Below are 72,089 nucleotides of genomic sequence, written 5' to 3'. Positions count from 1 at the left end.
ATTAGGTCGAGACCAGTGCCGGCATACCTCTTACGCTATGTACACATACCACGGAGTACAGTATGTTGGAGGAAAGCGCCTGTGCGCACCGCCATTGACGTTAAGTTGATTTTGCCTACCGCCATGTTTGTCTTACTTCATTATCCACCCAAATGTAAGGACTAACCGAAGCTTAATACAAATATAAGTAGCTTTCTGATCTGTATTGTATGATGCCTTAGTACAGTGTCTGCATTAAGTAAAAATTTCTCCTGGAATCGTTGTAGAGAAATAGAAAAAAAAATAATGAAAGAGTCTTCCCTCCCTACTAAGGTGCACATTTGTACACTGGACACTATTGTAACAACAAAATTGCCAGTGATAGTTCTACTATAGTGGAGGTCTAATTGTAAGCTGAATTGTAACATAGCGCAGGTTGTTTTATTTATTTATTTTTATGTTTTATTTATTTATTGGTTTTACTGCTCGAGAATTTTATTTTATTGTGATGGCGTATGGGTGCACCAATATAGCCACAGTAAATCTACATACAGCGCTGCTATTCTACAAATTGAAAAAAAGGTAATTTAAAACACAGTTTCACCAACTTTACAGACAAATCTTACATAAGTGCAGTAGCCAAAATATCTCTGCATTGTAGGTTAAGAGTTTCTAAACAAGTGAAACAATAACAACAACACACACACACACACTTTTAGAAATACTAATCAGCTTAACTTTTAACAAATATACCTCAAACAAAACATGGCTCTGAGTACTATGGGACTTAACATCTGTGGTCATCAGTCCCCTAGAAGTTAGAACTACTTAAACCTAACTAACGTAAGGATATCAGACACATCCATACCCGAGGCAGGATTCGAACCTGCGACCGTAGCGGTCACGCGGTTCCAGACTGAAGCGCCTAGAACCGCACTGCCATACCTTCCTCAAACATTTAACGTATGTTTATGTACACTGTTGCCTAAAGTTTCCTTGTTTCAACTCCGTAAGTAACAAGTAATTTTCCTTCCTGTATCTAGTGCTGCCAATGGATATATAATTGACGACCTGGATCTCCTCAGAATGGCAGTGTGGTGATGGCGTGACCTGAGTACTGCGGAGAAAGTGTCTGTACGGCGGTTGAGTGTCAGTCTGACAATGTCATTACCGTCTGCCTTCTGTTCCTATCGCCAATGGAACTACGTTTCAAATACCTCTTTTCAGTGTTGATTTTGCCTTCGGAATATGTGATGCGATTTGCCTGTACTTGGTGCCCTTGTGCAGTTCTTCGGTCTGCCACTAGATTTCTTAAACCCACGACTGACTCCTAATGACAACATGTCTATTATCTGTTTAAGAACAAGAAGTTTGCTGTACTTTTAATACAGAATTAACTGGGGACCACCTAAATGAGACGCTTCGAATCCCCTACCAGCCAGTTGTATTTAAGTTTCTGTGCTGTGCGTAAATCGCTTAAGGCAAATAATGTCGTATGCTGGTTTGGTCCTATGACCGGTTTGGATAAGGTGTAGCCCGCCTTGTGCAATCTGGACGTTGAAGACAATATTTCTAACGTGGGTGAGGTCAACAACGTTCACTTTTAACGCAGTGAAATGGAGAAAGTCTCCTAGGATTAAATTTAAGAATAATTCATTTTCCCAACGGTTTAAGCTCATTCAGAGACGTATCTTGCAATGTCTGCAGATGTTCGTAAATCAATGGCTACACTCTACCAGTCTGTATGTTGAGTCTGTCCAACAAGTCCCTCGCACAAGCGGCTGTTGTAATTCCTGCAGTGTGTTGTATAAAGATAGCTGCCGTGTTCTCTGTACAAAAATGGATAAAATAAACTGCATATCGTTTGATGTTTTCTAACAGACAGAAGCTCAAGATAATAACTATTAAAACTTGGGGTCATACTGGCTACGGTTAGGAACCGTGATAATGTCACAACAAATCAAAAGTAAATTGAGCAAACACATCAAACTGCACTCACAACTGACAACATCTTAGCAGTTCAAACGTAAAAACGCCATTTCTTGGTAATGTGCGACCAATTAGCAACACTATCAAAAACATGGATGTCAACAACAACCTAGGCAGGAAGCTCATTCACAGTAAAAAGCCTCCAGATGCAGATCTTGACGCATCTGGAAATTACGAAATTACCTGGAACCAGTGTAACAAATACACTCCTGGAAATTGAAATAAGAACACCGTGAATTCATTGTCCCAGGAAGGGGAAACTTTATTGACACATTCCTGGGGTCAGATACATCACATGATCACACTGACAGAACCACAGGCACATAGACACAGGCAACAGAGCATGCACAATGTCGGCACTAGTACAGTGTATATCCACTTTTCGCAGCAATGCAGGCTGCTATTCTCCCATGGAGACGATCGTAGAGACGCTGGATGTAGTCCTGTGCAACGGCTTGCCATGCCATTTCCACCTGGCGCCTCAGTTGGACCAGCGTTCGTGCTGGACGTGCAGACCGCGTGAGACGACGCTTCATCCAGTCCCAAACATGCTCAATGGAGGACAGATCCGGAGATCTTGCTGGCCAGGGTAGTTGACTTACACCTTCTAGAGCACGTTGGGTGGCACGGGATACATGCGGACGTGCATTGTCCTGTTGGAACAGCAAGTTCCCTTGCCGGTCTAGGAATGGTAGAACGATGGGTTCGATGACGGTTTGGATGCACCGTGCACTATTCAGTGTCCCCTCGACGATCACCAGTGGTGTACGGCCAGTGTAGGAGATCGCTCCCCACACCATGATGCCGAGTGTTGGCCCTGTGTGCCTCGGTCGTATGCAGTCCTGATTGTGGCGCTCACCTGCACGGCGCCAAACACGCATACGACCATCATTGGCACCAAGGCAGAAGCGACTCTCATCGCTGAAGACGACACGTCTCCATTCGTCCCTCCATTCACGCCTGTCGCGACACCACTGGAGGCGGGCTGCACGATGTTGGGGCGTGAGCGGAAGACGGCCTAACGGTGTGCGGGACCGTAGCCCAGCTTCATGGAGACGGTTGCGAATGGTCCTCGCCGATACCCCTGGAGCAACAGTGTCCCTAATTTGCTGGGAAGTGGCGGTGCGGTCCCCTACGGCACTGCGTAGGATCCTACGGTCTTGGCGTGCATCCGTGCGTCGCTGCGGTCCGGTCCCAGGTCGACGGGCACGTGCACCTTCCGCCGACCACTGGCGACAACATCGATGTACTGTGGAGACCTCACGCCCCACGTGTTGAGCAATTCGGCGGTACGTCCACCCGGCCTCCCGCATGTCCACTATACGCCCTCGCTCAAAGTCAGTCAACTGCACATACGGTTCACGTCCACGCTGTCGCGGCATGCTACCAGTGTTAAAGACTGCGATGGAGCTCCGTATGCCACGGCAAACTGGCTGACACTGACGGCGGCGGTGCACAAATGCTGCGCAGCTAGCGCCATTCGACGGCCAACACCGCGGTTCCTGGTGTGTCCGCTGTGCCGTGCGTGTGATCATTGCTTGTACAGCCCTCTCGCAGTGTCCGGAGCAAGTATGGTGGGTCTGACACACCGGTGTCAATGTGTTCTTTTTTCCATTTCCAGGAGTGTATTATATAGGACAAATAGGCAGAAATCTCAGAATTAGATTTAAAGAAGGTTTAGACTGCTACAGACTGGCTAAATGTGACAAATCAGCGGTAGCCATACATATTAAAGACACATGGCACCCTTTGAAAATCGAAGACTGTCACGAATTTCTGCACAAAAACGAAAAATTGCAAAAGAATGGATATCGTGAGTGATATGGAAATTTCCGTTCACAATACAAAATATGTAGATAATATTATTAATGAAATAACTGATTTCAAGAATTCTGAATTCTTGAGTACTCTTCAGTTTAGATTTGAGAACTGTCAATGTGAAAAAAAACGACTACCGGAGTCTCACTATCATGAATATCGATATAGGCTAAAATGCGATAGTCGTTACTCATTCATACACTGCAAGGCAGCCATATTGTGTTAAGTGTATGGTATTTACAAGTTTGCAGAAAAATTTGTGCAGTGAATTGCGTCAAGAAACAGTGCCAAAATAAAATGTGGTGTTTTGAAATGTCTATCTACCCAACCACTAAAAATCTCTAGATATGCCAACAGCGACACCAGCAACGAAATAATAAACAAAAAGTCCTTTGTTAATTTACTTTCAGACTCTTTTTTTGAGAAACAATTCTCTGTATGTATAAAGACTTGAAGATGAGCAGAGCATGTTCGAAACTCGTTGAAATACGTTAAAGTAAACATATAACAAATGAAACTGAATGGTAACAGAAAATACAAATATGTAATTAATAACTGCTGCTGGATACTAAGCGCGAAATTAATTTTCCTCCATCGAATGTGTATAAATATCTCGCCGTTTTATTGCAGAAAATCGGAGTATTCCTCTATAGCAACATCGAGGCTCAGCAGTGGTGCTGCTCCTGGTGACTAAATAACGTGGACGGATCTGATCTGCTACTTCTTTTAATGCTCCCTTGGAATAACTGCTTATAACTCATTATATCGACTGAATTGGTCCCTGTGTTGGCCGCTTACATACTGATTATTCATTGCTCTTGGGCGAGTTTATTTCATAGCTTCATTTTTCTCTGACTGCTAATTTCTGGAAAAGTCCAACCTTGGTTGAAATGATTCTTAAACACCGGCGGCCTTGCTTCCGTGTCCGCGGTTGCCTTGGCCGATCGTCCGCTGTTACCGGTGTTGCCTCAGGCATGTTATTGTCCTGCAGTGGATGTAGCTGTGAACACACGATATCGCCTCTGGGTGTGTACACTGTTTTGTTTGCACCATTTTTCGTAGGCAGTCTTAGTCGACCAGAATATTATTGCACCTGGCTGTGAGGGCACTTCGGTTAGCTTGTGTGTTTACCTCGACGCTCAAAGCCCACCAGAATCTGCCCTGCTGTTCTAACAACAAGAAAACTTGCTCGTAAAGGTGTTCGGACTTCCACAGTGTGTACGACAGACGAAAAAATGAGTATCGTTTTTGTTTACTGTAACATCACCGTGTGTTTTCGATAACGGCCACGGTGGTTGGGTAGTATGTTACTTGTGTCATACATCTCCTTAGATTACTAAAATTTGATGGGCATGACAGACTAGCATTTTTCCTTGGAAGAGCCGGAAAAGGCTCCTTTCTTGTCCTATAATCCAAACTTGTGCTCTGTCGCTCTTGACTGGACGTTAAACACTAGTCTTCCGCCGGCCGGGCTGGCCGAGTGGTTGAAGGCGCTACAGCCTGGAACCGCGCGCCCGCTACGGTCGCAGGTTCGAATCCTGCCTGGGGCATGGATGTGTGTGAGGTCCTTAGGTTAGTTAGGTTTAAGTACGAGGGCAGTTCAATAAGTAATGCAACACATTTTTGTTCTGAAACAGGGGTTGTTTTATTCAGCATTGAAATACACCAGGTTATTCCCCAATCTTTTAGCTACACAACACTATTTTTCAACGTAATCTCCATTCAATGCTACGGCCTTACGCCACCTTGAAATGAGGGCCTGTATGCCTGCACGGTACCATTCCACTGGTCGATGTCGGAGCCAACGTCGTACTGCATCAATAACTTCTTCATTATCCGCGTAGTGCCTCCCACGGATTGCGTCCTTCATTGGGCCAAACATATGGAAATCCGACGGTGCGAGATCGGGGCTGTAGGGTGCATGAGGAAGAACAGTCCACTGAAGTTTTGTGAGCTCCTCTCGGGTGCGAAGACTTGTGTGAGGTCTTGCGTTGTCATGAAGAAGGAGAAGTTCGTTCAGATTTTTGTGCCTACGAACACGCTAAAGTCGTATCTTCAATTTCTGAAGAGTAGCACAATACACTGCAGGGTTGATCGTTTGACCATGGGGAAGGACATCGAACAGAATAACCCCTTCAGCGTCCCAGAAGACTGTAACCATGACTTTACCGGCTGAGGGTATGGCTTTAAACTTTTTCTTGGTAGGGGTGTGGCGCCACTCCATTGATTGCCGTTTTGTTTCAGGTTCGAAGTGATGAACCCATGTTTCATCGCCTGTAACAATCTTTGGCAAGAAATTGTCACCCTCAGCCACATGACGAGCAAGCAATTCCGCACAGATGGTTCTCCTTTGCTCTTTATGGTGTTCGGTTAGACAACGAGGGACCCAGCGGGAACAAAGCTTTGAATATCCCAACTGGTGAACAATTGTGACAGCACTACCAACAGAGATGTCAAGTTGAGCACTGAGTTGTTTGATGGTGATCCATCGATCATCTCGAACGAGTGTGTTCGCACGCTCCGCCATTGCAGGAGTCACAGCTGTACACGGCCGGCCCGCACGCGGGAGATCAGACAGTCTTGCTTGACCTTGCGGCGATGATGACACACGCTTTGCCCAACGACTCACCGTGCTTTTGTCCACTGCCAGATCACCGTAGACATTCTGCAAGCGCCTATGAATATCTGAGATGCCCTGGTTTTCCGCCAAAAGAAACTCGATCACTGCCCGTTGTTTGCAACGCACATCCGTTACAGACGCCATTTTAACAGATCCGTACAGCGCTGCCACCTGTCGGAAGTCAATGAAACTATACGAGACGAAGCGGGAATGTTTGAAAATATTTCCGGCTTTTTAAACCAAAATTGGCCGAGAAAAAAAATGTGTTGCATTACTTATTGAACTGCCCTCGTTGTTCGAATTCTAGGGGACTGATGACCTCAGAAGTTAAGTCCCATAGTGCTCAGAGCCATTTGAACCATTTGAACCACTAGTCTTCCTTCCCTTTTTCCGACTGAGACTGTGCAGTTGTTATGACACTGGCCTTATATTCAAGAAGATATTGGCTCTGTCTCGCAATTCTTATTTAGCTTTTCTATGGTTTCCCTATATCATTTCAAGCAAACGCTGGGTTGGTTCCTTCAGCAAATAACCGCCAACCAGGCGACCACTTCTCTTATACTTGTAAAAGCATATGTTTTGCACCATTTTTTGAGAGGTCTTTCACAATCGCCTCCGCAGCCTTCACCACTGCTTCTCATGATTGATAATGCGTCCCACGAAGGCTTTCTTCATGTTAGGGAATATAAAGTCACATGGGGCTAAATCAGGACTGTAGAGAGGGTGAGGGATGCACTTCACGTAGACTTTTCAAGACATTCAGCAACAACATTGGCAATAAGCGGTCGCGCATTATCGTGGTGCAGCATCCAGCCATCTTCATCGAAATGTGGTCTTTTGCGTCTGACACGGACTTGCAATGTTTTCAGGACATTCCTGCAGTATTGTCCAGTAACTGATGTGTGTGCAGGTACAACATGCAGATAAACCATTCCATGAATATCAGAGAATGAGATGACCACAACCTTCTCAGCAGAAGCCACCACTTTTGCTTTTTTGGGTGTTCGTGATGAAGGAGATTTCCACACTGAGCTTTGCTGTTTGCTCCCAGGATTGAAATGATGTAACCAAGTTTCATCAGCAGTGATTACATTTGGAAGAAGCTCCGGATCTTCCTCTACCATCAACTTTAACAGCATGCAGACATGCATGCGAATGTCCTTTTGTTCGGTAATCAAAAGTCTTCCAACCAAACGCGCACAAACACGTGTCATGTATAATTTTTCTGTCATCAACGTGCTGGCGGAAGCCAATCATATGTTCAGTATTTCAGAAATTGATCTTAAGGTAATTCGTCGATCCTTTCTCACAATGACACCGGCAGTGTTGTTTTCTTCTGTAAGAGCAGTAACTGGAGCACCGGGTCCACCTGCCTTTGAAATTGATTGTCTCCCCTCTTTAAGCATTTTAAACCACGTTAGAGCTGTGCTGTAGGGAATAACAGACTCTCCATAGGCCTCCTGTAACATTATATGGGCCTCATATACAGATTTGTTGAGACGAAAGCGGAATTTCGAAGCCACATATTGTTCCTCGCGTCTTACCTCCACTGCAGCAGTTGGCGATACCGATCATGTCTCACCTTGCCTGCCTCTCACAGGCGGAAACCAGGAGTCCCAAGAATGAAATTACTGCGGCGTGTTTGTGGCACATTAAGCTAACAGAACATCATAAGATTAAATGTTAGCGCGAGAAATTATGACCATAATAAAATTATGATCATTCTTTATTGAACAGCCCTCGTATATACCTTTCTTCTTGCCAAAGTTCATAATTCTACGTCAAGGGGACGTACTATTTAAGATTTAATGAGTGAGTTTGCGAGCATCAAAAATGTGAAATAAACTGCCATATCTTTTGAGTACATTGACTCAGAAGATTAACACTCTATACCAGAAAAGGACTGTATACCTTAGTACGTGAAATAAATTTGGATTTGATATGTCTACCCGTTCCTGAGAAAAGAGGTTTGAGCAGTCGGACAGAAACAGACAGAATTACGAACAATAAAGTGATCCTTTAAGAGCTTCGTTTTTACCAACTGCGACGGAACCATAAAAACAATTGTTATCCTCCTGCTATTACATCAAATGCTGTGTAATCATCCTAGAAAAAGTTTCCATCACTACCGTTTCAATATTATAGTTACAGATTTCCTATATTGTTTCCAGAACGAAAGGATACCGATACAAAGGCAATGGAAGCCCATGAGCAAATTTAGTTCTCAGTAAGTGCGTTCCTAGCAATATTTTCTTGATGGTGAGTGAATATTGGAAACTGGTCGTCTCCTGTAATGGTAACGGCGATTGTGACGGTAATAAATCACTGTAGTGTGGGATTCTCCTTCCAGCGGTAGCATATTGGATACTAGCAGATCGTATATACACTCCTGGAAATTGAAATAAGAACACCGTGAATTCATTGTCCCAGGAAGGGGAAACTTTATTCCTGGGGTCAGATACATCACATGATCACACTGACAGAACCACAGGCACATAGACACAGGCAACAGAGCATGCACAATGTCGGCACTAGTACAGTGTATATCCACCTTTCGCGGCAATGCAGGCTGCTATTCTCCCATGGAGACGATCGTAGAGATGCTGGATGTAGTCCTGTGGAACGGCTTGCCATGCCATTTCCACCTGGCGCCTCAGTTGGACCAGCGTTCGTGCTGGACGTGCAGACCGCGTGAGACGACGCTTCATCCAGTCCCAAACATGCTCAATGGGGGACAGATCCGGAGATCTTGCTGGCCAGGGTAGTTGACTTACACCTTCTAGAGCACGTTGGGTGGCACGGGATGCATGCGGACGTGCATTGTCCTGTTGGAACAGCAAGTTCCCTTGCCGGTCTAGGAATGGTAGAACGATGGGTTCGATGACGGTTTGGATGTACCGTGCACTATTCAGTGTCCCCTCGACGATCACCAGTGGTGTACGGCCAGTGTAGGAGATCGCTCCCCACACCATGATGCCGGGTGTTGGCCCTGTGTGCCTCGGTCGTATGCAGTCCTGATTGTGGCGCTCACCTGCACGGCGCCAAACACGCATACGACCATCATTGGCACCAAGGCAGAAGCGACTCTCATCGCTGAAGACGACACGTCTCCATTCGTCCCTCCATTCACGCCTGTCGCGACACCACTGGAGGCGGGCTGCACGATGTTGGGGCGTGAGCGGAAGACGGCCTAACGGTGTGCGGGACCGTAGCCCAGCTTCATGGAGACGGTTGCGAATGGTCCTCGCCGATACCCCAGGAGCAACAGTGTCCCTAATTTGCTGGGAAGTGGCGGTGCGGTCCCCTACGGCACTGCGTAGGATCCTACGGTCTTCGCGTGCATCCGTGCGTTGCTGCGGTCCGGTCCCAGGTCGACGGGCACGTGCACCTTCCGCCGACCACTGGCGACAACATCGATGTACTGTGGAGACCTCACGCCCCACGTGTTGAGCAATTCGGCGGTACGTCCACCCGGCCTCCCGCATGCCCACTATACGCCCTCGCTCAAAGTCCGTCAACTGCACATACGGTTCACGTCCACATTGTCGCGGCATGCTACCAATGTTAAAGACTGCGATGGAGCTCCGTATGCCACGGCAAACTGGCTGACACTGACGGCGGCGGTGCACAAATGTTGCGCAGCTAGCGCCATTAGACGGCCAACACCGCGGTTCCTGGTGTGTCCGCTGTGCCGTGCGTGTGATCATTGCTTGTACAGCCCTCTCGCAGTGTCCGGAGCAAGTATGGTGGGTCTGACACACCGGTGTCAATGTGTTCTTTTTTCCATTTCCAGGAGTGTATATACGAGGGTTGCCCAGTAAATAATGCCCCATATTTTTTTTCTCCGAAATTAAAAATATTAGAAATGTGAAACTTTAGGTGCGAGTTATTTGAAGTTTCCCGCCTGTGTACGCAAAGTTTCAATTTCCTCCGACAGAGAGCGGTGGTGTAGGAATGTTCTAAAATGGCGTCTGCAAGTGACATCCGTCAGAAACAACGTGCAGTGATTGAATTTCTCGTAGCAGAGGAAGAAACCGTGGGCAATATTCATAAACGCTTGTGCAACGTCTACGGAACATCTGCAGTCGATAGGAGTAATGTTGGTCGATGGGCACAGAGGGTGAAAGCATCAGAGGGCGGTGCTGCGGAGCTCCGAGATTTGTCGGGAAGGCCTCCCACGGCTGTCACGCCTGACATGTTGCAGGGGGCTGATGTTCTCATTCGACGGGATCGACGCATTACGACTCGACAATTGGCACTGGAGTTGTCAGTAAGCAAAGGAAGTTGTGGATGTGATTATCAATCAGCTTGGATACTCAAAAGTGTGTGCAAGATGGGTTCCTCGGTGTCTTACTGTCGATCACAAATCCCAAAGAAAAGACATTTCTTTCGATTTGTTGCGACGCTTTCACGTTGACGGGGAGGCCTTTTTGTCACGGATTGTGACAGGTGATGAAACTTGGGTGCATCATTTTGAGCCCGAAACAAAAAGACAATCGATGGAATGGCGTCATGCTTATTCTCCACAGAAGAAAAAATTCAAAACAGGTCCTTCAGCCGGAAAAGTCATGATGACTGTGTTTTGGGATTGCGAGGGCGTAATTCTCATTGATGTGATGCCAAAAGGCAGTACCATTAATTCAGAGGCTTATGTCAAAACATTAGACAAACTTAAGCAGCGCTTCCGGCGCCTTGGGCGTCATGTTAACCCACAGGATGTTTTGATTCAGCATGATAACGCTCGTCCTCACACAAGTTTGAGGACTTGTGAACACATCGCGAAACTGGGTTGGATAGTGTTACCCCATCCACCCTAGAGCCCCGATTTGGCTCCTTCGGACTTTCACTTGTTTGGACCAATGAAGAATTTCATTCGTGGAAGACGTTTTGCCGATGACGAAGAAGTGATTCACGAAGTGACAACCTGGCTCCGTAGGCAGAGTAAAGATTTTTACCGGCAGGGAATACACGCTCTTGTGTCTCGCTGGAAAAAGGCCGTCGAACTTGAAGGAGATTATGTGGAAAAATAAAGCAAGTAGACAAAACATCAGTCTTTCACATATGTAAATTTGATTGTTGTGGAATAAATACTTCTGGAGAAAAAAAATGGGGCATTATTTACTGGGCAACCCTCGTATATATCGTAGATATGTATATATGCAAATTGTTTTCTTTTCATTATCATATCAACTCTTATATTTTTGTGAGATTAACACTGGATGAACCAATAAATGAATAAAGTAGAAGTAGTTCGAAGGAGTTACCTTGAATGTAAATAAATCTCCTATTTCACTGCAAGACGTATACTACATCTAAATTTCAGAAAAACTCTTATGGTTTCTGGGATTGCCTGTGCGGTTACGTGTAATACATAACTGTGTGGTGTAACTCGTAACTGTGATTCTTGAAATTTTCCCATCATAAAAAGCATAAGAGTATTCAGTGAGGTTTCGGGACTGCAACCGGATGATGTGACGTCTTTCCACGAAGGCGTCGTCCAGCCGCAATTACGAAACCTCACGGAATATCAGTAATTCTGCACTATTTTATGCTAATATATTTTAATATCACTTACTAGTACTTCATGTAAACAGCGTGTATCACTCTTGGCCGGGAAGCCCACTAATTCCTCAGCTATAGAACTATGGAAGGTTTATTTTCTTTTCCACAGGAAAATCCGCAGGGTAAGTGTAGCCTCTCCCCGAAGTTATTCAATCTGTATATTGAGCAAGCAGTAAAGGAAAGAAAAGAAAAATGTGGAGTAGGAATTAAAATTCATAGAGAAGAAAGAAAAACTTTGAGGTTCGCCGATGACATTGTAATTCTGTCAGAGACAGCGAAGGACTTGGAAGAGCAGCTGAACGGAATTGACAGGGTCTTGAAAGGAGGATATAATACGAACATCAACAAAAGCAAAACGAGAATAATGGAATGTAGTCGAATTAAATCGGGTGGTGCTGCAGGAGTTAGATTAGGAAACGAGACGCTTAAAGTATTAAATGAGTTTTGCTATTTGGGGAACAAAATAACTGATGATGGTCGAAGTAGAGAGGATATATAATGTAGACTGGCAATGGCAGGGAAAGCATTTCTGAAGAAGAGAAATTTGTTAACATCGAGTATTGATTTAAGTGTCAGGAAGTCGTTTCTAAAAGTATTTGTGTGGAGTGTAGCCATGGTATGGAAGTGAAACGTGGACGATAAATAGTTTGGACAAGAAGAGAATAGAAGCTTTCGAAATGTGGTGCTACAGAAGAATGCTGAAGATTAGATGGGTAGACCACATAACTAATGACGGGGTATTGAATAGAATTGGGGAGAAGAGGAGTTTGTGGCGCAACTTGACTAAAAGAAGGGATTGGTTGGTAGGGCATATTCTGAGGCATTAAGGGATCACCAATTTAGAACTGGAGGGCAGCGTGGAGGGTAAAAATCGTAGAGGGAGTCCAAGAGATGTATACACTAAACAGGTTCAGAAGGATGTAGGTTGCAGTAGGTACTGAGATGAAGAAGCTTGCACAGGATAGAGTAGCATGGAGAGCTGCATCAACCCAGTCTCAGGACTGAAGACCACAGCAACAACAAGTATTTTCTGGTACAGTTGTCAAGTGTCCTTCTGTAGTGATAAGCTTAAAGTGGAAACTGATATCGTGGTCAATAATGACGTTATAGTGTGTTCCATATCGCCTCCAATAATCTAGTGATTGTGAGAAACAACTCATCTTCTCCTAAAGTTTCATCCCTATCCATATTCAAAGGTTGCGAGTCCACAATTAGCTTCAACTCTGACTTAAAGAACTAGGAGGTGACATGGTGATGCTTTAAAATGATAACTCACATTTTTGTGCATCTATTCAGGATGTGGTACGAGCAGTGAACAGCAATATCATACTCTTTGCAGATGCTAGGTAGCAAAATAATAATACAAAAAGTTGTAATAGCTGATTTATATGCAGTGTTATTTACAGTTTCTCGAGAACCGCAGTTCATCTAGCCCATTGTGCCTGGGATAACATTTTGATGGTGACATTTCTATCCAAATTTATAAGTTATGATCACTTTTATAATCGTATCCAATATTACTATACGAATAATATTGTCCGAGGTGACACGATCTGCTTCCCGAACACCGATCGAAGAATGCAGGCTCACGTGGGGATGACCATGAGTAATGAGTCACATCCAACAAGTTTGACTAAAGAAGATTCGATTCATACACATATGTCAGTTTTTCTGTTCTATATGATGCAAAACAGTAAAAGAAAGAGAATATGTAGAGTGATTCTTGAACATCTTCGGTGATTGATACTTTCACAGTGTTAAAGATTAAGATAAGTGCAAGTCCGCGGTAATTCCTTTACATCATACTTACGTCAGGGAACGTATTTCACACACTTGTCGAACACATGCAACGTTATCGGGCCCTCTGGCGTATTACTCTAGGTTTCAGAAGCCATCGTCAGTTTAACGTATCAACATTTGAAACTATGGGGAATACAACTCGTAGATCCAATGTTAAGGAACGAATGACAAGCCCACGAAAGTTACACAATTACAAAAATTTGGGGAAATATACCACTTGGTGAGGGCTCTCTTGGTCTGATGCGGAAAGGCATCAAACGTAAAAGTGATGGGGAAATTCTTATCGCCTCTGGTGATCTGTGCGAATTTTGTTGTATCCGTTGGTACAGAGAAGGTATACTGTTACAATTTTTCGAAGATATGCCGGTTCAAAACTACCCTCCATAGAAAATAATGCTTCTCTACTCTGCTGATTGGATTTTCTCAGGCTATGGAGACACGTCTTGTGCACTTGCAACCATTTTTCAGAATGTAAATGCTATTGTGTGGCGTCTTATACTTGCAACAAATAAAATGGCAGAAAGACTTCCTTAACTCTGCACAGTCGTTTCATAGAAATGGAACCCTCTGGCAACAAACTTTCTCCAAGAGAACATGCCACGTTATTGCCAAGCTGATGGTGTCGCCAGTGATTAACCAGTTCCAATTCAATTGCTCCTTGTTTTGTGGAAGATATTTTACAGTTTCGCAGCTTCCTTTAAACACATATTTGTCTTTACTGCTGCACCCCTTACGCATTTAGTACATTTGTGTGCGAACTGCTTTGGAATGGAGCGGCACAGTGTGAATTAACTCTTTCGGCATCCGCTCAAAGAAATAAAAGAGCAATATGTATTAAAAATAATTTGTGAACACAGTTGCTTGATTTTTTGTTTTGCGATTGGCTTATCACAGGATTCCCCTCCAATCCACCCCCCCCCCCCCCCACATACACACACAGTTTGTTCTGGAAGTCTTTTAGCCATCATCATTGCGTAAGCCATTTTCACTAATGTAACAGTAAAGTCACAACACTAGCACAAACTTTTCGAAAAATACAAGTAGTAAAAATAATCTGTCTAAGTGAAAAGTGTTATGAAACGCAGAAAATCGGGCACTGGTGTAGGCAAGACAACGAGGAACAATTTCAGGGTGACACATGGGTGATAAGATGACATAAAAATACCAATATGAACTACTGAACAATTTAATCATATGAAACATAGAGTCCAAAAACGTTGTTTCCTTAGCTACCAATGAGAGAATAACGAAAAGAAGGGTGATACAGTAACATATCTGGAAAAATTACGTAACACATTTTTTACGGGGTTATAGTAACATATCTGGGAACATTACATAACGCATTTTTTTTACGGGATTACTCAGAAATAGTTCGGGTATTTCAGAAGACGACCGTACCAAAAGTGCTAGACATATAGAAAAATTACGCGTATCATTGAAAAGAACTTATCGACTCGTCACAGACGCCGTCGTTTAGTTGCAGAGCGCACCACTGTGCTGCAGGAGTGTCAGAATGTGGCGTATTATGGAGCGATGTGAGCTTTCTCTGTGCTCGAGCTTGTAGAACAGTCCGTGGGCAATACAACACATTCCGTGAGTCTCGCTGCTAATGTTATTCAAAGAAAACTCGAATAAGCAAGGGAATCATTCAACAGGACCCTAAAAAAACTGATAATACGTGTGGACAGAGAAGTGCAGATATTGCTTATTCCACGCAAACGTGCGCGTGTAATACCGTACCAGCAGCGGTTGTTACGTTCGCTGACTAGTCAGTACAAAGATCTTCGTTGTGAATTTTGCAGGACCTGTAGTGGCTAATCGTGTAGTAGCGAATAGAGAGAAACGCTTTTTCACAAAAGATGGTTTCCAGTGAAGAAGCCACGTGTCATGTGTGTTTGAGGTACAGAACATCCACACGATATTGTGAACATTTTCGTTATTGACCTAAACTTAATGTCTTTTGCACCATAACCTATTCAAAAGTTATGGACCATTTTAATTTGCAGAGGAAACTGTTCTGGAAACGTGCACCAGTAAATGCTGTACCAATTGTTTAGGTCATAATTACAGCAAGACAATAGAGACTATTTTCCCGAAAAGACGATGGTCCACACCACTTTCTTTCAGACGTTCGAGATCCCTTCGCTCTTCCACGTGTGATGATCAAAGGGATCGCTGTGTTAATAAGAGATCTACGGATACTAGTCACTGAATGTTGCGCCCCATTTTCACTAGACCAGAGCTGGGATTCTTCCTACACGTCGGTGGCGTAATGTAGCACTGAAACTGGTTTCACAAATAAAATAAAACCGTAAATTTAAATGGCTGAAGGTGTTGTGTTTTGACATCTTGTGTAAAGATGGACTTACAGACACATTTAAACAATGTTTTGCCCAATTTTTGTATTGGGAGGGGTGAGCAGTGAACTTGGCCACCAATTTCCTCCGACCTCACCTCTATGAGTTTCCTTTTGTGTGACAATATGAAACGTTTGGCGTGCGACGTGCTGATAGACTTCAAAAGAGCTGGTTCCCCATTTGGTTGAATCTGCCCCTTATTGTTCTGAGTGTGTTACACAATGATTAGCATGCAAATGCCAATTTTGAATTAATGCAAAAGGATACAATTTTCAGTAATATCACACAGCTGTTTGAAAACAGCCTCTCAACATCACTAGCGTCAAAACGTCCCCGGACACAAAGTGGGGAGACGATTCACCTGTGACACTTTTTGTAACGTAAAAAGGTCTTTCTTTTCTTCTCCTCCAAAAACATTCAACAATTTTGTATACGTAGTTTTTTAACTAAGCCGCTCACTTCATATTTTTCCGGAATCGTTTAATATATCGTAATTCTCTTTTCACCAAGAACTATGAGGAAGAGATCGCTAAACGGCACCTCTACGCATTGCTTTTTTTATTGTTCGATATCAGTATCATTCTTTCAAATGGAATTGCCATAATTGCTGTCATTTGTGCCAGAATTTTAAAAGAGGCAGATTCAGTGGTGTTCCGATTAGTATTTTCTGAGAAATTAGTCGTAATTTGACTACAGTATTTTCGCACCTCGGACTGATTGCACTTCGGTCGTCTTACCGTGAGCCAGCACGTAATCGGGCATTCCAAGCTCTGACAGTGCGATGTGTTTTCCTTAGTTACTACTGTACTTCTATATTGTCCGTGGTGTTTCCGATAACGACCAAAGGCATTAATATCGTGGTTGAGTAGCACTCAGGATTGATTTATTTTGAACATGAAACCTGTTATGTCTAGGTATCCAGCATACTGGGTTCGCAAAATAAACAACCAAACAATTCATATTAATGAGTTTTATTACAAGTCAATACAAATACTTAACTTTGATTACACAGATGTGTCACAAGCATTGGCCGACATACCAAATCATCTGACTGCATTGGCTGCTGATCTCTACTGATCTCTACTGCGTGGAGATTGCTAATGATGATGCGTCGGCTAACGACGTGGCTAACGTTGAAGATGCTATCGAAGTGGACGCCACCAGTCGGGCGTGTCGCTTATGTCCTCTTCACCTAAGGGCCGCTGCTGCCACGTTGTCGTCCTGGAGGGAGGTCGGTCTGCGTGCGATTGGCTGACTTTCTTCTCACAGCCCTCTCTTCTCTGTCGTTCCCAACTGGTATGCCGGCGCTGTCTTCAAGCCGTAACAAAACCTATTTGTACCTTATGGAGAAGTTCTTAATTTCAGACGAAAAGAGTCATATACGTCATTCCAGGGAAGAAGGAAACAAAGCGTAGCGCCCCTGCGATAGCGGTACGCTTGGTTGGCTGATTTTTGGGAGGGAACCGAACAGCGAGGTCTATCCTATCGGATTAGGGAAGGATGGGGAAGGAAGTCGGACGTGCCCATTTAAAGGAACTATCCTGGCATTTCCCGGAAGCGATCTACGGAAATCACGGAAAACCTAAATCAGCATGGCCGGACGCGGGTTTGAACGTCGTACTCTCGAATGCGAGTCGGTGTGCTAACCACTGCGCCAGCTCACTCGGTGATACCGGTATGGAGCAAATGTAGCTTTCATTTGGTCTGTGTCATTCACATGTGTCGAGTGCTGGTGACTTGATAAAAATAAATTTCTTTCAAGCACCAAAATGAACTAGATATTCTATTTCTGCGCGGAGAATGCAGAAATAACGCAAGAACTGTTAAGTCGTGCGCGAAAGGTATAGCGACGGACAAGAATGATAATCCAGTGAATAGCAAACAACAGAAAAAAAAAATCACTGTTTTGGAAGGGCAGTGGTATATTATGCAGAGACGAGCGATGCGGACGAAGTCGATGTTCTGGCAGCTGCTGCTCATATTCCGCAGATTATCTCCTGAGAAACTTAGAGTACCTCCGGAATAAGTCACCCTAGCGTCGTTCGCATTTTGCACACAGACAGCTTACATCAATATCACGTGCCGCCTCACCAGCAGACCACTGAAGAAGACGTCTGGAATACCGTCACTCGACTGTGACACGATCCCAGGACAATACGGTCTTTCTTCATAGAAGTCTCTTTACCGATGAAGCTACCTTCACAAATCATGTATAGCTTAATGTAAGACCTGTGGACTACTAGGTCACTGAGAATCTGCACTGGCTGAGGCATGTTGAACATCAGAGCCAGTGGAGGGGGAACGTTTTGGTTAGTGGAGACTACGTTGCAGGTCCTTACCTCACCGAACAAACTGTAACAGGTAAAAGATACGCACGATTTATTAACGAGGCGCTGTTAGCACTCATAGAACCACTAGCACTTCGAATACGGTTCTGATGACCTCCACTTCTGCATGTCTCTTCCTACTTGGACTTACTAACGTTGTAAGGAACGAACAGCAAGCAGAGGTACATCAGCGTGATTACTCGCACAATACAAGCTCAAGCCCGTTCACGAGGTGGCTAGGTGAGCACGATAGCTCACGCTCGCCCGCAGCCTGGGTAGTGAGCGATCGCCGTGTAATGTCTGTGTCAGACGTCATTATGAAGCGCGGGGTAATGCAAATTGTGTATTGTCCTGAGCATATGTTATGTTCGCCGTAATTTTAAACGCAAATTTACATACGTAATGGCCCATTGCTTACAGTGGAGATTAGCTCTTTTAAAATAGGTGAAATGAGGCTGATGATCGGAATTAAGAACTTCAAAGTCAAGCTCAGACAGTCAATGCAGGATGCCTAGCTAGTCAGAAATTATAGACCTGCAATCTGAGAGGGAGTTGCGTTGCAAGTTCCATAATAAAACAAGTCGGATAAAACTTTTCTTTAACATAAATATCCGCAACTTCACAGGTTTGCAACTACGATTATGTCGATGTTTGTACATCCTTATTTGTGCGAGCAGCATTTTATCGCAACGAAGAGTTTGTAATCTAACGACCTAAGCTCACAGATTTCAGTGTAAAAGCTCATCTTCAAATCAGCAGTGCACAGAAGGTGGTACCACACACTAATGCTTTCGTGAAAAGCAAAGTAAATAGTATTCATGGACAGGCAGTATTTCTATGCTTAACGCGTGAATAAAGTCGTTGCGAAATATAAGTTGATGGCAATTTAAACTTCGTCGTAAGAACAATATCATTTCAATTCTGCATCAGTCGTAGCAAATATCACGTTTCGTACTTAACCTCCCCACGTTCATTGCCTCAGCAATTAGAAGAAGTGTAAGTTTCATGTCATTATCATTTTTCATCACTGAAGTAGTGTCAGGAAATAAATTTGCCACGAAAGGCATTAACTAGACACCGTAGAGCGATTAGTGATCGTAGAATAGACTCGTTGATAATCGTTTCCACTACCGAGCTGCCTTCTTCCGGTTTTTCTTCTCCTCCTCTCCACCTCGACTTCCATTATTCGGTCTGAGCCGGCCGATTGCTCATTGCAGAAGCGTGAGCGCGAAACACCCTCAGATCGGTGAGAAGCACTGCACTAGCTGATGGAACCATACTAAAAGAATATGGCTGTCCAGCAATGAAATCACTGGTAGTCTCAAAATTAAATACGTATAATTCGACAGAAACGGAAGATATGAGAAACATCCCAGACAATAAGAATGAAACATAACTGAAAAAGTGCCCTGACTCACAGCAAATCATAAGTTTCTAGATGAGCAACCTTGGAACACCTTCTGGACATAGACAGTGTTATGGAGTACCGCGCTTTCTCTTCAAGAATGTGTTCATTATTAGAGAACGGAAGCAAGCTCTCAGAGAAATACTTCAGCTTCGGTTCATTGGCTCGAAAGCCATATCGATTACACATGGCCTAGATTCTGCGAATTAATTAGCAATCCAGAACCTTCAGTCCAATTAGGTGATTGAGAGATTGAAGAATTCTACAATACATTGTGACTCAAAATTCTAACTGAAATAAGGTGGACCAAAGTAGCTAGTCAAACCAAAATAAAATGAGCGCAGCACGGTATAAAAGACTCGAAACCTAAAAATGTATAATAAAGTGCAGACAACATTGTAGGTGGGGGCAACTATTGTCACGAGTAGTTATCTTGGGTATTAATAATCGCTTCAGCTGTATGTAGTCCTTTATTATTTTATCACTAATTGTTTCATGGTACTAAAAGCCACACCTTCAGGTGAACATCTGTATAACAATAACTCCAGAAGGAATAACAACCCTGACATATACACTGATACGGTGAATTATAACATTTAATTTTTTTAAAAAAAATTATTAATTTCACATGAGAATATGGAAATGTTAGTATCCAAGTGACCAAAACATTGGAGCGGACAGGCCCGGAATCTGTTTACATAACATTCGTTGTCTGTCAGAACAAAACACCGCTAAAAGGTGGTATGTCATAGAATAAACCCGCCAGATTCCAATATAGTGGATGGGTCCTTGGCAAATCGTGCCATAGTGATCCATTGGTAATGAGAAAATAAATTAGAACGCTAAGACCTAGTTTTGGGTCAGAAATAAAAACCAAGAAGTGATTGCCACAAAATGGAGGGATGTTGTACCCAGACAAAATCGTCGATTAAATAGCTATCAGCGGAATAGCAGAACCTGAATAGCGCACTTGGCACTCCACCGATCTGTACGGAACCGCATACAGGGGACGCAGCAGCGTGCTCTGCCATACCGACGACAAGAACGTAAACAGCTTGCCTGTGGACGGCTCGCGCATGCGGTGGTGATGCGCGGGTTCGACCGAATGATTGGTGGTCTTTTGCGGATTACACGGATAGTTAACAAGAACAAGGGATATTGAGATAAAAAGTACAATCTACTTTCTGAAAACCAATCTGTAGAATATCAATTTGATAGTGACAGCTGACATTTTTCGCTAATAACACCCATAAGTCATGCTAAAACTAGAGTATAAAAGATGAATATCACGTGCATATATTATGACAACGACACAAATCTGCCGGCAGAGTCCACTGAATGAACCTTAGAACTTTCAAAAAAACAGAACTTTCAAAAAAACTTTAAGTACATTAAAATTCTAAAAATTATTTTCTCGTAAAATGCTTTAAAAAATTCTTCACTTTGACAGTTAAAGGAAACAAAGACTGTAGTGAATTCTGATGCTTATTAAGAGCAGATAAAATCTAAGAAAATTTATAAAAATATTTACAAGCATACTTGACAGCAAGACGTGGAAAACCTAACATAATAAAACGGATACGTACGAGGTGGCGAGGTGAGGTGAGGAAAATGGAAAGGTCGAGGTGGAAAAAAGGGGATTAGGTGAAGAAAGTACAAAGTGTTACGTCAACTAACTTGGATAGTCCAAATACTTGAGGACAATGTTTTGGAAATGGAGGAGTACGTATATGAAGGAAGATATGATATTGCCTGAAGAATTTGACAGAGCACTGAAATACTTAAGTCGAAGCAAGGCCCCGGGAGTAGACAACATTCCGTTACAGCTACTGATTGCCTTGGGAGAGCCAGCCATGAAAAAATTCGTCGATCTGGTGAGCAAGACGTATGTTACGGCCGAAATAAACTCAGAATATATTAACCCCTAGTCCAAAGAAAGCACGCTGACAGTTGTGAAAATTACCGAACTGTCAGTTCAATAAGTTGCGGCTTGAAAATACTAACACGAATCCTTTACAAAAGAATGGAAAAACTGCTAGAAGCCGCCAAGGGGAACATTAGTTTGGATTCCGGAGAAATGTAGGAACACCCGAGGCAGTACTGGCCCTACGACTTCTTATAGAAGACAGGTTCAGGGAACCTACGTTTATAGCATTTGTAGACTTAGAAAAAGCTTTTGACAATGTTGGCTTGAATACTCTCTTTCAAAGGTAGCAGGGGTAAAATACGGGGAGCGACAGGTTATTTATAATTTGTAGAGAAACCAGAGGGCGCTTTTAAGAGTAGAGGGCACGAAAGAGAAGCAGTGGTTGAGAAGGGAGTCAGACAGGGTTGTAGACTATTGCTGATGTTTTGGAATCTGTGTATTGAGCAAGCAGTAAAAGAAACAAAAGAAATATTTTGAGTAGGAATAACAATCCTGGGAGAAGGAATAAAGACTCTGAGGTTGGCCAGAGACATTGTAATTCTGTCAGAGACAGCAATGGGCTTGGAAGGACAGTTGAACGGTATGGCCTGTGTTTTGAAAGGAGGATATAAGATGAACATCAACAAAAGCAAAACGAAGACAATGGAATGTTTTCGAATTAAAGCAGGTGATACTGAGGAAACTGGATTAGGTAGTGAGACACTTACAGAGGTAATGAGTTTAGCTATTAGGGTAGAAAAATAACGGATGAAGTAGGGAGGATATAAAATGTAGACTGGCAGTGGCAAGAGTAGCGTTTCTGTTAACATCGGAAATAGATTTAAGTGTCACGAAACCCTTTGTGAAAGTATCTGTATGGAGCGTAGGGCAGTATGGAAATGGAACATGGACGATAAACAGCTTAGACAAGAAATGTGTTGCTACAGAAAAGCGCTGACGATTAGATGGGTAGATCACGTACCTGATGAGGAGGTACTGAATAGAATTGGGGAGAATAGAAATTTGTGGTACAATCTGACTAAAAGAAGGAATCGATTGGTAGGACACATTATGAGGAACCAAGGATTACGAATTTAGTACTGCAGAGAAGCGTGGGGGGTAAAAATCGTAGAGAGAGACCGAGGGATGAATAGAGTAAGCAGATTCAGATAGATGTAGGTTGCAGTAGTTACTCGGAGATGAAGAGGACTGCACAGGAATACCACGAAGCGTTCCATCGAACCAGTCTTTGTACTGAAGACCACAACAACAACAGATGTTCACCTGAAAATGGTGTCTTTAGTGTCAGGAAACCGGTAGTGAACCAATAACAAAGGACTAAATACAGCTGAAGCGGTCATTAGCACGGAAGATGACTACTCACAGTTGTGGTCGACCCAGCTATAAGGTTGTCTGCAAAAGCATGCCAAACGAAGCAAAAAGGGCCTTATTTTTAAATAACAGTAAAGCCTTAGTTAAAGTTAAAGAACATGCCCAGTTCAATAAGATGTGTCTCAAGAGTGGTTGCATCCCAAATTATATAAAATACTTGCTCCGACAAAAATAGCTCTGCCTGAACACTACGTTCGCAAAGTTATGACATATTGTGTCAGGTGTGACGTATAATGTTTATATGCAAAAAAAAAAAAAAGGATCAGAAAAATAAAGAATTGTGTTTAGCCCAGTTGGCATTTTCCAGGTTAGTTAGCCGGCAGCAATGTGATTGGCCCCCCGATCACATCGAGGATGTATTGGGACAATTTGGAGATCTTATTAGTGCTACGCACTAAGGTGAACGAAGTATGCTACGTCACAAGGGGCGCCAGATTGTTCATCAAGTTGTCACTGAGTGTGGTTTGGAATTTTATCCTAGGGTGCGCAACCTTCCTTATATTACATTTAATGAGAAATCATATTTAGAGAAAGGATTGTCATACAACATCACTGATATAATCAATCAACAGCAGATTAATTCGTTGATCTCCCACACCGTCTCTGCGCCAGATTGTGCCAACCTAACCACGGCTCACTGCAGTGAAGTAGCTACTGGCGTCTATAAGATAATCGAGAGAGGCCGTACAGACTAGAATGGGTCTGGTCTAGCCAAGAAACGACTTTACTGTGAAAACGTGTTTTTGACTATCAACAAAAGGCTCGATGAACGTAAAGTGCTGACTGTCCAGTCGGATAAGGGAAAATCAGCTGTTACCTTAAGTGAAGTTCAGTATTTGAATAAAGTGCAGTCCTTCTTTGTAGATAGTGGAGCTGCTATGTCTAATGTATATCCTACGGATAGATATTTGGCTAGTTTAAAAAGCATCCTTAATAAAACCACAAACTTTCCAAAACCGGTCAAAAAGAAGATATTGTTCCTATGAACCTAGCAGACCTAGACTGAGCTTTGATTAAACTAAATAAAGGCGACTTGCCAGCTCGTCCGATTGTTAACGCGCGTAGTCAGGTTGGTTGCAATACTGAGACGTTGCTTGCAAAGTACCTCGACGAGCACTACCGCGACCCAGTTTGCTTCAAAAGCCTCAGTAGGGGACAGTTAATTGAAAAAACTTCCTAGGTTAACCATCCTCCCAGGAACTCATCCCTAATTGTCAAGAACATGTATAGCAGTATTCCAGCAGATAAGGTGCAGCGTATTGTAGCTCAAAATTTTAGAGCGCATAGCGGACGACCCAGCAGCAAAATGAATAATGTACTCAAGTTGTTGGAATTGGTTCCAAGGATTAATTACTTGAGATATAGGGACAATATCTTCGTGCAAATACAAGGTCTTGCAATGGGGTCCCCATTGTCATACTGTCTTGCCAATATATTTATGACAGCTTTTGAGTCGGATGCTATGACTCAGTTTCTAGTATAAGCTACAAAGATAGTGGCTTGGTACAAGTCTGTAGACGACATTCTGCTTTGCCCGCACTCGTGGTCGTGCGGTAGAGTTCTCGCTTCCCACGCCAGCGTTCCCGGGTTCGATTCCCGGCGGGGTCAGGGATTTTCTCTGCCTCGTGATGGCTGGGTGTTGTGTGCTGTCCTTAGGTTGGTTAGGTTTAAGTAGTTCTAAGTTCTAGGGGACTTATGACCACAGCAGTTGAGTCCCATAGTGCTCAGAGCCATTTTTTTGACATTCTGCTTTATTTCAATGGTACACGCGGGGAATGCCGTCAGTTAGTAGACGAGTTAAATGGCTTATACGAGAGCATTTAGTTTCCTGCTCAGCACAAAGAGGGGGGACGATACCATGTCTGGGTCTTAAGTTTACGTTATGTGGTACTTAAGTCGGATCCGATATTTACAGAGAGGAAACTACCATCGATTCATAGCTCTCCGGCCGCCCTATCAAGTATAAAATGTCGGCCTTAAGGTAGTTTCTATATGGTCTCTATAGTGTCCCGTTGTCAGAGGAAGCCTTTGATAGAGTGTTTCGAATCAAGCTTTATAGCCTAAGAGAAAGGCTTTCACAGTGAGTTTGTCAACTGTATTAATCGGGGTATCCTCATAAAGATAAGAAGAAAAACCAACGCAACGGATAGCACCCTTATCACTGCCGATAATCGGAAGGTCGCTAGTATCACGTATTATAAAATTCCATATTTCGCAATATTTCCAAAAAGATCGGTAGACGGTTGAGGTCTAAAAATTTTGAACAGGCTTTCTTCATTCCTAGTAACTTAGGCATAAAGTGTGAACACAAAGGAAACACCACTTGTTACAAATGTAATGCAGGAGGGGTATATTTCATCATTTGCACTGATTGCCCCAAGAGGTACACCGGACAAACAGGCAGAAGCTTTAGAACCAGTTTTAAAGAACATCTTAGGGTTTCTGGCTCAAAAGCTGCCTTTAGTACCCACCTCCGTGAGGAGTGGCACTCCGTCACCCATCTCACTACTAATTTAAGATTTTTACATCGAGAAGACAAGGGCCATACTTTAAGCATATTGGCGGAAATAGAAATTATGAGATCCTTTCGTCGTTTTCCACACAAACCCTGAATGGGCAAATGAAGATGTGACACCATAGCATTTTGGCAAATTTCGACTACCACGTTAGTTGATGTAATACTCTGAACTTTCTTCACTTTGTCCCCTTTGTTCTTCGTCGGCCTTTCCATTTTCCTCACCTCACTTGCCCACCTCCTACAAATCCGCCTTATTTTCTTAGGATTTCCACGTCTTCCTTTCATGTACGTTTTTAAAATTTTTATAAATTTACTTACATTTTATCTACTCTTAGTAAGTATCAAAATTCACTACAGTCTTGGATCCTTTCAACTGTCAAAGTGAAGAATTTCTTCACTTTGTCCCCTTTGTTCTTCGTCGGCCATTCCATTTTCCTCACCTCACTTGCCCACCTCCTACAAATCCGCCTTATTTTCTTAGGATTTCCACGTCTTCCTTTCATGTACGTTTTTAAAATTTTTATAAATTTACTTACATTTTATATACTCTTAGTAAGTATCAAAATTCACTACAGTCTTGGATCCTTTCAACTGTCAAAGTGAAGAATTTTTAAAGCACTTTTACGAATTAATAAGTTTTACAATTTTAACGTACTTAAAGTTGTGGATTCTGCCGGCAGGTCCGTATCATTGCCGTAATATATGCACATGATGTTCCTCTTTTACGCTCTAATGTTATCATAACTTATGGGCGTTATTACAGAAAAATGTCAGGTGTCACTATCATATTGATATTCTACAGATTGTTTTCCAACAAGGATTTGTACTTTTTGGCTAATGGTTCAAATGGCTCTGAGCACTATGGGACTTAACATCTGTGGTCATCAGTCCCCTAGAACTTAGAACTACTTAAACCTAACTAACCTAAGGACATCACACACATCCATGCGCGAGGCAGGATTCGAACCTGCGACCGGAGCGGTTACGCGGTTCCAGACTGAAGCGCCTTTAACCGCACGGCCACACCGGCCGGCTTGTACTTTTTATCCCAATATTCCTTGTTCTCATTCACTATTCGTGTAGTCCCCAAAACACCCCGTGCATCGTCAGCACATGCGCCAGCCATCCAAAGACAAGCTGTTTACTTTCTTGCCGTCAGTATATAGAGCATCCGGCCGCGTCCCTTGTACACGGTTCCGTATATTTCGGTGAATAGGCCAGTGCACTTTCCTGCGAATTGCTATTTACTTGACGATTTTGTCTTGGTAGAACATCCCTCCATTTTGTGGCTATCACTTCTTGGGTTTTCATTCTGGTTACAAACTAGGTCTTCGTAGTTTTAATTTATTTTCTCCTTAGCAATGGATCATTGTGGTACGATTTGTTTACGAACTATCCGCTATATCGGAATCCGGTTGTTTTATTCTATGACATGCCGCATTTTAGCTGTGTTTTTTTTTCTGACGGCAACGAATGTTATGTAAAAACATTTAGAGCTTTTCCTCTACAATGTTTTTGTTATGTGAGTATTAACCTTTAGATATTCTTATATGAAATTTTTAATACCTTGTTTTAAAAAATCTTAATGTTACATTTAACCATACAAATTTATATCTCCGCGTTGTTATTCCTTCTGGATTTATTGTTAACAGAGTTTCACCTGGAGATGCGGCTTTTAGTGCCACGAAGCAAGTAGCGATCCAATAATAAAGGACTGAATACTGCCGAAACGGTTATTAATATCCAAGATGCAGAGTAGAGCTGCTGAACAAGAGGACCACTGAACAATGGGGATACACGTATGTGTATAATAAGAAAACATCGCCTAAGAGGAACCAAAATACGACCACTGGTTTTGAATGTACCACAAATGCTGACTATGACGTGAAAGAAATCGAAAACGGAGTTTCGGAAGTCCGAATGAGGGACTGATAGCAACCTTAATATTCATCATTGAGAATAAGAGGGCTTTATAAAAAAATTATCTCGTACTGAACAAAGTGATATAAGGGAAAAGTGTCATCAGTAAATCGATAATGAACTTAGTCTGACACAAATTTCGCGTGAACAACAGCAAAATGACGATACTGATAGCATGGGGGACTCAAATCTTATACCAGATACCACAAATAAGCGAGTGGCGAATTCAGAAGCAGACGCAATTGATAGATTGAATTCTAAACGTGATTTCGTGAAGTAGAGCATACAAGCATTTAAAAGAATGTGGTCAATGGATAAGAGGAGTCAGAGGAAAGATGAAATGCTCATATGAATGGAGTGAGTAACTTCTGTGAAAATATACGAAAACATGGTTGGGAAACGAAATTAACCTGGTTCACATACATAGAACGTGATATAAAAACTATTCTGTAAACTAGTCGTACAATATAGAACTGAATTATTGTTTACATTTGATTCATCTTAACATTTCAAACTGAGTGGGACATTTTGGTAATTATGTGGGTTGCAGTTGCGGTCGATTGTGGATGTAAAAGGGTATTTAAGCTATTTCAGTCTAACAGCGCTTTCAATGCAGCCGGTGTCAAATTTGTTTTTAGGGGAGTGGTCAGCCTGTGCGCTGGAAACCAAATGACAGTGGAACGCCCGTTGCACCGTGTTTCCCCACAACACACGCTCGCCAGTGGCAGGCGTTTTCCAATTGGGTGGACTTCTCCGTTGGCCTGCGGTAATAATATTCCGTTTTATTAACGTTTAATCATATTTTACGAAACTGCGGAACTATTTGGTCGGCTGTTAGCAGTAATTGATGGTAAATAGTTTGTTCAGCTCGTTTCGAGGCAGTGGGCTGCACATGACTGCTTTGGTACGTATGAAGCGCCATTACGCCACGGAATGGCCGTTAATTATGAAAGGGCTATTGCCTCCGCCTTACTGGCTCAGTGCAAAATACAGCGTTCTGCTCAGTAGCGTACATACGGTCAGCACGGCTGGCTGTCCAGAAAACACGCTCTGAATAGCGTGAACAACTGTATAATAATATTCGTGTATGGCGGACATGCTCTCATTATGAAGTGTACATTTTTACTAACAATATAACACTCTATAGTATTAGACAGGTATGTCCACAGCTCGTGGTCGTACGGTAGCGTTCCCGCTTCCCACGCCCGGGCTCCCGGGTTCGATTCCCGACGGGGTCAGGGATTTTCTCTGCCTCGTGACGACTGGGTGTTGTGTGATGTCCTTAGGTTAGTTAGGTTTAAGTAGTTCTAAGTTCTAGGGGACTGATGACCATAGATGTTAAGTCCTATAGTGCTCAGAGCCATTATTAGACAGATATGAAATTGCAATACGAGACAAAAATGTTAAACAGTATCGATTTCGTGAGGGTGAAGCAATGGATGCCTAAACAGTACAAGCACACAGTGATCTGATGAAGACATTGGGCCCCACTCAAAAGCCAACGCAATTACCTGTTGTTCTAAGTAAATGAATTAACCAATCGTATTTAAGATTTAAAAACAAAGAAACAGCGATTCTGTTCTACCAATATCTGTTTCATTTAACCTGGTTTTCGGTAAGGGCAAATTAAATTACTTGCACAAGAGATGTGTGTATTATAAACGTAGACACTTCCAATGTGTGGTGTAGCGCCTGTACATCGCTCCTGTGTCACTTTATGGTAGCGAGCGGCTTCATACAGGCAATGAGTCATGATTCTAGCGAGACACTCGTGTACTCTGATCCAGAAGCAATTCCTAGTAATAACGGTTTTGGCCGAAAGATATCAGCACCTTACGGACTGTGAAACCGTAATTAGTGAAAACAGCATATTTTGGAAACAAAACTGTATCTTCTAGGAACATTACGTGTGAGCCGTAGTAAAATTTGCTGTTTTGAGGAGCGTACCGCAGCGCGTAGTGTAAAACAGTCGCTTTCCGTTTCTGGCGGTGGCGCCGCTGTGGCATCGCAGCTTTGGTGTCTCCCTCTGGTGGAAAAGGGGAAAGTTGCCTGTTCACGTGCATTTAAGAGGCGCTATGAGCTATGCAGGGGGTCAGTCTCAGTCGGTGAGTCTGTCAGTCTGTGAGTCTAGTCAGTTGGTCAGCCGGCTCAATGCCGGGCAGTCAGTGTCTGTCTGTCTGTCTGTCGGTCTGCCGTACACTAATGGGGACAGTCGGAGTGAGGGTAGGTCAGCCTCGCGTCACTAGTTGCTGGTTTGTCTCTCATTTGTAATTGTGCGACAGTTAGTGTCTGTCTGTCGTTTCAGTGTCTGTCGTTTGGATCAAAACTTAAATCCAGAAAATGAGAGTCTTGCCACTCCGCCAGTAACAGAACTCAGCTACTGGGCGCCCGGTCGGGGCTGAGTTCCTGCGTCTGAGTCTGCGCGTTAGGCCGCCAGTCTGCTCGAGTTGTTGGGCAACGGTCATTGGCGGTTGGATTGGTCGCTTGGCTGGTCGCGCACTGAGACACGAGATGACTTGTCCGCCTTGAGCGTCGGCGCATGTGAGGTCCCCACGTGAGTCCAGTGGGCAGCGCCGTATAGAAAGGGGTAGTGGCTTCGCGGTTCACAAGAGAGCAACAGGAGCGAAACCACGACATCGGGCTGGCCGGGGTGAGCTGCGACGCCGTGCGACTGGAGATCGGCGCGTCTTCCTGCGTCCGTTGAAGCGGCTGGCAGCGGACGGTTCGGGAGAGCGTTGGGGGTGCTGCGCCAGGTGTTCGCAAGAAATCGCAGTTTATTAGAAGTTAAGTAATTGGAGATACGTTGTTTCATGTACTTGTTAAATTCTACTTGTTTTCTTGGTGAGGTCACCAGCCGCTTTGTTTTGGGGTCGTCCCACCATTCTTCTCCGTTTGCTCACCCGCGGGAAGGAGGTGGTTATTGTGAATTGAGTGGTCCGTTTTTCCTTGTGGAATTGGGGAGGTTTAGAGCAATCTGCGGTTCGGGTTGTTTAGTAAACCCCCCCCCCCCCCCTCTGTCAATCTGCCATACGTTAATAGCTGCCTCTGTCATGTTAATCGGATTCGGTGTTCACAAATTTATTGCTTAAAGGCCAAATTCTTGAAATATGTTTCTATCTTGCTTATCATCTTGCGAGGTGGTATATGTGTAATGTAGAGCATGTTGTACATTTTATGTAAGTCTGCATTTAATGGGTTTTATTTAAATAGTCATTTAGTTTATAAGTTTGCCACGCTTCCGCCGTAAGAGTTCTCTAAAAAAAATTGCGCTTTCGGTAAAATAATTCGAGGGTTGTACCCTTTCAATTCCTCTTACGGGTGCATAGTTTACATGTTTGTGTGAGTTGTTAAAAATTTTTTGTTTAAAGTAATCTGGTGTGTTGCAGATTTGCACCAGTGTACTCTTTCAGAGGTTGTTGTGAGCGGTCATGACTACGGCCGTGTTAAAAGGGAGCAGGCAAGCTCCTCAGCCCGAAGGCTCCTACTGTTAATATTGTTCCTTGCCTCTAAATAAAACTGTAACTTGATATTTCGAGGGTGCTTTTCTGCGTATAATTTTAAATCTGTTTTGAAAAGGCTTTTAGGAATAAATTCACATTTGTTGAAAGTAATTTTCCATCATATACTTCCTAGCAACTACTTCCACGCTCACCTAGTGTGATTAAATGTGTCAATGTTCTTGATGAATCGCCAGTAAATCAAGTAAATTCTTTAAGAAAAAAAAAATTTTTTAAAGTAAATTCACGGTTCAACGTGTTTTATCAATTGTTGTCGATTTAATATGTTCAGTTGTTAGTGCGACTGTGAACGCAAAGGGATATACTAAACGAATATTGTTATGTCTATTAACTGAGTATACAACAGCATGAGAGCGTTGTAAATTGAAGCTGGAGAGAGGAAGAAAGGAAAGGAAAGGAATCGGAAGGGATCACTGCTGTTAGCTGCCACGGCACATTAAGCGGGAGGAAAAGGAAGCGGACTACGGATATTTGAGGCTCGATGGGAATGTGGATCGGCCGTGAGGCGCACCGAGATACTCCGCTAAGATGCGATAACGCTGTGTCCCGGGCGGTACAGTGGTTAACGCACATGCGCAGTAAGCAGGAGATCCGGGTTCGAATCCCTATCCGGTTCACATTTCTTTTCCGTTCGGAAAACACCAGTTGTGTGTCATAGTCAATTTTGAGCCACATTACGATTTTTGGTATTTGTTGTTCAGCACAGTGCATGTACATTGAAAAGCAAATGAGACTAATACACTTATCTAATATCATTTAGGGCCCCCGCGAGCACACATAAGTGCTGCAACATGACATGGCAACGACTCGACTAATGTGGAAAGTAGTGCTGGAGGGAATTGACACCATGAATCCTGCAGCGCTGTCCTTTAATCCATAAGAGTACGACGGGTGAAAATCTCTTCTCAACAGCACTTTACAAGGCACCCCAGATATATTCAGTAATGTTCATATCTGGGGAGTTTGGTGGCCAACAGGAGTGTTTAAACTCAGAAGAGTGGTCCTGGAGCCACTCTGTAGTAACTCTGTAGGTTTGGGGAGTAACATTGTCCAGATGGAATCGCCCTTGTTCGTCAGAATACACAGTGGAAATGAATGGATGCAGGCGATCAGACAGGACACTTACATACGTGTCACCTGTCGGAGTCGCTATCCAGAGGTATAAGTGAGCCCATATCACTGCAGCTGCACATGCCCATCACCATTACGGAGCCTTCACCAGCTTGAACAGTCCTCTGCTGACATGCAGGTCCATGGATTCATGAGATTGTCTCCATACCTCCCAACACAATTTGAAACGATACTCGTTCAACCAGGCAACATGCTTGTTGATGGGTCCAGGCGAGGCATGAAGCTTTTCTTTCGTGCAGTCATCAAGAGTACATGAGTGAACCTTGCTTGATGATGTTTCGTGGAATGGTTTGCACGCTGACACTTGTTGTTGGCCCAGCATTGAAATTTCATGCAATTTGCGGGAAGATTGCACTTCTGTCACGTTGAACAATTCTCTTCAGTCGTCATTGGTCCCATTCTTGCAGGCTCTTTTTCTGGCTCCATCGATGTCAGACATCTGATGTTTTACCAGATTCCTGATATTCACCGTACAGTCGTAAAATGGTCCTACGGGAAAATCCCCATGTCTGCTACCTTGGAGATGTTGTGTTCCCTTTCTCGTGCGCTGACTATAATTCCACATTCAAACTCACTTAAATCTTGATAACCTGCCATTGTGGCAGCAGTAACAGATCTAACAACTGTACCAGACACTTGTTGTCTTATATAGGTGTTGTTGACTGCCGTACCATATTTTGCCTGATTACATATCTCTGTATTTGAATACACATGCCTGTACAAGTTTCTTTGATGTTTGAGTGTAGATGTATTAGGAGCAATATTTACATCAGTTTCCCACCAAAAATAAATATAGTAAACTAACCTTCCTCTCCTGCAGGTCTGCACAGGGTTTCCGGCGATTTCCAGTGGCCTGTGGCAGCAGACATCCGACACGAGTGCCTTTGCTAATAGCACGACATTGCTTGCAACGCCTCTCCTGGGCCCACAATCGTATTGGTAGGACCCTTGACGATTAAAATTCTGGCCTGGTCAGTTGGTGAAAGGTGATGGAAGTGTTCGAGTGTAGTGCAGACCTAGCGAAGCCATGGAGGCAGGTTGTCAACAAGACACTTTTCAAGCTGGTGGTGGCTCCATAATGGTGTGTGCTGTGTTTACAGAGAATGGAATGTGTGCTCTGGTCGAACTGAACTGATCGTTGATTGGCGTAATTTTTCTGGATGATAATGCGCTATGTTTGATGTGATAGAAGAAGAAACATGAATCGATTTAGAAGAGTTAGGGGATCCAGTATTAGAATCAGAATTTAAAGGCACAATGGATCGATAAAATTCCATCAGAAATTTTAAAACCGCTGGGGGAAGTGGCAACAAAACAACTATTCACGATGGTGTGTAGAACGTATGAGTCTGGCGATATACCATCTGACTTTCGGAAAAGCAACATCCACACAATTCCGAAGATGGCCTGAGCTGACAAGTGCGAGAATTGTCGCACAATCAGCTTAACAGCTTATGCATCCAAGTTGCTTACGAGAATAATATACAGAAAATTGAGGATATGCTAGATGACGATCAGTCTGGATTTAGGAAAAGTAAAGGCACAAGAGAGGCAATTTTGAAGTTGAAGTTAATAAAGGAAGCAAGACTAAAGAAAAATCAAGAGACGTTCATAGAATTTGTCGACCGACAAAAAGCATTAGGCAATGTAAAATTGTGCAAGATGTTTGAAATTATGAAAAAAATAGGGATAAACTACAGGCAGAGATGGGTCATACGCAATATGTACAACAGCAGAGAGGCAATAATAGGAGTGAACGACCAAGAACGAAGAGCTCTTATTAAAAAGGGTGTAAGAGAAGGATGTAGCATTTCGCCCCTACTGTTCAGTCTGTACATCTAGAAAGCAATGATCGAAATAAAAGAAAAGTTCAGGAGTGGAATTAAAATTCAAGGTGAAAGGATGTCAGGGACGTAATGGAGAGATCAGTTCGTGCACAAAACCATGCACCGGCTACACTTTCGGTATTATGGACGGCTTTTTTGGTCATCAGTCTACTGACTGGTTTGATGCGGCCCGAAACGAATTTCTTTCCTGTGCTAACCTCTTCATCTCAGAGTAGCACTTGCATCCTACGTCCTCAGTTATTTGCTTGACGTATTCCAATCTCTGTCTTTCTCTACAGTTGTTGCCCTCTACAGCTCCCTCTAGTACCATGGAAGTCATTCCCTCATGTCTTAGCAGATGTCCTATCATTCTGTCCCTTCTCCTTATCCGTGTTTTCCACATATTCCTTTCCTCTCCGATTCTGTATAGAACCTCCTCATTCCTTACCTTATCAGTCCACCTAATTTTCAACATTCGACTATAGCACCACATCTCCAATGCTTCGATTCTCTTCTGTTCCGGTTTTCCCACAGTCCATGTTTCACTACCATACAATGCTGTACTCCAGACGTACATCCTCAGAAATTTCTTCCTCAAATTAAGGCCGGTATTTGATATTCGTAGACTTCTCTTGGCCTGAAATGCCTTTTTTGTCATAGCGAGTCTGCTTTTGATGTCCTCCTTGCTCCGTCCGTCATTGGTTATTTTACTGTCTAAGTAGCAGAATTCCTTAACTTCATTGACTTCGTGACCATCAATGCTGATGTTAAGTTTCTCGCTGTTCTCATTTCTACTACTTCTCATTACCTTCCTCTTTCTCCGATTTACTCTCAAACCATACTGTGTACTCATTAGACTGTTCATTCCGTTCAGCAGATCATTTAATTCTTCTTCACTTTCACTCAGAATAGCAATGTCATCAGCGAATCGTATCATTGATATCCTTTCACCTTGTATTTTAATTCCACTCCTGAACCTTTCTTTTATTTCCATCATTGCTTCCTCGATGTACAGATTGAAGAGTAGAAGCGAAAGGCTACATCCTTGTCTTATACCCTTCTTAATACGAGCACTTCGTTCTTGATCGTCCACTCTTATTATTCCCTCTTGGTTGTTGTCCATATTGTATATGACCCGTCTCTCCCTATAGCTTACCACTACATTTTTCAGAGTCTCGAACAGCTTGCACCATTTTATATTGTCGAACGCTTTTCCCATGTCGACAAATCCTATGAAAGTGTCCTGATTTTTCTTTAGCCTTGCTTCCATTATTAGCCGTAACGTCAGAATTGCCTCTCTCGTCCCTTTACTTTTCCTAAAGCCAAACAGATCGTCACCTAGCGCATTCTCAATTTTCTTTTCCATTCTTCTGTATATTATACTTGTAATCAGCTTCGATGCATGAGCTGTTAAGCTGATTGTGCGATAATTCTCGCACTTGTCAGCTCTTGCCGTCTTCGGAATTGTGTGGATGATGCTTTTCCGAAAGTCAGATGGTATGTCGCCAGACTCATATATTCTACACACCAACGTGAATAGTCGTTTTGTTGACACTTCCCCCAATGATTTTAGAAATTCTGATGGAATTTTATCTATCCCTTCTGCCTTATTTGACCGTAAGTCCTCCAAAGCTCTTTTAAATTCCGATTCTATTACTGGATCCCCTATCTCTTCTAAATAGACTCCTGTTTCTTCTTCTATCACAGCAGACAAATCTTCACCCTCATAGAGGCTTTCAATGTATTCTTTCCACCTATCTGCTCTCTCCTCTGCATTTAACAGTGGAATTCCCGCTACACTCTTAACGTTACCACCGTTGCTTTTAATGTCACCAAAGGTTGTTTTGACTTTCCTGTATGCTGAGTCTGTCCTCCCGACAATCATATCTTCTTCGATGTCTTCACATTTTTCCTGCAGCCATTTCGTCTTAGCTTCCCTGCACTTCCTATTTATTTCATTCCTCAGCGACTTGTATTTCTGTATTCCTGATTTTCCCGGAACACGTTTGTACTTCCTCCTTTCATCAATCAACTGAAGTATTTCTTCTGTTACCCATGGTTTCTTCGCAGCTACCTTCTTTGTACCTTTGTTTTCCTTCCCAACTTCTGTGATGGCCCTTTTTAGAGATGTCCATTTCTCTTCAACTGTACTGCCTACTGCGCTATTCCTTATTGCTGTATTTATAGCGTTAGAGAACTTCAAACGTATCTCGTCATTCCTCAGTACTTCCGTATCCCACTTCTTTGCGTATTGATTCTTCCTGACTAATATCTTGAACTTCAGCCTACTCTTCATCACTACTGTGATCTGTGTCTATATCTGCTCCTGGGTACGCCTTACAGTCCAGGATCTGATTTCGGAATCTCTGTCTGACCGTGATGTAATCTAATTGAAATCTTCCCGTATCTCCCGGCCTTTTCCAAGTATACCTCCTCCTCTTGTGATTCTTGAACAGGGTATTCGCTATTACTAGCTGGAACTTGTTGCAAAACTCAATTAGACTTTCTCTCCTCTCATTCCTTGTCCCAAGCCCATATTCTCCTGTAACCTTTTCTTCTACTCCTTCCCCTACAACTGCATTCTAGTCGCCCATGTCTATTAGATATTCGTCCCCCTTTACATACTGCATTACCCTTTCAATATCCTCATACACTTTCTCTATCTGTTCATCTTCAGCTTGCGACGTCGGCATGTATACCTGAACTATCGTTGTCGGTGTTGGTCTGCTGTCGATTCTGATTAGAACAACCCGGTCACTGAACTGTTCACAGTAACACACCCTCTGCCCTACCTTCCTATTCATAACGAATCTTACACCTGTTATACCATTTTCTGCTGCTGTTGATATTAGCCGATACTCATCTGACCAGAAATCCTTGTCTTCCTTCCACTTCACTTCACTGACCCCTACTATATCTAGATTGAGCCTTTGCATTTCCCTTTTCAGATTTTCTAGTTTCACTACTACGTTCATGCTTCTGACATTCCACGCCCCGACTCGTAGAAAGTTATCCTCTCGTTGATTATTCAATCTTTTTCTCATGGTAACCTTCCCCTTGGCAGTCCCCTCCCGGAGATCCGAATGGGGGACTATTCCGGAATCTTTTGCCAATGGAGAGATCATCATGGCACTTCTTCAATTACAGGCCACATGTCCTGTGGATACACGTTACGTGTCTTTAATGCATTGGTTTCCATTGCCTTCTGCATCCTCATGTCGTTGATAATTGCTGATTCTTCCGCCTTTAGGGGCAATTTCCCACCCCTAGGACAAGAGAGTGCCCTGAACCTCTATCCGCTCCTCCGCTCTCTTTGACAAGGCTATTGAGGCCAAATGGCTCAGTATTTCTTTAGGGGACATCCAACAATCATTTGAGTCCATGCCACGCCAGATGCTGCGCTACGCTGGGCAAAAGGAGGTGCGACAAAATTCCAGGAGTTATTCCATGACTTTTGCTGCCTTATTCTAACGTCCCTCCTACAGAAAATGTTTGGTCACTTTTCGGTGATCTCGTCTTCAGTAGTTCGAATATACGTCTTCCTGTTAAAGACGGATAATGTTTCCCAACTTCATGAACTGTAGTAGAACCAGTCGCATTACACACCGCTACTACTTCCATCAAATGTCTTCTGGTATCAGGCTAACTGAGTCATTAAAAGAAAGATCTTTGTAGAGTGAGACCATCGTTATGTTGCAATTTATTTTACACAAAACACCACCAAAACCATACTAATCTGTAGGTCCCGTTTCGTCGTTCATGCGAATTCATTGTCGCCCACTCTTGTCAGCTGATGGCACTTAACCGAACCTGTTGCGGAGAAGATAGCGAAACAGATTGTCTGTGACAGAAAGCTCTCTCAAATATTCCGCAGTTTGGTCTCATTGTATGTTCAGATCTGCTGCTATCTTGTACAATACGCAATGCGGATTGTAGTTAATTCAAAAGTCACGGTTCACACGTAACAACCGGATTTACTCGCTTTCGGATTTGTTTTGCGACATTCCAGTGTAAAATTCATCTCATTTTTCAGCAAAATTATTATATCTATTCAGATTTCGTAGTACACACGTCTTATGGTTATGATGGCTGAGTTCTAAACCCTCCATTTTACTTGACAAAGCAATTATGTAGCACATAAAATACGCTAGAGCGTATTGTCCTCAGGTTGGCATATATACAGGGTGCGGCAGCGTTCATAGCTGGGTATTAAAAACACACCATCAGGCAGTAACTGCAATTTATTTATTACGTCTTATGTCAATTAATAGTTAAAGGTATGCCATGTACTAATGTGTAAGTCATTGTCCATTTCGTGGATTGCTTTTTGAATATGACTCCTGTCAAATGATGTCTCCTCTGCACAACACATTCATCTAGGCGGCGTTGGAAGCTCGCCATAACTCGGCGTATCGTATTTCCGACGGCAGTTCAGATGCGATCCTTCAACTCAGGAATGGTGGCCAGAATTTGCATGGATATATTGCTTCAGACATTTCCCGGTAGGGTAATTTTCCGTTTTGGTGACATTTCCTGGCCGCCTCGCTCACCTGACCTTTCATGTGCAGACTTTTCCTTTGGGTCTACCTGAAGCAAGAAGTGTTACGAACACGTTGTGCCACCATCCCTGAATTGAAGGATCGTATTAGAACTGCCGTCGGAAATGTCTCAGGGAACACGTTACGCCGAGTTATGGAATGCTTCCAACGCCGCCTAGATTAATGTGTTGCGTAGAGGGGGCATCTTTTGACAAGAGTCATATTCAAAAAGTAATCCATGGAATGGACAATGACTTACACAGTAGTAAATGACATACATTTAACTATTAATTGAAATAAAAGGTAATAAATAAATTACAGTTACTGCCTGATGGTGTGTTTTTAATATCCTACTATGAACGTTGTCGCACCCTGTACATCATAGCAAATCTGGTATCAGTGTTAAACTGCGCAGTCGCACGTCTTTTGCTAAGAGCCATAAAGGCTTTTCAAAGCCATTTATTAAATGAACAAATTTATAAAACCCGCAAATATCTAATTACTCCGTCTTTACAAATTTTCTCTGAGGATTCGACTCACTCTGTTTGTACAGAAATAGTTCTCATGCTGTTATATGAATGCCGCGCGTCTGTTCTTTCGGACATGTCCGAAAGAAACAGACGCCACGCCGAATGCGCAGCTGTTATACATTACATGTAAATTGATAGTGGAGAGAGGAAGAAAGGGGAGGAAGTGGAGGGGAGCACTGCTGTCAGCTGCATCGCGACATTACGCGGAATCAGCGGCGACGAGCGAAAATGTCAGACATGTCAAAAAGAACAGACGCCACGCTTTCACATAATTTGAGTCGCCTAGCTGGAAGGTGGGTCCACTTTCTTCAGTCCGGATGCACAAATACGTCCGACCTCCTGTGGGTATCTCAGAGAGCAGATATGGCGGAAATGGACAGGAGTACGGATATTTGAGGCTCGATGGGAATGTGGATCGGCCGTGAGGTGCACCGAGATACTCCGCTAAGATGCGATAACGCTGTGTCCCGGGCGGTGCAGTGGTTAACGCACATGCGCAGTAAGCAGGAGATCCGGGTTCGAATCCCTATCCGGTTCACATTTCTTTTCCGTTCGGAAAACACCAGTTGTGTGTCATAGTCAGTTTTGAGAAATTCACAACACCATTCGAAACTAGCAGTAGACTGACTCAAAATAAATAGTAACTCTACATAGGACGTTCCCTTCACCTGCAATACCAAATAAATCTCTCTGCTACACTTGTGAACCAGCGGGAAGAAAAGACACAGTCTGAAATGATAAACCTCAGTCAGTGCTGAGCTCTCTCATAGGACCACAGGGGCCTTGCAGTGTTCAATTGAAGAGATGTTGTTGGTGTTACACAAAGAGTTTAACGGGTATACAACCTGTAGTCATGCAGCCAAGTACTGTGTCCATAGTTCCTTGCATGTGTGTTGGAAGCAAAGATAACGGTGTAAGAAAATGTGGTCGAAACACAGATGGGAATATCAGAACAATTACATATCTGAAAGTACTTGACATATTTCAAAACCAACAACAGATCCTGAAAAAAGAACACAGACACAAAGCAGATAGAATGTCTGAAGACTTTCCTAGAATTTGAAGCATTTCGTACAAACTACCAAAATGACTGGAATTTTCGGCGAAATTTCGGTGTTCTACAACTGCTGATGTGGGGATGCTCTGAGGCCACAATGGTGGGGGAGGGACAGCATCCGACCTGTGCATACCAGAGGAAACTGATTAGCTTGGACTTGTCTCTGAACACTTGAACAAAGACGTCTCAGAGTTTTCTGTAGATTCCTCGTTGTGCCTCTGTCTTGTCTGAAACATTCTGTGGAGACTCCTATGCCCCTCACTCACCTCCCAAAAGAAACTGCATTACTTATTACTCTTCGACATCACGGAACTTCTTGTTAATGGAGCGTCCTGATTCATTCTTGCTGAATTTATCCACCACAATGTTGCAGCTGGTGTGGGAACACTCTCCACTACTTCCTACTGGCGGAAAGTTACGAGAATTTCAGGCATAAATTATTTTTGTACAAATCGAAAAAAATATGAAGCCGTCACATTGCACTGATATTTTAACCATGAAACTATTGCCAAAGACACCTAGCAAGTTACACTGCTCCACTGCTGTCGAGGAAAGCTTGAATTTTCCAGTGTGAAACCGATCTACAACCAGGCGGTATCACCAGTATTCCATATCACTATGTCGCGGTAGTAAACACAATCCATATACCGAGCGTGGTGGCGCAGTGGTTAGACACTGGACTCGCATTCGGGAGGATGACGGTTCAATCCCGCGTCCAGCCATCCTGATTTAGGTTTTCCGTGATTTCCCTAAATCACTCCAGGCAAATGCCGGGATGGTTCCCCTGAAAGGGCACGGCCGACTTCCCTCCCCATCCTTCCCTAATCCGATGAGAACGATGACCTCGCTGTCTGGTCTCCTTCCCCAAACAACCCAATCCAACCCCCCACAATCCATGCATCGTCACACAAAATCATCAGTGCTACATCCTGCATAGCTATCGACCTCCAGAGAGTCCTACATATACCACGAAGATACACCATCTCTGAAACAGATGCACGTGCACTATAATAGTCACAGAGCTGGATATCCCCCGCAAGGACAGTCGGATGTACACCACGGCCAACAGTCATGAGGCAACTGCCCCTCACACGTGCTGGCTAGATGAGTGCTCAGGGTGACTCATGCCGACAGTGGACACTCTCTGAACCAGTTGAAACGTCCCCTTTTAACAATTATACGTGACTGTCTTTTAACTGACACACAATATTTTGTTAGCGCAACGCAATGTGACTTTCAATAATGCCTACAAAAGAATGGGCCCTGACTAACATTAAACTATACCTTTCACAAATCACTTACCTCACAAAAATCTTCGCTACTCAAGCTACTGCAATACAGCAAACGCCACTACTGCCAGCTAAACAAAAGATTCAAACTACTGAAGGCACTAACTACTGATAGGCATAGTTAGCAAATGAAAGATTTTGATAGAGAACAAACAATGTATTTACCTTAATAGTCATAATATATATAGCAGTTCATGACAAATTACAAAACTCCGCCATCTCTCTCCCCACATCCACCACTGCTGGCGGCTCACCTCCAACTGCGCAACGCTACGCGCTGTTCACAGCCAGCTGCCTAACACTACAATGGCGAGTATTACAACAATGCAAAGCAGCCACAGACTGCACACAGCACAGCCAGTGATTTTCATACAGAGGTGGCGTTACCAATAAAAAAACCTAAACAGCCCACTTACATAGCCCCCATGCTCCCCACAAAAAATTTTACAAATTGTTTTGAGCACTGGGCAATACATATTTGTTAAAATTTTTCATAATCGTAATTATAATAACAAAGAAATCAAATGCACACACTTATTGATACAATGTTGGTCAAAAGCTAAAATTTTCTCACAGTCCATAAAGATAGTCCTGATCATTCATCATAACAGTAATTACAGTTTTTTTTCACAAAGTCTCATTAGTAAAAGAAATTGCACACAGAAGTAGTGGATTTCCATGCAGTCTTGAAGAAGTAGTGTTGTCCTTCCAACGGAAAGACAGTGCTGACTCTTGACATGCTGACAGGTAATGGGCCACAACAGAGCAAACCCACAGCGGAGTCAATCGAAGTTTTGAAGAATATCGTACGGTAGGGCATCACAGAGCAGACCCACTGCAGTCCTGGTAGAGATAATGGTACTGGTGGGTCATCAAAGATGCAGACCCACTGTAGTCCTTGTAGAGACGGCCAGCAGCCATCTGTTGCAACTGTGCAGGTGCACAACCACCATCGAAGAGTCTTGCGGACAATATAGCAAGTCCATAAACCACCACTTGTGCACTCACAAAGTTTTTTTTTAATTGTCCTTAGAACCAGCAATGCTGTTATCCAGTCCCTTGCTGAATTATTAACACACGTGCAAACACTAACAGTCCCTACTTCTCACATATTGTCCATATACTATGACCAACAGAAACGTGTGCAGTGAAATGTAACTTACAAGTTACTTAATTTGATGACCTGGTGTCAATTACAATTTTATAACATAAGAATACAATTACAAAGGTACAAAATACATCATTAAAGAACATAACAATATAGATAACATTTGTAGTACAGGCTTTACAACAGAATAGAAGTAAACATATACATCAATGTTACAGGAATTATTAGATAAGTAGATACATAAAAGATCAGAATAAATTTTGAAACATCACCTTCACATATGAGTATTAAAACAAAACAGAATAAATAATGTCTAAAGCATATTTACAAGGTAAATAACATATTATTAATGCCAATTATATTTGAGGATAACAGTATTCCTCATCATAGTGAATGTAGCTTAGTATTAGAAGAAGAAAAAATTCTATGAAACTACACAGAGACAGGAAGAAAACAAATACACAAGACTACACAAACACATAGTGGGATAACACAAGGAAAGGACAGGGTTTCTTTTACTGCAGTATTTTGCAAACAAAACTTTCTTTACTTCTCGGAGATCTCCCTTCATTCGTCATTATTCCCAAAAAGTCCTATCTATACCTGCTTTCTGTATTCTATTCATATTTCTTTCAAAATAATTATTTCTCAGTGTACAATACTCATTTTGGCCCAAATCTTTTTCATATAACTTCTCAATGCATTTTTTCCCTATTGTCCATAGTCAGTTTCTTATATAGTCTACCCCCTCTTAAGCTAACTTAAATCTACTGAGCTCAGATGCTAAACTAACGGACGAGGCAATGCAGCAGCACAAAACAAATAACACAAACAGCAATGACAAAAAAATGGACATTGGCAAATCAATTGCAATATTACGACTAATATAAGGCAATGAGCAGCAAACAAGAAAAATAAATCAGTAGTAAACTGGCTTAGCAGAGTAACACAAAGTCAAATTCAGTAACACTATGCCTGGTAAACAGCAGCAGCAAAAAAAATAAAAAAAACTTATTTCTAAACATGACATAGCTCAAGCAGAAAAAATATTACACTAAAAATGGCCATGTCTAATACCTATGTCACATCTTAACACTAGAGTGATGCATCCGATAACTTACTCTACCAAAAAAAAATTACCAAGTAGTTGAAAAGAAAATTATGTATGCAGTTACTGTTATTAATTCCTTCTTATTGTTCTTTCCTTTCCAAGTGCTCCATTTTCAAAGAACGTGGATCATAAAATTATTATTTTATAGATCTGTTGACAGAAAGTTTTCACATTAGCAAATGCATTTAATTTTATTTTATAAAACCAATGCTGCAACATAGCTGGAAAACAGATATCAAATGAAATAAGCAACTATATACATAAAGCAAGCCATATGGCATTTCTCTCAACTAGCAAGACAATAGACGTACAAATGTTCCTCGTCATTTCATTAGGCAATTTAGTAAATATCATAAATTAAGAGCTCCACAGTGTAATCATATGGTTTCAAGTTCGACCGTGTCGTTTTTGCGATGCTTTCTACAAAGGAACGTCAATAGCGAGGATAATGGCCTCCCTTTCTTTTTTTACCTGTGCCGCTGACACACACTAATGGCTTTTTTCCAGCCGACTGTCGCCCAGCTGGGTGCCCACGATGCATTATGTGCAGGTGGTCGCATTACGTGCAGGTGGTCACTTACCTTTCTTACCGAAATATTTACGACAGCAGTTTCCGCTACAGTGACAGTCTCACATAAAAATATTTCACAGGTCAAGAATTAGCGTTGCAAATCTGTAGAAACAAAATCCTATACATATAAGTGTCCAAAAAAAACATTCGTCAGCATTGTGATACAGTCACGCATTTACACACATTTCATAACTCTTAAAGTACGATTCTTGGTTTCCAACATACTTCTTCACAAGTCAGAGTCCCTAACCACTACTCATTATTCCTTACCTTATTACACATATACATATTCGTCGACACTTCTTCAGCATTTCATCATATGAAATACGTAGCATAATCAAATTCCTCATATACGGTAACATCATCTTATTGATCATAAACATACCTCAATAGCATAATCCACATCGTCGTCGTAAAAATATCATAACACCTCAGTCAAATCTCAAAAACGTCATAGCTTTCTGCAATAATTTCAAACCCTAAAAAATATTCTCTGCTCATTTCAATAGTGTCATCTACCTCAAACGTACGTCAAAAACCAGGATCTCATACCAAATATATATTCAAAGCTCTCATAGTATCACAATGGTTCCAAAAAAATATGAACAGTTCACAAAGTACAAACAACATACAATTTCGTAAGTGTGAAGTTATCCAATGGTGTAATTACGTAAACGTCTGTCACTGATGTAGTAAAATAAATGTTTGTCTCTCTCAGGTAAATAATCAGATAGCTGTGTAACTCTGTGTTAGAGAAATATGGTGCCGATGTGTAAAGTTGTATAAGCAAATACCATATTAGCTAGGGCTCCTTGTGCTTGCCACACACATGGTACACAAAGTAAGCGTGTACCCCCCTGAGGATTAATGTAATTTACCCTCAAGTGTTACAGATTACAGCAATGGAATAAAATGTATCACGGAAAACTTTCTTTGTAATTCAAAAACCTTTAAAAATAAACTTTTTAAGTATAAAATTAATCACTCAAATATATGTACTGTAGCGCTAAACTGTGGGTCTTGTTGTAAGATAATCTCTGTGGAAGTGTCGTAGTTGTTGGTGTGCCGCCAGAGGTGCAGACCCACTGTAGTCCTTGTAGAGATAATGGTATTGGTGGGCCATCAAAGATGCAGACCCACTGTAGTCCTTGTAGAGACGGCCAGCAACCATCTGTTGCGACTCTGCAGGTGCAGAATCACCATCAAAGAGTCTTGTGGACAATATAGCAAGTCCATAAACCACCACTTGTGTACTCACAAAACTTTTTGGAATGTCCTTAGAACCAGCAATGCTGTTATCCAGTCCCTTGCTGAATTATCAACACACGTGCAAACGCTATCAGTCCCTACATCTCACATATTGTCCATATACTATGACCAACAGAAACGTGTGCAGTGAAATGTAACTTACAAGTTACTTAATTTGATGAACTGGTGTCTATACAATTATAAATTTACAACATAAGAATACAATTACAAAGGTACAAAATACATCATTAAAGAACATAACAATATAGATAACATTTGTAGTAATAGGGGCTTTACAACAGAATAGAAATAAACATATACATCAATGTTACAGGAATTATGAGATAAGTAGATACATAAAAGATCAGAATAAATTTTGAAACATCAACTTCACACATGAGCATTAAAACAAAACAGAATAAATAATGTCTAAGCATATTTACAAGGTAAATAACATATTATTAATGCCAATTATATTTAAGGATAACAGTATTCCTCATCATAGTGAATGTAGCTTAGTATTAGAAAAATTCTACAACATAAGTCTTATCAGATAAACATATAAACACAGGAAAAACATAAATACCCAAGTGTACACAAACATATAGCGGAATAATACAAGGAAAGGACAGGGTTTGTTGTACTGCAGCCGGCCGCAGTGGTCTAGCGGTTCTGGCGCTGCAGTCCGGAACCGCGGGACTGCTACGGTCGCAGGTTCGAGTCCTGCCTCGGGCATGGGTGTGTGTGATGTCCTTAGGTTAGTTAGGTTTAAGTAGTTCTAAGTTCTAGGGGACTTATGACCTAAGATGTTGAGTCTCATAGTGCTCAGAGCCATCTGAACCATCTGTACTGCAGTATTTTGCAAACAAAACTTTCTTTACTTCTCGGAGATCTCCCTTCGTTCTTCATTATTTCCAAAAGTCCTATCTATACCTGCTTTCTGTACTTTTCTCGTATAGCCTCTCAGTGCATTTCTTCAAATTCATCGCAACTCATTCTTTTATAGGGTACCCCCTCTTAAGCTAACTTAAATCTACTGAGCTCAGATGCTAAACTAAGGGACGAGGCAATGCAGCAGCACAAAACAATTAACACAAACAGCAATGATAAAAAATGCAAAAGGCAAAACAAGCAGCATAAATTACAACTAATATAAGGCAATGAGCAGCAAACAAGAAAAATAAATCAGTAGTAAAACTGGCTTAAAAGAATAATACAAAGTGAAATTTAGTAGCACTATGCATGGCAAACAGCAGCAGCAAATGCTATAATTAATACCTAAGCATGGCAAAGATCAAGCAGAAAAAATATTACACTAAAGACAACAACGCAGACAAGGGAAATGTCTATTCACATCTTAATGTCTATGTAATGAAAGTGGTGCACCACAACAACTTATTGTAAAAAAAATATTACCATGTACTTGAAAAGAAAATTATGTGTGCAGTTACTGTTACTAGTCCCTTCTTATTGTTCTTTCCTTTCCAAGTGCTCCTTTTTTAAGAATGTGGATTACAAAATTATTATTTAATAGATCTGTTGACAGAAAGTGTTCACATTAGCAAATGCATTTTATTTTATAAAAGCAATGCTGCAACACAGCTGGAAACTAGATATCAAATGAAATAAGCAACTATAAAAAGCAAAGCATAAAAATATCATTCAATAGTCATGTGACATTTCATAAGTTAGTAGGAATTCTCTCAACTCTCGTAGAAAGACGCTTGTCATAATCAGGTGTGCAGATGTAAAAATATATCTCGTCATTTCATTAGGCATATCTGTAACTATCATAAATTAAGAGCTCCACAGTGTAATAATATGTTTTCAAGTTCGACCGTGTCGTTTTTGCGATGCTTTCTACAAAGGAATGTCAGAAGCGAGGTTAATGGCCTCTTTTTTTTTTCACCTAATGGCTTTTTCTCCGGCCGGCTGGCCCAGCTCGGCGCCACAACGCATTATATCAAGGTCACTTACCTTTCTTACTGAAATATTTACGACAGCAGTTTCCGTTACAGTGACAGTCTCATATAAAAAATTTCACAGGTCAAGAATTTGCGTTACAAATTTGTAGAAACAAAATCCTGTAAATATAACAGCGTCCAAAATATTTTCGCCAGCATTGTGATACATTCATGCATATACACACATTTCATAACTCTTAAAGTACGATTCTTGGTTTCCAACAACCTTTTTCACAAACCAGAGTCCCTTAACCACTACTCATTATTCCTTACATTATTCGTCGACACTTCTTCAATATTTCATCATAAGAGACGTAGCATAATCAAATAACTCATATAGCATCAGCTTATTGATCATAAACATACCTCAGCAGCATAATACACATCGTCGTCGTAAAAATAACATCATAACACCTCAGTCAAATCTCAAAAACGTCGTAGCTTTCTGCAATAATGTCAAAACCTAAAAAAAATTCTCTGCTCATTTCAAAAGTGTCATCTGCCTCAAACGTACTTTAAAAATCGTGATCCCATACCAAATATATCATTCAAAACTCTCATAGTATCACAATGGTTCCGGAAAAATATGAACAGTTCACAAAGTACAGACAAAATACAATTTCATAAGTGTGAAGTTACCCAACTGTGAAATTGCGTTGGAGCCCGCATCTCGTGGTCGTGCGGTAGCGTTCTCGCTTCCCACGCCCGGGTTCCCGGGTTCGATTCCCGGCGGGGTCAGGGATTTTCTCTGCCTCGTGATGGCTGGGTGTTGTGTGCTGTCCTTAGGTTAGTTAGGTTTAAGTAGTTCTAAGTTCTAGGGGACTTATGACCACAGCAGTTGAGTCCCATAGTGCTCAGAGCCATTTGAATCATTTTTTTTTAAATTGCGTAAACATGTGTCACTGATGTAGTAAAAAAAATGTTTATCTCCCAATTAAATGATCAGATAGCTGTGTAATTTATGTATTACAGAAATATGGTACCGATGTGTAAAGTTGTATAAGCAAATACCATATTAGCTAGGGCTCCTTGTGCTTGCCAAACACATGGTACACAAAGTAGGCGTGTACCCCCCTGAGGATTAATGTAATTATACCCTCAGGTGTTACAGATTACAGCAATGGAATGAAATGTATCACGGAAAACCTTCTTTGCAATTCAAAAATTTTGAAAAATAAATGGCTTAAGTACAAAATTAATCTCTCAAATGCGTGTCCTGTAGCGCTAAATGTGCGTCTTGCTGTAAGATAATTCTGTGGAAGTGTCGTAGTTATCGTCCTCTGTAACCAAAGTTCTGCTGAAGTCAATGTACTTACCCCATCATAAACGAAAGTGAAATGCTTTGCGTATAGATATCCTAGTTATTACGCTTATTGTTGTGATGAAGAAAGTACTGTGCTTTAACGTATTGTTGTGCTACGGAAAAGGCTGTCTCATTTAGCTATACCACAAAAGTTGCTACTAAAACATGTTTTACTTTCCAGAATAATGCAGAAAAACTGTGCAGATATAAAACAGAAACACTGCAAAAGCAACATTGTAAATTGTCACTCATTAGTAGCGTCGTGATAAAATCGTGTAGCTGTCACATAAACTAACCACTGTGTCATCTGTTATTTCACAGAAAGTACTTTAAATCCAGAATGTATTTTCAAGTAAACCAAAATGTTGCATTAAAATCTCATTAGTAGTACTGGTAGATGTTCTAAGTATGTGAGCCTTATAGTCGTTACGTAATCGTGCAACTAACAAGCAAGAATGTACACACACAATAACACTGTGTCGTCTGTTCACTATAACAATGCATTCGTAATTTCTGTTTCAATAAGTTCTCTTGGTTCTTGACTGGATATTTAACTTCAAACATTGTTGCATGTTAACAGATTCTAAGTCTGACAAGCATACTAGTAATGTAAAGTGAAAAGTTTCATGGAAATGACAAAGTTAAAAAGCAGATTATCTTTCAATAAACGGTTTTACATGTGAAATGGGGTGTAAAACTTTACTCTTCCTAGTACGCAGAGTTTCAACTTCAACGCAATTATCATGTGGTACACGTAGGATACTGTAAGGTCCATTGTAAACTAGAAAGAATTTGTGACTCAAGTGTTTCTTCTTATGTGACAATGAATGAGCTTTAATGAGAACTTTCTGACCAATATATAATTTCTTTGCATTTGCTTTAGCGTGTAGTTTTCTCCTTTTGTCTGCTGCAGATTTTATATTTTTAATAGCCAAATCAATTATGTCTTTGTGTCGAAGTTTACGTGTATTCGGGAAAGGTACAAGCTCTCTGATTCTGTTCGGTGGTTTTTCATTCTTCAGTACAAGAGTAGGTGGTAAAGCAGTGGAGTCATGAGGCATTTCACTCAGCACATTTTGAAATAAGTGTAAATATCTGTCCCAATGCTGATGCTTTCTGTGACAATAAAGTCTGCAAAGCTTATTGATTTCTTTCATAATCCGTTCGGAGGGGTTACAATGAAATAAAAACAGGTTTGATTTTATGGTTGCGAAGCATGCGTGACCAAACAGCAGATCTGAATTGCGGTCCGTTATCTGAAATGACTTTAGCAACGTGGCCAACTTCACGTAAGAAATTTTTAACAAAGGCGTTGGATACAGATCGTCCAGTGGCTTTACGTAACGGAGTTGTTGTTGTTGTTGTGGTCTTCAGTCCTGAGACTGGTTTGATGCAGCTCTCCATGCTACTCTATCCTGTGCAAGCTTCTTCATCTCCCAGTACCTACTGCAACCTACATCCTTCTGAATCTGCTTAGTGTATTGATCTCTTGGTCTCCCTCTACGATTTTTACCCTCCACGCTGCCCTCCAATGCTAAATTTGTGATCCCTTGATGCCTCAAAACATGTCCTACCAACCGATCCCTTCTTCTAGTCAAGTTGTGCCACAAACTTCTCTTCTCCCCAATCCTATTCAGTACCTCCTCATTAGTTACGTGATCTACCCACCTTATCTTCAGCATTCTTCTGTAGCACCACCTTTCGAAAGCTTCTATTCTCTTCTTGTCCAAACTGGTTATCGTCCATGTTTCACTTCCATACATGGCTACACTCCATACAAATACTTTCAGAAACGACTTCCTGACACTTAAATCTATACTCGATGTTAACAAATTTCTCTTCTTCAGAAACGATTTCCTTGCCATTGCCAGTCTACATTTTATATCCTCTCTACTTCGACCATCATCAGTTATTTTACTCCCCAAATAGCAAAACTCCTTTACTACTTTAAGTGTCTCATTTCCTAATCTAATCCCCTCAGCATCACCCGATTTAATTTGACTACATTCCATTATCCTCGTTTTGCTTTTGTTGATGTTCATCTTATATCCTCCTTTCAAGACACTGTCCATTCCGTTCAACTGTTCTTCCAAGTCCTTTGCTGTCTCTGACAGAATTACAATGTCATCGGCGAACCTCAAAGTTTTTACTTCTTCTCCATGAATTTTAATACCTACTCCGAATTTTTCTTTTGTTTCCTTTACTGCTTGCTCAATATACAGATTGAATAACATCGGGGAGAGGCTACAACCATGTCTCACTCCTTTCCCAACCACTGCTTCCCTTTCATGCCCCTCGACTCTTATAACTGCCATCTGGTTTCTGTACAAATTGTAAATGGCCTTTCGCTCCCTGTATTTTACCCCTGCCACCTTCAGAATTTGAAAGAGAGTATTCCAGTTAACGTTGTCAAAAGCTTTCTCCAAGTCTACAAATGCTAGAAACGTAGGTTTGCCTTTTCTTAATCTTTCTTCTAAGATAAGTCGTAAGGTTAGTATTGCCTCACGTGTTCCAACATTTCTACGGAATCCAAACTGCTCTTCCCCGACGTCCGCTTCTACCAGTTTTTCCATTCGTCTGTAAAGAATTCGCGTTAGTATTTTGCAGCTGTGACTTATTAAACTGATAGTTCGGTAATTTTCACACCTGTCAACACCTGCTTTCTTTGGTATTGGAATTATTATATTCTTCTTGAAGTCTGTGGGTATTTCGCCTGTCTCATACATCTTGCTCACCAGATGGTAGAGTTTTGTCATGACTGGCTCTCCCAAGGCCATCAGTAGTTCTAATGGAATGTTGTCTACTCCCGGGGCCTTGTTTCGACTCAGGTCTTTCAGTGCTCTGTCAAACTCTTCACGCAGTATCTTATCTCCCATTTCATCTTTATCTACATCCTCTTCCATTTCCATAATATTGTCCTCAAGTACATCGCCCTTGTATAAACACTCTATATACTCCTTCCACCCTTCGGCCTTCCCTTCTTTGCTTAGAACTGGGTTGCCATCTGAGCTCTTGATATTCATACAAGTGGTTCTCTTCTCTCCAAAGGTCTCTTTAATTTTCCTGTAGGCAGTATCTATCTTACCCCTAGTGAGACAAGCCTCTACATCCTTACATTTGTCCTCTAGCCATCCCTGCTTAGCCATTTTGCACTTTCTGTCGATCTCATTTTTGAGACGTTTGTATTCCCTTTTGCCTGCTTCATTTACTGCATTTTTATATTTTCTCCTTTCATCAATTAAATTCAATATTTCTTCTGTTACCCAAGGATTTCTATTAGCCCTCGTCTTTTTACCTACTTGATCCTCTGCTGCCTTCACTACTTCATCCCTCAGAGCTACCCATTCTTCTTCTACTGTATTTCTTTCCCCCATTCCTGTCAATTGTTCCCTTATGCTCTCCCAGAAACTCTCTACAACCTCTGGTTCTTTCAGTTTATCCAGGTCCCATCTCCTTAAATTCCCACCTTTTTGCAGTTTCTTCAGTTTCAATCTGCAGTTCATAACCAATAGATTGTGGTCAGAATCCACATCTGCCCCTGGAAATGTCTTACAATTTAAAACCTGGTTCCTAAATCTCTGTCTTACCATTATATAATCTATCTGATACCTATTAGTATCTCCAGGATTCTTCCAGGTATACAACCTTCTTTTATGATTCTTGAACCAAGTGTTAGCTATGATTAAGTTATGCTCTGTGCAAAATTCTACAAGGCGGCTTCCTCTTTCATTTCTTCCCCCCAATCCATATTCACCTACTATGTTTCCTTCTCTCCCTTTTCCTACTGACGAATTCCAGTCACCCATGACTATTAAATTTTCGTCTCCCTTCACTACCTGAATAATTTCTTTTATCTCGTCATACATTTCATCAATTTCTTCATCGTGTGCAGAGCTAGTTGGCATATAAACTTGTACTACTGTAGTACTCATGGGCTTTGTGTCTATCTTGGCCACAATAATTCGTTCATTATGCTGTTTGTAGTAGCTAACCCGCACTCCTATTTTTTTATTCATTATTAAACCTACTCCTGCATTACCCCTATTTGATTTTGTATTTATAACCCTGTAATCACCTGACCAAAAGTCTTGTTCCTCCTGCCACCGAACTTCACTAATTCCCACTATATCTAACTTTAACCTATCCATTTCCCTTTTTAAATTTTCTAACCTACCTGCCCGATTAAGGGATCTGACATTCCATGCTCCGATCCGTAGAATGCCAGTTTTCTTTCTCCAGATAACGACGTCCTCTTGAGTAGTCCCCGCCCGGAGATCCGAATGGGGGACTATTTTACCTCCGGAATATTTTACCCAAGAGGACGCCATCATCATTTAATCATACAGTAAAGCTGCATGTCCTCGGGAAAAATTACGGCTGTAGTTTCCCCTTGCTTTCAGCCGTTCGCAGTACCAGCACAGCAAGGCCGTTTTGGTTAATGTTACAAGGCCAGATCAGTCAATCATCCAGACTGTTGCCCCTGCAACTACTGAAAAGGCTGCTGCCCCTCTTCAGGAACCACATGTTTGTCTGGCCTCTCAACAGATACCCCTCCGTTGTGGTTGCACCTACGGTACGGCCATCTGTATCGCTGAGGCACGCAAGCCTCCCCACCAACGGCAAGGTCCATGGTTCATGGGGTGAGGACGTAACGGAGTGAAAGAAACAAATTTGGAAGTAAGTTCAACAGCGACTAGAACGTACGAAAATCCATTCGATGTTCTGACAAGGGGTCCCAATAGATCAACTGCAGCAAATTCTTTTAATTTAGAAGGAATGATAGGAATCAACGGAGCACGATGTGAGATAGTAGATGGTTTCACCTTTTGACAAAGTTTACAAATAGACAGGACTCTTCGAATTCTCTTTTCCATATTGTTAAAATAACAAGTCTTTCGAAGAATATGATAACATTTTCGTGGACCAAAATGTGCGTAGCTGAAATGAATGTACCAAATGAGCTTATTAACAAAATCGTCAGGAATGCAAAGTACCCATAGCTTGTCATAAACAGTGCAGCGTTTGAACAGTATGTTGTTTCTAACCAGATAATAATGCCGAATCTGTGTGTGTGTCTTTTCATGCCATTTGCTTTTGATGTCTTTCCAAATCGGATCTTTATCTTGTTCATGAGCAATGTCCTTTAAAGATGTGGTGATGAAATTTTCAAAGGCGACTTTCTGAATGTAAAGAATACTGAAATTTTTCTCGAGGTTGCCTTCTGTGTTACTTTTCTCAAGCCCAGCCGGTGCGCGTGACAGTGCGTCCGCAACAATGTTCTCCTTGCCGGGAATGTAGACTATTGTGAAGCGGAATTCTTGCAGAAACAATGCCCAACGTTTTAACCTGTCATGATTTAATTTTGAAGACATAAGAAATTGTAATGCACGATGATCACGTATACTTTTACGAGCTTACCAGAAAGAAAGAAACGGAATTTGTTAAATGCCCAAACGATAGCTAAAGCTTCTAATTCAGTAGCGGAATAATTTTTTTCAGATTTTGTTAGTACTCGGCTAGCAAAAGCAATGGTTCTCTGAACAGTAGTGTCATTTTCTGTGGCTTCTTAAAATAAATGGGCACCAAGACCGTCTTTAGAAGAATCCGTGCTAAGGCAGAAATCTTGTGACAGATCTGGATGAGCTAGTATTGGCGCGTTAAGTAGCGATTCTTTCAAAGAATTGAATTCCAACTGTGCTTGTTCGTCCCAGTTCCAAATAGTATTTTTTCCAGTGAGAGAACAAAGTTTTGGTGTAACAAGAATTTGCATATTCAGAAAACGACGGTAAAAATTTACGAGACCTAGAAAACTGCGGACTTGTCTTTTTGTGGATGGAACTGGAATGGCTCTGATTGCTTCTAACTTTTCAGGATCCGGCTGAATGCCTTCAGAAGAAATAATATGTCCCAAAACCCTCACCTTTGACCTACCGAATTCCGACTTTTCCAAGTTAACTGTAATTCCAGATTCTGCAAAAATACGTAACAAACTGTTGAGGATGCGATTATGTTGTTCCCATGAGGCTTCTGCTATCAGAATATCGTCCACGTATAAGGTGATGTGACTTTTTAAGAACCCAGGTAATATGGAATTTAGCCCGCGAATAAATGCTGCCGAAGAAATGTTCAAACCAAAAGGAAGTTTCCGAAACTGATAACAAACGCCGAAACAAAGGAAAGCTGTGTATTTTCTACATTCTGGATGAAGTTCGATCTGATAAAAGCTGGATCTGAGATCAATGGAAGACAACACTTTTTCACCATTAAAATTTTGAAGAAGTTCTTCCAACGTTTGCGGCCTGTCTGTTTCAGGAATGATGATAGTATTGATTTGTCTCGAATCTAAGACAAGCCTGATCGATCCATTTTTCTTCTCAACAACATGTAATGGATTGTTGTATGAGCTTACTGCAGGCTCAATAATGCCCTCGTCAAGCATAGATTGTACGCTTGTCAAAATGTGAATGTTGCCGGTGCAACTTCACTGCCTAAAAGCACTGAGGAACATGTTTCAGACACCAGTGCATTGTTATTACAATTAATGCAACAAATGGGACAAAGGCTACAAAAGTTAGACACAACGCTTGAACAAAATCAGAAACAAATGGGACAAAATCTTCAAAAGTTAGACACAATGGAACAAAATCAGAGACAAACACAGCAAAAGCTTCAAAAGTTAGACACAATGGAAGAACACCAGAGACAAATACAGCAACAGTTAGACGCAATGGAACAAAATCTTCAAACCACGCTTGAACAAACACGTGAAGATTTAACTACTGAGTTACATAACATTGAATCGAACTGTCAAAAAGTCTGTAATGACGTAAAAACTCAAATTTGTGAGCATTTTCAACCTATTTTTTCGCGGCATGAAAATGCATTACAGAATCACGAAGCAGCCATAAAAGAACTGCAAACTATTGTTCATGAAAATCATGAGACCTTGCAAGCTAAAATTGACTCAGTTGCGTCTACCGATTCGGTTACGCAACTTGCAAAAACTCAGGAAAACCTAAAGGACACAGTAGAAAGACACATGGAGGAAATTAGTACATTATCAGAGAAAGTAGTTGAACTTTCGGATCAGCTAAATAATTTATCTACGAAGGTAGATGATAATCTGAATGACACAAAACCGGTAGTCTTTAATGACACAGAAGAGTGCGAACAAATTAGGAAATTCAAACAAAATCAGAATCAAATAAATACGCAACACCAAAGAGATATCCGGGAAGTACAAGATCAGCTGACACAGGTAATACAAGAGTTACGTATTTCAGAGGACACTCGCGCCCCAATACTGGAAGAGGGACATGGAAATACGGAAAAGCCACAAAATAATAACACAGGGCATTTCGGAAACTATGAAAGAAATTGGCAAGGTGCACCAAATTTTGAAATGGAACCGCCGAAACGACGTAACAATGACCGATATGCTATTCGCCGACACGATGATTTTGACTATAAGCTGTTCATTACTACACGTAAATTCAAAACGTTTAAGAATTCTGCCAACGACATTCATCCACAAGCGTGGCTCCATCAATTCTCTCATTGTTTTCCTCCCAACTGGTCATTGGAGCACAGGTTAGAATTTATGTGTGGCTACTTGGAGAATGAACCAGCTGTAAGAATGCGATCGGTCATTCACGATTGTCACAGTGAAGGAGATTTTTATCATGCCTTCCTCTCAGCATATTGGTCTCAAGCTACACAAGACCGAGTAAAACATAGCATCATAATGATGAAACATTTCGAAGAATCTGAATTCTCCAGTCTTGTGAAATATTTTGAAGACATGTTGCACAAGAATCAATATCTTTCAAACCCATACAGCCCTTCAGAACTCATCCGCATTTGCTTAATCAAATTACCTGAACATTTACGACATATTATTTTAGCAGGACGTTGCAAAGACGACATTGAAGCTTTCCAGGGACTGTTACAAGAACTAGAAATTGACACAGACAGTCGCGGGATGTGAAAACAGGAAAACAATCACTACAGGTCACATCCGTCGCAATTCCGCGATGAAAGAAATAATAACTGGACGCGACAAGGCTATTCTCACAACACAAATTGTGACCAAAACAGACACCACCCGTATGACAACCACTGGCAGAGTAATAACTACAGAGAAAGTTCGCATTTCCGTAGTAATGAATATGACAGAGACAATCATAGAAACAGACAATATGGTAACCAGAACTATTATTATCAGGGGAGACAGAATAACTTCAGACGCAACAGTTCAGCGCGCAGTTACGATCCAGGGAGAAGTTGTCCACCACATGACCGACAAGAAAGAAATTATGAAATCTACCGACATGACGACAGACGAGATAGTCATAACGACAGACCTGAATTTCATCAGAACTGGCGGGATTCAAACAGAGCAGGGCACTTTCGACAACGTGAATTTGTAGAAGTTCAGTCTCCTAATCCCAATAACGGCGCGCGCCAACAAAGAGACAGACAATGACTCGCACTGCAGGCTGCCACGTGCGCCGGCTGGCTAAGAGAAAAATAACATAGACGCTAACCTTGAGAAAAAATTCCAGTATTCTTTACCGACGTACACCGCATGACAATTGCATTCAAGTTCAAACTCTGAGTACCATGAAGAGTAAAGGATTTCACCACACTTCACATGTAAAACCGTTTATTGAAAGATAATCTGCTTTTTAACGTAGTCTTTGCTATAAAACTTTTTACTTCACATTTCTAGTACAATTTGTCACACTGAGAAACTGTTAACATGCAACAATGTTTTGAAGTCAACCATCCAGCCTAGAACCTAGGGAACATTTTTAAACAGAAATTACGAATGCATTGTTATAGTGAACAGACTACACAGTGTTGTATTTGTACATTCTTGCTTGTTTGTTGCACGATTACGTAACGACTATAAGGCTCACATACTTCAGAACATTTACCAGTACTACTAATGAGATTTTAATGCAACCTTTTGGTTTATTTGAAAATACATTCTGAATTTAAAGTGCTTTCTGAGAGATACCAGATGACACAGAGGTTAGTTTATGTGACAGCTACACGATTTTTATCACGACACTACTAATGAGTGACAATTTACAATGTTGCTTTTGCGGTGTATCTGTTTTATATCTGCACAGTTTTCTGAATTCTTCTGCAAAGAAAAACATGTTTTAGTAGTAACTTTTGTGGTATAGCTACAATGAAACAGCCTTTTCCGTAGCACAACAATACGTTACAGCACAGTACTTTCTTCATCACGGCAATAAGCGTAATAACTAAGATATCTATTCGCAAAGCATTTCATTTTTGTGTATCGTGAGGTAAGTACATTGACTTCTGCAGAACTTAGCTTTCGGAGGACGATAACTACGACACTTCCACAGAGATTATCTTACAACAAGACACACAGTTTAGCCCTACAGTACACGCATTTGAGTGATTAATTTTGTACTTAAAACATTTATTTTTAAAGATATTTGAAGTACAATGATACAAAGGTATTTCGTGATACATTTCATTCCATTGCTGTAATCTGTAACACCTGAGGGTATTATTCATTTATCCTCAGGGGGGTACACGCCTACTTTGCGTACCATGTGTTTGGCCAGCACAAGGAGCCCTAGCTAATGGTATTTGCTTACACAACTTTACACATCAGTACCATATTTCTCTAACACAGAATTATACAGCTATCTGATTATTTACCTGAGAGAGACAAACATTTCTTTACTACATCAGTGACACATGTTTACGTAATTACACAGTTGGATAATTTCACACTTATGAAATTGTATTTCGTCTGTACTTTGTGAACTGTTCATATTTTTTTGGAACCATTGTGATACTATGAGAGCTTTGAATGATGTATTTGGTAAGGGAGCATGATTTTAAAGTACGTTTGAGGTAGATGACACTATTGAAATGAGCAGAGAATTTTTTTAGGTTTTGACATTATTGCAGAAAGCTACGACGTTTTTGAGATTTGACTGAGGTGTTATGATGTTATTTTGACGACGACGATGTGTTTTATGCTGTTGAGGTATGTTTATGATCAATAAGCTGATGCTATATGAGGAATCTGATTATGTGTCGACGATATGTACACTCCTGGAAATTGAAATAAGAACACCGTGAATTCATTGTCCCAGGAAGGGGAAACTTTATTGACACATTCCTGGGGTCAGATACATCACATGATCACACTGACAGCACCACAGGCACATAGACACAGGCAACAGAGCATGCACAATGTCGGCACTAGTACAGTGTATATCCACCTTTCGCAGCAATGCAGGTTGCGAATGGTCCTCGCCGATACCCCAGGAGCAACAGTGTCCATAATTTGCTGGGAAGTGGTGGTGCGGTCCCCTACGGCACTGCGTAGGATCCTACGGTCTTGGCGTGCATCCGTGCGTCGCTGCGGTCCGGTCCCAGGTCGACGGGCACGTGCACCTTCCGCCGACCACTGGCGACAAAATCGATGTACTGTGGAGACCTCAGGCCCCACGTGTTGAGCAATTCGGCGGTACGTCCACCCGGCCCCCCACATGCCCACTATACCCCCTCACTCAAAGTCCGTCAACTGCACATACGGTTCACGTCCACGCTGTCGCGGCATGCTACCAGTGTTAAAGACTGCGATGGAGCTCCGTATGCCACGGCAAACTGGCTGTCACTGACGGCGGCGGTGCACAAATGCTGCGCAGCTAGCGCCATTCGACGGCCAACACTGCGGTTCCTGGTGTGTCCGCTGTGCCGTGCGTGTGATCATTGCTTGTACAGCCCTCTCGCAGTGTCCGGAGCAAGTATGGTGGGTCTGACACACCGGTGTCAATGTGTTCTTTTTTCCATTTCCAGGAGTGTATATGTATAATAAGGTAAGGAATAATGAGTAGTGGTTAGGGACTCACTCTGGTTTGTGAAAAAGGTTGTTGGAAACCAAGAATCGTACTCTAAGAGTTATGAAATGTGTGTAAATGCATGAATGTATCACAATGCCGACGAAAACGTTTTGAACACTGTTATATTCATAGGATTTTGTTTCTACAGATTTGCAATGCTAATTCTTGACCTGTGAAATATTTTTTATGAGACTGTCACTGTAGCGGAAACTGCTGTCATAAATATTTCCGTAAGAAAGTTAAGTGACCACCTACATGTAATGCGTCGTGGGCACCCAGATGGGCGACAGTCGCCTGGAAAGAAGTCATTAGTGGGTACCAGAGGCGCAGGTGGAAAAAAGAAGGGAAGCCATTATCCTCGCTATTCACGTTCCCTTGTAGAGAGCATCGCAAAAACGACACGGTCGAACTTGAAAACATATGATTACACTGTGGAGCTCTTAATTTATGATATTTACTAAAATGCCTAATGAAACGATGAGAAACATTTCACGGCTGTTGTCTTGCTAATTGAGAGAAATGCCACATGACTTGCTTTATGTATTTATTAACTCATTTTGTTTAATATCTTGTTTCTAGCTGCACTGCAGGATTGGTAAAAATAAAATTTTATAGATGTATTAATATAAATATTTTCTGTCTACAGATCGAGTAAATAATAATTTTTTTCAAACAAATGAGGGAGCACAAAAAGACATTTACCTTCACAGGAACTGCATACATAATTTTCTTTTCTAGTACTTAGTAATTTTTTGTAGAATTAGATTTTGTGGTGCACCACTTTAATTACATAGACATTAAGATGTGAATAGACATTTCCCTTATATGCATTGTTGTCTTTAGTGTACTTTTTTTCTGCTTGAGCTTTGTCATGTATAGATATAAGCTGCTGTTTGCCAGGCATAGTGTTACTGAATTTGACTTTGTGTTACTCTGCTAAGCCAGTTTACTACTGATTTATTTTTCTTGTTTGCTGCTCATTGCCTTATATTAGTTGTAATTTATGCTGCTTGCTTTGCCTTTTGTATTTTTGATCATTGCTGTTTGTGTTAATTGTTTAGTGCTGCTGCATTGCCTTGTCCTTTAGTTTAGCATCTGATCTCAGTAGATTTAAGTTAGCTTAAGAGGGGTAGATTATATAAGAAACTGACTATGGAGAATAGGTAAAGAATGCATTGCGAACTTATAAGAAAAAGATTTTGGCCAAAATGAGTATTGTACAATCAGAAATAATTATTTTGAATGAAATATGAATAGAATACAGGAAGGAGGTATAGATAGGACTTTTTGGGAATAATGATGAATGAAGGAAGATCTCCAAGAAGCAAAGAAAGTTTTGTTTGCAAAATACTGCAATAAAACAAAACCTTTTTCCTGTCTTTATGTGTTTAGCTGATGAGAGCTATGTTGTAGAATTTTTCTAATACTATGTTATTTACTTTGTAAAGATGTTTAGACATTATTTATTGTTTTTTTAATGCTCATGTGTGAAGTTGATGTTTCGAAAGTTATTCTGATCTTTTATGTATGTACTCATGTCATAATTCCTGTAAGACTGACGTATATGTTATTTCGATTCTTTTGTAAAGCCTGTATTACAAATGTTCTCTGTATTGTTATGTTCTTTAATGATGTATTTTGTACCTTTGTAATTGTATTCTTATGTTATAAAATTGTAATTGACACCAGTTCATCAAATTACTAACTTGTAAGTTACATTTCACTGCACACGTTTATGTTGGTCATAGTATATGGACAATATGTGAGAAGTAGGGACTGTTAGTGTTTGCACGTGTGTTAATAATTCAGCAAGGGACTGGATAACAGCATTGCTGGTTCTAAGGACAATTCCAAAAACTTTGTGAGTGCACAAGTGGTGGTTATGGACTTGCTATATTATCCGCAAGACTCTTCAATGGTGACTGTGCACCTGCACAGTCACAACAGATGGCTGCTGGCCATCTCTACAAGGACTGCAGTGGGTCTGCATCTCTGGTGGCCCACCAGTACCATTATCTCTACAAGGACTACAGTGGGTCTGCATCTTTGATGACCCACCAGTACCATTATCTCTACAAGGACTACAGTGGGTCTACATCTTTGATGATCCATCAATACCATTATTTCTACAAGAACTGCAGTGGGTCTACACCTCTGGTGGCACACCAATACCGTAATCTCCACCAGGACTGCAGTGGGTCTGCTCTGTGATGACCTACCCACCAATACTCTTCAAAACTTCGACTGACTCCGCTGTGGGTTTGCTCTGTTGTGGCCCATGACCTGTCTGCATGTCGAGAGTCAGCACTGTCTTTCCGTTGGAAGGACAACACTACTTCTTCAAGACTGCATGGAAATCCACTACTTCTGTGTGCAATTTCTTTTACTAATGAGACTTTGTGAAAAAAAACTGTAATTACTATTATGATGAATGATCAGGACTATCTTTATGGACTGTGAGAAAATTTTAGCTTTTGACCAACATTGTATCAATAAGTGTGAGCATTTGATTTCTTTGTTATAATTACGATTATGAAAAATTTTAACAAATATGTATTGCCCAGTGCCCAAAACAATTTGTAAAATTTTTTGTGGGGAGCATGGGGGCTATGTAAGTAGGCTGTTTAGGTTTTTTATTGGTAACGCCACCTCTGTATGATAATCACTGGCTGTGCTGTGTGCAGTCTGTGGCTGCTTTGCATTGTTGTAATACTCGCCATTGTAGTGTTAGGCAGCTGGCTGTGAACAGCGCTACGCTGGTCCCACCAGTGCAAAGACGTCCGTTAACGGTACTGTTTGCATCTGGGACTGCTAGCTGCCGTGCTTTCTGCAAAGACTGGCAACCATCTCCAGACTTTCTGATTACAACAATAATTACTTTCTGAGTTCTGTCGATGAAAAATGCTTTTCCAAACGCGAATTAATTTACCGATCTCGAAAGCGATATCAGCAGAAATATCCAATTTTACGCGCCAAAAAACAACTCTTGCCACACTTTTATGCTGATATCATAGAGTAGCATAAATAAATGTCCAGAACTTCAGCCGGCCTTGTGGCCGAGCGGTTCTAGGCGCTACAGTCTGGCACCGCGCGACCGCTACGGTCGCAGGTTCGAATCCTGCCTCGGGCATGGATGTGTGTGATGTCCTTAGGTTAGTTAGGTTTAAGTAGTTCTAAGTTCTAGAGGACTGATGACCTCAGAAGTTAAGTCCCATAGTAATCAGAGCCATTTGAACCAGCCGGAATTTCATGTATTTTCATATGGTTACGCCAATGTTTTCACTATCGTCCACATAGCAGTATGCTACTGATCACCAGCATTGTAAAATTCTGAAGAAGAGTGGAAGTTATGTCTTCAGAATGCTGAAACTATAGTATGGGTCGTGCAGCTAACCGCTGAGTAACTAGAAACTTACCTCTTCTACAAAGATTTTTACGTGAAAACACGAAAATAGAGGAAAGTGATAGCTACACTCATATTGCTAACGAATACCAGTGTCAATGACACAACAGAGTCCACATCATTCTTACACTTTACAAAGTCAACTAAAGGTTTAATACACTTAATCACATGTGTTTCTCCTGTCTCAAGAACGAGCAAACATCCCTTCCGCCAGTGTTTCACTGTCTCGATGCAAACACCCGGTCACTGTTGATATTCTGTCAACCATGTAAGGATGGGAGATGAATAGAATCTCAGTATACCTCACAGTCGAACAAAAGGCTTCCGGAATTCTCATAACTGCCGGACTGATGAGACAGAGAGAGAGACAGAGACAGAGAGAGATATGCATCAAATAGGTATGAAATTCGTCTTTTGAACAATAGCAAAAAAACCGTCTCCTCACCACACATTTCCACATGTGTATCACGGCATCATATTTGTAGTGACTCGGCAAACATATAACACTGCCACATAGGTTCTAATACGTTACCTACTGAACCATTTACACTGGTGCTACTACAGTGAGTCTACGCACATAATTTTTTAACCCCATGCCCTATTCGATAGTGAACCGACCATGACATGCTACTCTGTCTCGAACAGAGTATATCCACAAGGGTAGTACATATATGTGTAGTGCTAATTATTTATTCAGAAGCAAATCCAATATTTACATGCTTATTGAACAATAGTACATCTTACAATTGGATCCCTATTCTAGAATAACAATCTCTATGTGCCATACTGACAGGATATGCATTCACTCTCATCCTAGACAGTCAATTCTTAGTGGGCGGATCACACCCAATTTAAAAATCCATACAAATGAATTTGAGCTTGTTATATTCCTCTGGTTTCCCTTACCAACTTGTCACTTCCCAGTCGCTGAGTTGCTTTCCTTAAGATTTCAGTAAATGAATCCAAACCCAACAAATGCACTCTGCTTCATTTCGCTCCAGACTGCTAGCCGTTTTATAGCAGTACAATTTCCGCTGATAGTATAGGGGATTTCTAGTTCTATTAATGTGCAATAGATTTAAGTACATTTTATATTGCTTTCACTTCACGGATCAGTCACGTAACACGAAGAGATGTGGGTTCACAGGATTGATAGACAGCGACTATGCAATGTCAAGCTGTTTTATTGATGTAATATCAATGTTACTATTCAACAGTACATATCATTTAACAATAAATGGGTCAGTGCACATTAATGTGGGGTATCAGCTGACATTGACCTCTAAGGCATAGTGAAATTTGAGAGTGTATAGTGAGTTATGAAGGTAGGGCTCTTTAAAATAGAGTGGGAGAAGCTGTGGGGCTAAGTGACATATATAGAGGGGCAGTTGATGGCTAAGTGTGACAAATTCTGTCCCTGCATTTCTGTATTTGAGAGCAATAGTGTTAGTATAGCAGTTAATTACTGGTCTTGGTGTTGCTACGTTAAAATTAACTGCTCTAGAGGCATTTCAGAACGTGTTTCTAAAGTAACAAAGTGCCATGAACACATATGACCTGCAGGAAGTGGTATGCATTGCAGTGGAGAGAAAGTAGATTTGTCGTATTATTTTGCTTAAGATAGTTGGAGCATAGAGAATGAGATGAGCTGTTCGTGATTTCGCTCACTCAAACATTCTACAGTCAATAGAGGTAGATGGCAAGATGATGCACATTCTAGAAGAGGTGTTGGATGCAATAAATGTGGAATTCGAAGCATACAAAAAAGTTATTAGTGAAATAGTGTTGCATAGTTTCCAAACGTCAGTAACTGCATCCGATGCATGATACTCCCTCCAACCATTAAAAACTGTTCCATTAAAACCAGTGTCTTCCATGCCACATACACCCATATAGACTCTATCCCGATTTCTAAATATAATCTGCTTACGATGAACATACAACCGATCCAGCAAAGCAATGGAATCATATGTCTGTAACATAGTTATAAACGACTGTCAGTGCTATTTAAATAAAATTTTGCTGTGTGTGGTACTCCCATCCACTTTTAAAATTGTGTCACTAAAACTACAGTCTTACATGTCATATACATGCACACAAAATGTAGCTTCGTCTGGAAGAAAAAAGTTAACCAGTGTCCCAGAGGTGCAATGGAATGAAATGCATGTAACTTAATCTCCAAACATTCTAACATACTCCCCCAGTTGTTATGACCTGTCCTTACCACTTGCCACGCACGAAGATATCTGACAGCACTGAAGTGCCTTTGAACCCAAGCCCAGCAAGGTAAGGAGATCCCGAATGACGTCACGATTAATCAGAATGCCATCATACATGCCCTAAAATATTTTAGTGAGGAAGGTGTAGCCTCTACTCTAAAACACACAGGCAACTGTTAACTGTGCTAAATCTTTTTATTACATAATCACCATACACATTAGGTTCAAGTGAGTAGTTGGTGACGTTGGAAAATCCTCCATAATTAGGAAGATCATGACAATGAATTTACAAACTAAATGAAATTAATCGTGATAAGTATGAACACGTAACAACTTTTCAAAAGCGCTCCTACAGGAGAAAAGAACCCCTAGCAAAACTTACAATACAATAATCACAAAACAATTTACTCTCCAAAACATTACGCTCACCACAGTTCAGTATTCCCTATTGTGTATGCTATTTTAGATGGACAATAACATATATTTACCAATAACTTTCTTGACTTCTAAGCCCTATGAACACCCACACGATACATGGTAGCATGGACACGAGGGGATGAGAAGAAGGTATGTAACACAACTCCAGTATCCAATAGAACTGAAGTGCACAAACAAGCTAGTGACTCCCTTACTGAGCGCCTGAGCAACCGCAATATTTACCGTAATTTATCGGCGTCTGCTGTAGTCGACAAAAATGATGACGGCAGGGCGTCGACACTGTGCGGATCTGTAAACCTCAATACTATTCAGGCCTTGACTGTATCAGCTGTCTGAAAATGCACTGTGTTTTACCCTAGCTAAAATATTTGCAATGTTCACTCGCTCTGGCTTAGCGACGTGTACACCTCTGCCCTCTGTAACTGCTCTTCAGAAAAGACTAATTCGGTTCGAAATACGTAATCTCCACTTCGGAGATGTTATGAGATTCTAGAACCCAGTGAATGCAAGTGTTGACTAAAAAGCTCTTCTAGGCTGACAGAACAGTAAGTGTCCCGTCTACATACGGCCCTGGTGTGAAGAGATCTCCTCCTTCTACCCACGGCCCCGGTCTGTACATCTTTTTGTTCTCCCCACTGTACCTTGTGTTCGTACCCTATCACAATTCGAGGCGGCTAATGCAGATTATGGTACGACTTGCTTCGTTTCTTAGCCGGATGAAGCTTAAGAATGATATTAGGGGTGGAAACTATTTTCCTTCTGGTCTACAGAATTCACGTTTCGTTCCTATACTCCCAGACTCCACCCATACACGATCTGTTCACGTGCACCTTCATGTTCTCCACGGCTTCATCACGTGATATTCGAGTATTTGTTAAATATAGCGGTGCTTCCACTGTGGCCTCTTTTCTGTTTAGTAAAAAAACGAAACACAGCGACAGTGTTTTTCGTGCTTTTCAAAGACCTCCCGTTGTGATTCTAAAAGCATTCATTTCCGAGAAGCTTTCCCGTGCATCAGGTGTGGTCTTTCTATGTGTGTTCCGTCCCACTATTGACTATATTTTGTGCGATTTTTTTCGTAGATATGAATTCCATGCCCTCTAAGAGCGGCCACGTGGACCCCTGCTGTGCTAAGATCTTTCTTTCCGTACCACGCAGGCGTGAGTCAAAGTCGCTTAATGGCGTATTATTAGCTAATAGGGTCTGCCTCCCCGATGCGATGGGCGGCTGTTTTATAGTCCCTCCAGAAATGCGTTCCTTGTTCTATTTTTCTCGACTGCTGGGAACTCCCTACGTCCACTTCAGTTCAAAGTCATTGCGATACTAAGTGACTGTTAACAAGCTAAATAGGATATGCTTGTTAAATGGTTCAAACGGCTCTGAGCACTATGGGACTCAACTTCTGAGGTCATTAGTCCCACAGAACTTAGAACTAGTTAAACCTAACTAACCTAAGGACATCACACACATCCATGCCCGGGGCAGGATTCGAACCTGCGACCGTAGCGGTCTTACGGTTCCAGACTGCAGCGCCTAGAACCGCACGGCCACTTCTGCCGGCGAAATGCTTGTTAGTATTGACATCATGTCGGCCACATATGAATGATTACTCACTGTACTACGCAAATTAGTATCACTTTACTTGAAGTAGGGCATGTGTGTTATCAAACTCCTCAGCTTGAAGAGTAGATTACGTTTCCATATTTAAAATAGTATGTGCGGTTCTCCCTCCTCCCATTAACAAATGTTCCACTTCAACTTTAGTCTTTCATGTCATTACGTCTGTATAGACTCCATTCTCATTCCGGAATGTACTTTGCCTATGAAGAAAAAAATTTTCCTTTAATCCTGTGGTGCATTGGAATCAATGAATGTAACGTAGATTCTAAACTACTGCCAGGGATATTTAACTACAGCGACACTTTCACAATTAATAAATGTTCCATTAAAGCTAGTCTTCCACACCAGATGCAACCCATACCGATTTCTGAAATGTACTTATTTATTGCTAGCATTTAGAGAGGATCAAACTCGAACTGTCCATTTCCAAAGTACATCAGAATAGCAATTTTAATGTCAGCCATTTCCAGCCTATATGGTTTGATCATGTGTCTTTAGATGCTTTCCTGCCCGCATCTCGTGGTCGTGCGGTAGCGTTCTCGCTTCCCACGCCCGGGTTCCCGGGTTCGATTCCCGGCGGGGTCAGGGATTTTCTCTGCCTCGTGATGGCTGGGTGTTGTGTGCTGCCCTTAGGTTAGTTAGGTTTAAGTAGTTCTAAGTTCTAGGGGACTTATGACCACAGCAGTTGAGTCCCATAGTGCTCAGAGCCATTTGCACCATTTTTAGATGCTTTCCTGCTACCGTATTTTACACGAGCTCTTACCACAGTAGACAGAGTTAGCACTTATTCTAACGTGCTATTCACATTCTACATTCCAGTCATTTAGACGAAGTATGCTATTTCTGATCTGTATCCACCTCTACACCGGTATCCCTGGAAGATCTAAGAACTGGTAACAGCTTTTCACATTTTCTTCCACCAAATGACCATTATCAAGGATCTTCTTATCGCATTCCTACTGAAATGGGAAGAGTCTGTGAGAAATTCACCGCCAGGAGGGTTGATTTCCGATGAGATAGTGAACAGATATTTTAAATTCTAAGAAAATAAGCATAAGCTATAGGAAAAAGAACTGAATGAACTGGAAGCTACTGTGATATTCCAGACAGTTGCTCCATCAGAGCAGCAATTTTTAATGTCAGCCATATCCGACTTATATGATGGCTCTGAGCACTATGGGACTTAACATCTATGGTCATCAGTCCCCTAGAACTTAGAACTACTTAAACCTAACTAACCTAAGGACAGCACACAACACCCAGTCATCACGAGGCAGAGAAAATCCCTGACCCCGCCGGGAATCGAACCCGGGAACCCGGTCGTGGGAAGCGAGAACGCTACCGCACGACCACGAGCTGCGGAGGACGACTTATATGATCTTTAGGTGCATTCTTGTTCTTGTCATCTTGTATTTATACTGCCATCACATTATCATCCCTACGTAGCAGACATGGTTTTTCAACCATGACATAAATTTACCACATAGACAGCTGCTAAAGGCACCACACACATCTGAAAGCGTTTGTCAATTGGGCTCCTCCTTCTACCAAGAAGTTCTGGACACCTTAGAACACAGAAAGCACACATCAAAAATCACATAAATGTATATTTTAACTAAAGTTCAGTCTTGATCACAACATTTACGTCTCAAGAACATAGGCAACCGGTTTCGGTTATTTTTACATAACCATCTTCAGACCCATGGCTTCCTTGGATGATGGTAGGCGGAGCTCTCCTCAGCTGCTACGAAGTCAACTACCAAAAAAGTGAACAACACACACACACACACACACACACACACACAGGCGCACATGATATCAATGGGAAGGAGGGAGAGAGGGGCTGCCTCTCATGAGGCTGACCCTGTCCTGTACAACATGACCACACACCATGTCCAGGTACATGCTACACTGTACCATCTGTCTAGTGTGCTGTATCACCCTCCTGAAACTGCATCTGAGTGTAGTGCTACAGACAACTGGCTTGCTAGTATCACATACCACTTTGTATGAAACTGTGTTCAGTAAAGTGCTATAGTCTACTGGAGACCAGTATGCTGTACCTATCTGATCAAAACCACAATGCTGTATAGCGCTAAATTCTACCAGCTACTGTACTCACTGTACCATCTGTACATAAGGGTGGGGGCTCATGAGGGGAAGTCCTCCCTCTACCCAGCTCCACTACAGAGCGTATCCTCCCTGCAGACCATCTGTGTTCACGGGACTTTGTTCGTTTGGAAATGTGTCCTGTGGTGCCTCTCGAGATGTTAATTTTAATTTAGCAACACCGAGCACTGTGAGTAACTGCTGGTATAACACTGCTTCTTATGGAAGACGGAAATGCTGAGACAGAATGACAGCCATCAACTGCACCTCAATATACGTATGTCACTTTGCCACACAGCTTTCCCGATTTTATGTGAAAGAGCCCTCCTTCGTACCTCACTACACATTCCCAAATTGCACTGTAACACTGAGGTCAAAGTCAGTTGCTATCCCAGGATTAACATTGACACACAGTTTTACGCTGCATAGTTGCTGTCTAAAAATCCTTTGAGCCCACATCTGTTCGTGTTATGTGACTGATCTGTGAAGCAAAAGCATCATATGAATGCTGCTAGAATTGTATAGATTGGTATACTCCGTTTGAATACGTGACCGAAAAGAAATCTCTGTGATAGAGGACATGTCACTCCAGAGTACATACGAGTGGATTAGGGTACTACGGATGTATATGGTCAATTTTTTATTCGATCAGCGTGTGACATTGTGATAGAAGGGTAATCGATAACAGTGCTGTGATGTACCCTGGACCATGCACTGTACAGCACCTCTGTTTTAGACGTGGGATGTTCGAAGTTGATCGAGTTGCCTGCAAATATGCAGGAAGAACTATGGTGGCGTTGGTTGTTGACCTGAATGTGCTTATGTCTGTTGCACATTAATGGAATTGGAAATCCTGTACACAGTCATCAGAAGCGTTAACTGCCATGGAATGGCTAGCAATAATCACCTGGAGTGAGCTGAAGTTCAATGCTTTTGTAGGGTTTGGATTCGTTTGGTTGAATCTTAAGGAAAACAATCCAGGCATTCGGAATGAACAAGTCGGTGAGCTAAAGCCGATGAATATGTCAGGCTCTAACTCATTTATATGGGTTTTAAAGTGGGTGTGATCCACCCACTACGAAGTGACTGTCTACGTTGTGAGTGAATGCAAATCCCGACGGTACATCAAGTACAGATTGTTGCGCTAAAATGCGGAGTAAAGTGTAAGAGGTAGTAAAATGACTGCTGTTGGTGGAGGAAAGATTGACATTGATTTGTTCCGGATTCTGTGTTGGCTATGTGCGATAGTTGGATAAGCGCCTAAGTACTGGGTTTGCTTCTGAAAAACAATTATCACTACTTATATGCATAATATCATTGTCAATATACTCTGTTCTAGATGGAATACCGTAGAAATGTCACTTCACTGTCGAACAGGGTGTGGGGTTGAAAAATGAGCAATGCTGTGTTTAAGTCACGAATCTCTCACTACTCTTGCAGTGGTTCCAAATTATGCGTGGGGGTGCCAGGTTGTAGCACCAATGTAATTCTGCAATGGAGAGTGTATTGGAGATTCTGTGATACTGTAAGATGTTTGCCCAGTTGGTACGAATACGAGACTATACATGTGGGAAGGGGTAGTCACCAGACAGGTATTTCACTATTGTTCACAAGATGAGCATGGTTTGGTTTGCAGAAAGCATTTCTCCCAGAGCTCAGCAATGTCATTGAAACCGGAGCGCTAAACGGTTCATAAGAAATTATAGGCAGAGATTTTGTCTGTTTGGTTTCCCTGGCTGCATTTCACACTCTCACACACAGGTAGAAACACGCTTTTGTTCCACAGCAGTCCAGGACTGTGTTTGCTTTCCTCCATCTACACACGTGAGGTTAAGTGAATGTACGTGTGTACAGAACCAGGGCGAGGGTTAGGGGAGGAAGACTGTACCCTTCTAAGTTACTCTTTCTACTTTAAATGTCTTGGTTCTTCCTGCTCACCGTCCTCAACTCGTGGTCTATTGGCTACCAGTGCTGCCTCTGAATCACGGAGTCCCAGGTTCGAATCCGGCCAGGATGGGGATATTCTCTGCCAGGGGACTGGGTGTATGTGTTGTCCTTATCACTTCATCATCATTCGGGTAGTGGCGAGGATGGAAATGGAAATATTGGGACTTGTACGGGGACTGATGACCACGTTGTTGAGCTCCCCACAAACCATATATCATCGTGATCATCATCTTCCTGCTCAGGTATACGCTGGCTATGAGCAAAAGCGTACGTAACATAAATAAAAGACGCAAGGGCTTTTTATTAGGAATTACGCCCTTTTTTCCTCGAGAAATGTGTCATAAGGACGATGTGGTGGGACGATTTTTGTACACTGCTGGCCATTATAATTGATACCACGAAGATGACGTGCTACAGGCGGAAATTTAACCGACAGGAAGAAGATGCTGTGATATGCAAATGATCAGCTTTTCAGAGCATTCACACAAGGTTAACGCCGTTGTCGACACCTACAACGTGCTGACATGACGAAAGTTTCCAACCGATTTCTCATACACAAACAGCAGTTGACCGGCGTTGCCTGGTGAAACGTTGTTGTGATGCCTCGTGTAAGGAAGCGAAATGCGTACCATCACGTTTCCGACTTTGATAACGGTCGGATTGTA

This window comes from Schistocerca nitens, chromosome 6 (assembly GCF_023898315.1).
Source record: "Schistocerca nitens isolate TAMUIC-IGC-003100 chromosome 6, iqSchNite1.1, whole genome shotgun sequence".
Taxonomy (NCBI): domain Eukaryota; kingdom Metazoa; phylum Arthropoda; class Insecta; order Orthoptera; family Acrididae; genus Schistocerca; species Schistocerca nitens.
This window is presented reverse-complemented; position numbering follows the sequence as displayed.